Here is a 72,089-nt window from a genome sequence, read left to right as displayed (position 1 = left end):
CTCGCACACACTCACACAGACTCGCACACACTCATACACAATCGCACACACACACTCGAACACACGAACTCGCACACATTCACACACACTCGCACACACTCGAACACACATTCACACACACTCGCACAAACTTGCACACACTCGCACCCACACACTCGCACACACTTGCACACACTCGCACACACACTCATACAACCTCGCACACACTTGCACACAATCGCACACACACTCATACACACTCACACACACACGCACAAACACTCGCACACGCATACACTCGCACACACTCGCACACACTCGCACGCACACACTTGCATGCACACACTCGCACACACTCGCACACACTCACTCGCACACACTTGCACACACTCGCACACACACACTCGTACACACTGGCACACACTCGCACATACACTCATACACACTCGCTCACACTCACACGCACACACATTCGCACACACACTCACACACTCGCACAAACTCGCGTGCACACACATACTCGCACGCACACACTCGCACACACACTGGCACACACACTCGCACACACACTCACTCAAACACACTTGCACACACACTCGCACACACTCGCACACACTCACTCATACACAATCACACACACTCGCACACACACACTCGCACGCACACACTTGCACACACTCACACATGCTCACACACTCGCACACACACACTCGAACACAGTCGCACACACTCGCACAAACAGTCCTACACACTCACACACACAATCGCACACACACCTACACACACTCGCACACACTCACACACACTCGCACACACTCAAACACACTCACACACACTCGCACACACTCACTCGCACACACTCGCACACAAACTCACACACACGCACACACTCACACACACTCACTCATACACACTCACACACACTCACTCGCACACACTCACACACACTCGCACACACTCACACCCATTCACTCGAGCACACTCGTGCACACTCGCACGCACACACTCGCACACATTCGCACACACTCGCACTCACACACTCGCACACACTTGCACACAGTCGCACACACTCGCACACACTCGCACACACTCGCATGCACAAACTCACACGCACACACTCACATGCACACACTCGCACACACACTCACACACACTCACTCGCACACACTTGCACACACTCACACACACACTCATACACACTCGCACACACTCGCACATACAGTCCTACACACTCTCACACAAAATCGCACACACTCGCACACACTCGCACACAATCGCACACACACTCACACACACTCACTCGCACACACTCACACACACTCGCACACACTCACACCCATTCACTCAAGCACACTCGCACACACTCGCACGCACACACTTACACGCACACACTCATGCACACTCATGCACACTTGCACGCACACACTCACACACATTCGCACACACTCGCACTCACACACTCGCACACAGTCGCACACACTCGCACACACTCGCACGCACACACTCGCACGCACACACTCACATGCACACACTCGCACACACACTCACACACACTCACTCACACACACTTGCACACACTCACACACACACTCATACACACTCGCACACACTCGCACATACAGTCCTACACACTCTCACACAAAATCGCACACACTCGCACACACTTGCACACACTCACACACACACTCATACACACTCGCACACACTCGCACATACAGTCCTACACACTCACACACACAATCGCACACACTAGCACACACTTGTACACACTCACTCACACTCACACACACACTCGCACACAATCGAACACACTCGCACACACACACTTGCACACACACTCGCACACACTCACACACACTCGCACACACTTATAAACAATCGAACACACACTCATACACACACTCACACTCGTGCACACTCGGGCACATTTGCACACACTTGCGCACACTCGCACACACACTTGCACACACTCACACACACTCGCACACACTCACACACACTCGCACGCACACACTCACACACACACTCACAAACACACTCGCACACATTCGCACACACTCACTCGCAAACAAACTCGCACACATGCACACTCATACACACTCGCACACACACTCGAACACACTTGCACACACTCACACACACACTCACACACACTCGCACACACTCACACACACACACTCGCACACACTTGCACACACTTGCACATACAGTCCTACACACTCACACACACAATCGCACACACTCGCACATACTCGCACACACACTCGCATATACACTCATACACATTCGCACACACTCGCACAAACTTGCACACACTCGCACCCACACACTCGCACACACTTGCACACACTCGCACACACACTCATACAACCTCACACACACTTGCACACAATCGCACACACACACATACACACTCGCACACACACGCACAAACACTTGCACACGCATACACTCGCACACACTCGCACACACTCGCACGCACACACTTGCATGCACACACTCGCACACACTCGCACACACTCACTCGCACACACTTGCACACACTCGCACACACACACTCGCACACACTGGCACACACTCGCACATACACTCATACACACTCGCTCACACTCACACGCACACACATTCGCACACACACTCACACACTCGCACAAACTCGCGTGCACACACACACTCGCACGCACACACTCGCACACACTCGCACACACACACTGGCGCACAGACTCGCACACACACTCGCACACACTCGCACACACACACTCACTCAAACACACTTGCACACACACTCGCACACACTCACTCATACACAATCACACACACTCGCACACACACTCGCACGCACACACTTGCACACACTCACACATGCTCACACACTCGCACACACACACTCGAACACAGTCGCACACACTCGCACATACAGTCCTACACACTCACACACACAATCGCACACACACCTACACACACTCGCACACACTCACACACACTCGCACACACTCGCACACACACTCGCACACACAGTCCTACACACTCACACTCGCACACACTTATGCACAATCGCACACACACACTCGCACACACTCGCACACACTCGCACACACTCACTCACACTCACTCGCACACACTCGCACACACACACTCACTCACTCACACGCACGCACACTCGCACACATTCACTAATACACAATCGCACACACACACTCGCACACACTCACACACACACACTCGAACACACTTGCACACACTCGCACACACACTCGCACACACAAACTCGCACACACACACTTGCACACACTCACACACACTCGCACACACTCACACACTCGAACACACTCGCACACACTTGCACACACTCGCACATACACTCACACACACTCGCACACACTCACTTGCACACACACTCGCACACACTCCAACACACTCGCACACACTCGCACACACTCACACACAAACTCACACACACGCACACACTCACACACACTCACTCATACACACTCGCACACACTCGCACGCACACACTCGCATGCACACACTCGCACACACTCACACACACTCGCACACACTCGCACACACTCACTCGCACACACTCGCACACAAACTCACACACGCGGACACACTCACACACACTCACTCATACACACTCACACACACTCACTCGCACACACTCACACACACTCACACACACTCACACCCATTCACTCGAGCACACTCGCACGCACACACTTACACGCACACACTCGTGCACACTCGTGCACACTCGCACGCACACACTCGCACACATTCGCACACACTCACAATCACACACTCGCACACACTCGCACACACTCGCACACTCTCGCATGCACAAACTCGCATGCACACACTCACATGCACACACTCGCACACACACTCACACACACTCACTCGCACACACTTGCACACACTCACACACACACTCATACACACTCGCACACACTCGCACATACAGTCCTACACACTCTCACACACAATCGCACACACTCGCACACACTCGCACACACAGTCGCACACACACTCACACACACACACTCGCACACACTTGCACACACTCACACACACTCATACACACTCACACACACTCGCACATACAGTCCCACACACTCACACACACAATCGCACACACTAGCACACACTCGCACACACTTGTACACACTCACTCACTCTCACACACACACTCGCACACAATCAAACACACTCGCACACACACACTTGCACACACACTCGCACACACTCACACACACACTCGCACACACTTATACACAATCGAACACACACTCATACACACACTCGCACACACTCGCACACACACACTCGCACACACTCACACACACTTGCACACACTCGCACACACTCACTCATGCACACTCGTGCACAGTTGGGCACATTTGCACACACTCGCAAACACTCGCACACACAGTCCTACTCACTCACACACACACTCGGAAACACTCGCACACAATCACACACACACTTACTCAGGCACACTCGCACACACTCAAACACTCGTGCACACTAACACACACTCGCACAAACACACACGCACACACTCGCACAAACTCACACACACTCGCACACACTCATACACAATTGCACACACACTCGCATACACACTCGCACACACTAGCACTCACTCGCACGCACTCGCACGCACACACGCACACACTTGCACAAACTCACACATACTCGCACACACTCATACACAATTGCACACACACTCGCACACACACACTCGCACACACACTCGCACACTCTCGCACACACTCGCACACACTCACTCGCACACACTTGCACACACTCGCACACACACACTCGCACACACTGGCACACACTCGCACATACACTCATACACACTCGCTCACACTCACACGCACACACATTCGCACACACACTCACACACTCGCACAAACTCACGTGCACACACACACTCGCACGCACACACTCGCACACACTCGCACGCACACACTCGCGCACACACTCGCACACACACTCGCACACACTCACTCATACACAATCACACACAATTGCACACACACACTCGCACGCACACACTTGCACACACTCACACATGCTCACACACACACACTCGAACACAGTCGCACACACTCGCACATACAGTCCTACACACTCACACACACAATCGCACACACTCCTAAACACACTCGCACACACTCACACACACTCGCACACACTCGCACACACACACTCGCACACACAGTCCTACACACTCACACTCGCACACACTTGTGCACAATCGCACACACACACTCGCACACACTCGCACACACTCGCACACACTCACTCGCACACACTCGCACACACACACTCACTCACTCACACGCACGCACACTTGCACACATTCACTAATACACAGTCGCACACACACGCTCGCACACACTCACACACACACACTCGAATACAGTTGCACACACTCATACACAAACTCGCACACACAAACTCACACACACACAATTGCACACACTCACACACACTCGCACACACTCACACACTCGAACACACTCGCACACACTTGCACATACAGTCCTAAACACTCACACACACAATCGCACACACTCGCACACACTCCTACACACACTCGTACACACTCACACACACTCGCACACACACTCGCACACACTCGCACACGCACTCACTCACTCACACGCACACTCGCGCACACTCGCACACACTCACACACTCATGCACACTAGCACACACTCACACTCACACACACACTCACTCACACGCACACACTCACGCACACTCGCGCACACTCTCGCACACATTTGCACACACTCGCACTCACTCGCACGCACACACGCACACACTTGCACAAACTCACACACACTCGAACACACTCATACACAATTGCACACACACTCGCACACACACACTCGCACACACACACTCGCACACATACACTCGCACGCACACACTTGCACACACTCACACACACTCGCACACACAGTCCTACACACTCACACTCGCACACACTAATGCACAATCGCACACACACACTCGCACACACTCACTCACACACACTCGCACACACACACACTCACACGCACACACTCATGCACACTCGCACACATTCACTAATACACAATCGCACACACACACTCGCACACACTCACACACACACACTCGCACACACTCGCACACACACTCGCACACACTCACACACACTCGCACACAGTCACACACACTCGCACACACTCGCACACACTCGCACGCACACACTCGCACGCACACACTCACATGCACACACTCGCACACACACTCACACACACTCACTCGCACACACTTGCACACACTCACACACACACTCATACACACTCGCACACACTCGCACATACAGTCCTACACACTCTCACACAAAATCGCACACACTCGCACGCACACACTTGCACACACTCACACATGCTCACACACACACACTCGAACACAGTCGCACACACTCGCACATACAGTCCTACACACTCACACACACAATCGCACACACTCCTACACACACTCGCACACACTCACACACACTCGCACACACTCGCACACACACACTCGCACACACAGTCCTACACACTCACACTCGCACACACTTGTGCACAATCGCACACACACACTCGCACACACTCGCACACACTCGCACACACTCACTCACACTCACTCGCACACACTCGCACACACACACTCACTCACTCACACGCACGCACACTTGCACACATTCACTAATACACAGTCGCACACACACGCTCGCACACACTCACTCACACTCACTCGCACACACTCGCACACACACACTCACTCACTCACACGCACGCACACTTGCACACATTCACTAATACACAGTCGCACACACACGCTCGCACACACTCACACACACACACTCGAATACACTTGCACACACTCACACACACACTCGCACACACAAACTCGCACACACACACTTGCACACACTCACACACACTCGCACACACTCACACACTCGAACACACTCGCACACAATTGCACATACAGTCCTAAACACTCACACACACAATCGCACACACTCGCACACACTACTACACACACTCGTACACACTCACACACACTCGCACACACACTCGCACACACTCGCACACGCACTCACTCACTCACACGCACACTCGCGCACACTCGCACACAGTCACACACTCATGCACACTAGCACACACTCACACTCACACACACACTCACTCACACGCACACACTCACGCACACTCGCGCACACTCTCGCACACATTTGCACACACTCGCACTCACTCGCACGCACACACGCACACACTTGCACAAACTCACACACACTCGAACACACTCATACACAATTGCACACACACTCGCACACACACACTCGCACACACACACTCGCACACACACACTCGCACACTCTCGCACACACTCGCACACACTCACTCGCACACACTTGCACACACTCGCACACACACACTCGCACACACTGGCACACACTCGCACATACACTCATACACACTCGCACACACTCACACACACACATTCGCACACACACTCACACACTCGCACACACTCGCGTGCACACACAGACTCACACGCACACACTCGCACACACTCACTCATACACACACTCACACACAATCACACACTCTTACACACACTCATACACACTCACACAAACACACTTGCACACACTCGCACACACACACTCATACACACTCGCACAAACACACTCAAACACACTTGCACACACTCACACACACACTCGCACACACTCACTCATACACAATCACACACACTCGCACACACACACTCGCACGCACACACTTGCACACACTCACACACACTCGCACACACAGTCCTACACACTCACACTCGCACACACTAATGCACAATCGCACACACACACTCGCACACACTCACTCACACACACTCGCACACACACACACTCACACGCACACACTCACGCACACTCGCACACATTCACTAATACACAATCGCACACACACACTCGCACACACTCACACACACACACTCGCACACACTCGCACACACACTCGCACACACTCACACACACACACTCACACACACTCACACACACTCACTCATGCACACACTCACACACACTCACACACACACGCACACACTTGCACACACACACACACTCATACACACTCGCACACACACTCGAACACACTTGCACACACTCAAACACACACTCGCACACACTCGCACACACACACTTGCACACACTCACACACACTCACACACACTCGCACACACTCACACACTCGAACACACTCGCAAACACTTGCACATACAGTCCTACACACTCACACACACAATCGCACACACTCCTACACACACTCGTACACACTCACACACACTCGCACACACACTCGCACACACTCACTCACTCACACGCACACTCGCGCACACTCGCACACACTCACACACTCATGCACACTAGCACACACTCACACTCACACACACACTCACTCACACGCACACACTCACGCACACTCGCGCACACTCTTGCACACATTTGCACACACTTGCACTCACTCGCACGCACACACTCGCATGCACACACTCGCACACACTCGCACACACTCACACATACTCGCACACACTCATACACAATCACACACACACACTCGCACACACTCACACTCACTCACACGCACTCGCACACACACACGCACACACTCGCACAAACGCACACACACTCGCACACACTCATACACAATTACACACACACTCGCACACACTCACTCGCACACACTTGCACACACTCGCACACACACACTCGCACACACTCTCACACACTTGCACACACTCGCACATACACTCACACACACTCGCACACACTCACTCGCACACACACTCGCACACACTCAAACACATTCGCACACACTCGCACACACTCACTCGCACACACTCGCACACAAACTCACACACACGCACACACTCACACACACTCACTCATACACACTCACACACACTCACTCGCACACACTCGCACACACTCACACCCATTCAATCGAGCACACTTGCACACACTCGCACGCACACACTTACACGCACACACTCGTGCACACTCGTGCACACTCGCACACAGTCGCACACACTCGCACACACTCGCACACACTCGCATGCACACACTCGCACGCACACACTCACATGCACACACTCGCACACACACTCACACACACTCACTCGCACACACTTGCACACACTCACACACTCATACACACTCGCACACACTCGCACATACAGTCCTACACACTCTCACACAAAATCGCACACACTCGCACACACTCGCACACACTCGCACACACACTCACACACACTCACTCGCACACACTCACACACACTCGCACACACTCACACCCATTCACTCGAGCACACTCGCACACACTCGCACGCACACACTTACACGCACACACTCGTGCACACTCGTGCACACTCGCACGCACACACTCGCACACATTCGCACACACTCGCACTCACACACTCGCACACACTCGCACACAGTCACACACACTCGCACACACTCGCACACACTCGCACGCACACACTCACACGCACACACTCACATGCACACACTCGCACACACACTCACACACACTCACTCGCACACACTTGCACACACTCACACACACACTCATACACACTCGCACACACTCGCACATACAGTCCTACACACTCTCACACAAAATCGCACACACTCGCACACACTTGCACACACTCACACACACACTCAAACACACTCGCACACACTCGCACATACAGTCCTACACACTCACACACACAATCGCACACACTAGCACACACTTGTACACACTCACTCACACTCACACACACACTCGCACACAATCGAACACACTCGCACACACACACTTGCACACACTCACACACACACTCGCACACACTTATAAACAATCAAACACACACTCATACACACACTCACACACACTCGCACACACACACTCGCACACACTCACACACACTTGCACATACACTTGCACACACTCACACACACTCGCACACACTCACACACACTCGCACGCACACACTCGCACAAACACTCACAAACACACTCGCACACATTCGCACACACTCACTCGCACACACACTCGCACACACTCACTCACACGCACACTCGCGCACACTCACACACACTCACACACTCATGCACACTAGCACACACTCACACTCACACACACACTCACTCACACGCACACACTCGCGCACACTCGCACACACTCGCACGCCCACACTCGCACACATTTGCACACACTCGCACTCGCACGCACACACTCGCACACACTCGCAAACACTCACACACATACTCGCACACATTCATACACAATCGCACACACACACTCGCACACACAGACTCGCACACATTCACACACACTCACACTCACACACTCACACACACTTGCACACACTCGCACACACACGCAAACACTCGCACACACTCGCACACAGTTGCACGCACACAGTCGCACGCACACACTCGCACACACACTCGCACACACTCGCACACATTCACACACACTTACTCATATGCACTCGCACACACACACTCGCACAAAATTGCACACACTCGAACACACTCGCACACACACACTTGCACACACACTCGCGCACACAGTCCTACACACTCACACACACACTCGGCAACACTCGCACATACTCTCACACACACTTACTCACGCACACTCGCACACACTCACACACTCGCGCACACTAGCACACACTCGCACGCCCACACTCGCGCACACATTTGCACGCACTCGCACTCACTCGCACGCACTCGCACGCACACACGCACACACTCGCACAAACGCACACACACTTGCACACACTCATACACAATTGCACACACACTCACACACTCACTCGCACGCACACTCGCACACACACACATTCACACACACACTCACACACACTCGCACACACCCGCACGCACACACTCGCATGCACACAGTCACACACACACTCGCAAACACTCGCACACACTCACTATCACACACTCGCACACACTCAAACACACATTCACACATACTCGCACACACTTGCACACACTCGCACCCACACACTCGCACCCACTTGCACACACTCGCACACACACTCATACACATTCGCACACACTCACTCGCACACACTCGCACACAAACTCGCACACACTCACACACACTCACTCATACACACTCGCACACACTCACTCGCACACACTCACACACACTTGCACACACTCGCACCCATTCACTTGAGCACACTCGCACATACTCGCACACACACACTCGCACACACTCGAACACACATTCACACACACTCGCACACACTTGCACACACTCGCACCCACATACTCGCACACACTCACACACACTCGCACCCATTCACTCGAGCACACTCGCACACAAACTCGCACACACGCACACACTCATATACACTCACTCATGCACACTCGCACACACTCGAACACACATTCACACACACTCGCACACACTTGCACACACTCGCACCCACATACTCGCACACACTCACACACACTCGCACCCATTCACTCGAGCACACTCGCACACAAACTCGCACACACGCACACACTCACATACACTCACTCATGCACACTCGCACACACTCACACCCACTCACTCGAGCACACTCGCACACACTCGGACGCACACACTCACACGCACACACTCGTGCACACACGAACACACTCGTACGCACTCACACACACACTCACACACACTTGCACACACTCAAACACACACACTCGCACACAAACTCGCACACACTCGCACATACACTCATACACACTCGCACGCACACACTCGCACACACTCGTACACACACTCGCACACACACACTGGCACACACTCGCATACATTCACACACTCACTCATACGGACTCGCACTCGCACACACACACTCGAACACACTCACACACACATGCTCGCACACACACTGGCACACACTCGCACACACAGTCCTACTCACTCACACACACACTCGGAAACACTCGCACACAATCACACACACACTTACTCAGGCACACTCGCACACACTCAAACACTCGTGCACACTAGCACACACTCGCACACACACGCACACACTCGCACAAACTCACTCACACTCGCACACACTCATACACAATCGCACACACACTCGCATACACACACTCGCACACACTCGCACTCACTCGCACGCACTGGCACGCACACACTTGCACAAACGCACACACACTCGCACACACTCATACACAATTGCACACAGACTCGCACACACACACTCGCACACACACTCGCACACTCATACTCGCACACACACACTCGCACACTCTCGCACACACTCACTCGCACACACTTGCACACACTCACACACACACACACACTCGCACATACTCGCACATACACTCATACACACTCGCACACACTCACACGCACACACATTCGCACACACACTCACACACTCGCACACACTCATGCGCACACACACACTCGCACACACTCACACGCACACACACTCGCACACACTCACACACACTCGTACACACTCACTCACACTCACACACACATTCGCACACAATCGAACACACTCGCACACACACACTTGCACACACACTCACACACACACTCGCACACACTTATACACAATCGAACACACACACTCATACACACACTCACACACACTCGCACACACACACACTGGCACACAATCGCACACATTCACACACTCACTCATATGGACTCGCACTCGCACACACACACTTGCACACAATTGCACACCCTCGAACACACTCGCACACACTCGCTCGCACACACACTCGCAAACACTCGCACACAAAGTCGTACTCACTCACACACACACTCGGAAACACTCGCACACAATCACACACACACTTACTCAGGCACACTCGCACACACTCAAACACTCGTGCACACTAGCACACACTCACACACACACACACACACACACTCGCACAAACTCACACACACTCGCACACACTCATACACAATCGCACACACACTCGCATACACAATCGCACACACTCGCACACACTCGCACTCACTCGCACGCACTCGCACGCACACACGCACACACTTGCACAAACTCACACACACTCGAACACACTCATACACAATTGCACACACACTCGCACACACACACTCGCACACACACACTCGCACACATACACTCGCACACTCTCGCACACACTCGCACACACTCACTCGCACACACTTGCACACACTCGCACACACTGGCACACACTCGCACATACACTCATACACACTCGCACACACTCACACACACACATTCGCACACACACTCACACACTCGCACACACTCGCGTGCACACACAGACTCACACGCACACACTCGCACACTCTCACTCATACACACACTCACACACAATCACACACTCTTACACACACTCATACACACTCACACAAACACACTTGCACACACTCGCACACACACACTCATACACACTCGCACAAACACACTCAAACACACTTGCACACACTCACACACACACTCGCACACACTCACTCATACACAATCACACACACTCGCACGCACACACTCGCACGCACACACTTGCACACACTCACACACACTCGCACACACAGTTCTACACACTCACACTCGCACACACTTATGCACAATCGCACACACACTCGCACACACTCACTCACACACACTCGCACACACACACACTCACACGCACACACTCACGCACACTCGCACACATTCACTTATACACAATCGCACACACACACTCGCACACACTCACACACACACACTCGCACACACTCGCACACACACACTCGCACACACACTCGCACACACACTCGCACACACTCACACACACACACTCACACACACTCGCACACACTCACTCATGCACACACTCACACACACTCACACACACACGCACACACTTGCACACACACACACACACACTCATACACACTCGCACACACACTCGAACACACTTGCACACACTCACACACACACTCGCACACACTCGCACACACACACTCACACACACTCGCACACAGTCACACACTCGAACACACTCGCACACACTTGCACACACACACACACACACTCATACACACTCGCACACACACTCGAACACACTTGCACACACTCACACACACACTCGCACACACTCACACACACACTCACACACACTCACACACACTCGCACACACTCACACACTCAAACACACTCGCACACACTTGCACATACAGTCCTACACACTCACACACACAATCGCACACACTCCTACACACACTCGTACACACTCACACACACTCGCACACACACTCGCACACACTCACTCACTCACACGCACACTCGCGCACACTCGCACACACTCACACACTCATGCACACTAGCACACACTCACACTCACTCACACGCACACACTCGCGCACACTCGCACACACTCGCACGCCCACACTCGCACCCACTTGCACACACTCGCACACACACTCATACTCATTCGCACACACTCACTCGCACACAAACTCGCACACACTCACACACACTCACTCATACACACTCGCACACACTCACTCGCACACACTCACACACACATGCACACACTCGCACCCATTCACTTGAGCACACTCGCACATACTCGCACACACACACTCGCACACACTCGAACACACATTCACACACACTCACACACACTTGCACCCACTCACACCCACATACTCGCACACACTTGCAATCACTTGCACACACTCACACACACTCGCACCCATTCACTCGAGCACACTCGCACACAAACTCGCACACACGCACACACTCACATACACTCACTCATGCACACTCGCACACACTCACACCCACTCACTCGAGCACACTCGCACACACTCAGACGCACACACTCGCACACACTCACACGCACACACTCGTGCACACACGAACACACTCGTACGCACTCGCACACACACTCACACACACTGGCACACACTCGAACACACACACTTGCACACAAACTCGCACACACTCGCACATACACTCATACACACTCGCACGCACACACTCGCACACACTCGTACACACACTCGCACACACACACTGGCACACACTCGCATACATTCACACACTCACTCATACGGACTCGCACTCGCACACACACACTCGCACACAATTGCACACACTCGAACACACTCGCACACACACGCTCGCACACACACTCGCACACACTCGCACACACAGTCCTACTCACTCACACACACACTCGGAAACACTCGCACACAATCACACACACACTTACTCAGGCACACTCGCACACACTCAAACACTCGTGCACACTAGCACACACTCGCACACACACGCACACACTCGCACAAACTCACTCACACTCGCACACACTCATACACAATCGCACACACACTCGCATACACACACTCGCACACACTCGCACTCACTCGCACGCACTGGCACGCACACACGCACACACTTGCACAAACTCACACACACTCGCACACACTCATACACAATTGCACACACACTCGCACACACACACTCGCACACACACTCGCACACACATACTCGCACACACACACTCGCACACTCTCGCACACACTCACTCGCACACACTTGCACACACTCACACACACACACACTCGCACACACTGGCACATACTCGCACATACACTCATACACACTCGCACACACTCACACGCACACACACACACTCACACGCACACACTCACGCACACTCGCACACACACACTCATACACACTCGCACAAACACACTCAAACACACTTGCACACACTCACACACACACTCGCACACACTCACTCATACACAATCACACACACTCGCACACACACACTCGCACGCACACACTTGCACACACTCACACACACTCGCACACACAGTCCTACACACTCACACTCGCACACACTTATGCACAATCGCACACACACACTCGCACACACTCACTCACACACACTCGCACACACACACACTCACACGCACACACTCACGCACACTCGCACACATTCACTAATACACAATCGCACACACACACTCGCACACACTCACACACACACACTCGCAAACACTCGCACGCACACACTCGCACACACACTCGCACACACACTCGCACACACTCACACACACACACTCACACACACTCGCACACACTCACACACACTCACACACACACGCACACACTTGCACACACACACACACACTCATACACACTCGCACACACACTCGAACACACTTGCACACACTCACACACACACTCGCACACACTCGCACACACACACTTGCACACACTCACACACACTCACAAACACTCGCACACACTCACACATTCGAACACACTCGCACACACTTGCACATACAGTCCTACACACTCACACACACAATCGCACACACTCCTACACACACTCATACACACTCACACACACTCGCACACACACTCGCACACACTCACTCACTCACACGCACACTCGCGCACACTCGCACACACTCACACACTCATGCACACTAGCACACACTCACACTCACACACACACTCACTCACACGCACACACTCGCGCACACTCGCACACACTCGCACGCCCACACTCGCACACTCTCGCACACATTTGCACACACTCGCACTCGCACGCACACACTCGCACACACTCGCACACACTCACACACATACTCGCACACATTCATACACAATCGCACACACACACTCGCACACACAGACTCGCACACATTCACACACACTCACACACACACTCACACACACTCACACACACTTGCACACACTCGCACACACACGCAAACACTCGCACACACTCGCACACAGTCGCACACACACTCGCACACACTCGCACACACTTACTCATATGCACTCGCACACACACACTCGCACAAAATTGCACACACTCGAACACACTCGTACACACACACTTGCACACACACTCGCGCACACAGTCCTACACACTCACACACACACTCGGCAACACTCGCACATACTCTCACACACACTTACTCACGCACACTCGCACACACTCACACACTCGCGCACACTAGCACACACTCGCACGCCCACACTCGCACACTCGCGCACACATTTGCACGCACTCGCACTCACTCGCACGCACTCGCACGCACACACGCACACACTCGCACAAACGCACACACACTTGCACACACTCATACACAATTGCACACACTCACACACTCACTCGCACGCACACTCGCACACACACACATTCACACACACTCACACACACTCGCACACACCCGCACGCACACACTAGCACGCACACACTAGCACGCACACACTCACACACACACTCGCAAATACTCGCACACACTCACTGGCACACACTCGCACACACTCAAACACACATTCACACATACTCGCACACACTTGCACACACTCGCACCCACACACTCGCACCCACTTGCACACACTCGCACACACACTTATACACATTCGCACACACTCACTCGCACACACTCGCACACAAACTCGCACACACTCACACACACTCACTCATACACACTCGCACACACTCACTCGCACACAGTCACACACACTCGCACACATTCGCACCCATTCACTCGAGCACACTCACACATGCTCGCACGCACACACTCGCACAAACTCGAACACACATTCACACACACTCGCACCCACACACTCGCACACACTTGCACACACTCGCACACACACTCACACACACTCACACACACTCGAACACACATTCACACACACTCGCACACACTTGCACACACTCGCACCCACACACTCGCACACACTTGCACTCACTCGCACACACTCACACACACTCGCACCCATTCACTCGAGCACACTCGCACACAAACTCGCACACACGCACACACTCACATACACTCACTCATGCACACTCGCACACACTCACACCCACTCACTCGAGCACACTCGCACACACTCGGACGCACACACTCGCACACACTCACACGCACACACTCGTGCACACACGAACACACTCGTACGCACTCGCACACACACTCACACACACTTGCACACACTCGAACACACACACTCGCACACAAACTCGCACACACTCGCACATACACTCATACACACTCGCACGCACACACTCGTACACACACTCGCACACACACACTGGCACACACTCGCACACATTCACACACTCACTCATACGGACTCGCACACACACACACTCGCACACAATTGCACACACTCGAACACACTCGCACACACACGCTCGCACACACACTCGCACACACTCGCACACACAGTCCTACTCACTCACACACACACTCGGAAACACTCGCACACAATCACACACACACTTACTCAGGCACACTCGCACACACTCAAACACTCGTGCACACTAGCACACACTCGCACACACACGCACACACTCGCACAAACTCACTCACACTCGCACACACTCATACACAATCGCACACACACTCGCATACACACACTCGCACACACTCGCACTCACTCGAACGCACTGGCACGCACACACGCACACACTTGCACAAACTCACACACACTCGCACACACTCATACACAATTGCACACACACTCGCACACACACACAAGCAAACACACTCGCACACACATACTCGCACACACACACTCGCACACTCTCGCACACACTCACTCGCACACACTCACACACACACACACACTCGCACACTCTGGCACATACTCGCACATACACTCATACACACTCGCACACACTCACACACACACACTCACACACTCGCACACACTCATGCGCACACACACACTCGCACACACTCACACGCACACACTCGTGCACACTCACACACACTCGTACGCACTCGCACACACTTGCATTGCACACACGCGAACACACACACTTGAACACACACTCGCACACACACTCGCACATACACTCATACACACTCGCACACACTCGCACGCACACACTCGCACACTCTCGTACACACACTCGCACACACACACTGGCACACACTCGCACACACTCGCACACACACTCGCACACACACTCACTCGCACACACTTGCACACACTCACACACACACTCATACACACTCGCACACACTCGCACATACAGTCCCACACACTCACACAAACAATCGCACACACTCACTCACACTCACACACACATTCGCACACAATCGAACACACTCGCACACACACACTTGCACACACACTCACACACACACTCGCACACACTTATACACAATCGAACACACACACACTCATACACACACTCACACACACTCGCACACACTCACACACACTTGTACACACTCGCACACACTCACTCGTGCACACTCGGGCACACTCGGGCACATTTGCACACACTCGCACACACTCACACACACACTCGCACACACTCACACACACTCGCACACACTCGCACACACACTTACAAACACACTTGCACAATCGAACACACACACTCAAACACACACTCGCACACACTCACTCGTGCACACTCGTGCACACTCGGGCACATTTGCACACACTCGCACACACTCGCACACACACTCGCACACACTCACACACACTCGCACACACTCGCACACACTCGCACGCACACACTCGCACACACACTCACAAACACACTTGCACACATTCGCACACACTCACTCGCACACAAACTCGCACACACTCACTCATACACACTCACAAACACTCGCACCCATTCACTCATGCACACTCGCGCACACTCGGGCACATTTGCACACACTCGGACACACTCACACACACACTCGCACACACTCACACACTTGCACACACTCGCACACACTCGCACGCAAACACTTGCACGCACACACTCGCATACACACTCGCACACATCCGCACACACTCGCACGCACACACTTACATGCACCCACTCACTCGAGCACACTTGTGCACACTCACACGCACACACTCATGCACACACTCAAACGCACACAATTGCACACACTCTAAAACACACACTCGCGCACACACTCGCACATACACTCATACACACTCGCACACACTCGCACACACTCGCATACACACTCTCAAACACACATTCGCACACACTCGCACACACTCACTCATACCAACTCACACACACACTCGCACACAATTGCACGCACTCGAACACACTCGTACTCACACACTCGCACACACACTCCTTCACACTCACACACACACTCGGAAACACTCGCACGCACTTACACACACACTTACTCACGCACACTTGTACACACTCAAACACTCGCGCACACTAGCACACACTCGCACGCCCACACTCGCACACATTTGCGCGTATTCGCACGCACTCGCACACACACGCACACACTTGCACAAACTCACACACACTCATACACAATCGCACACACACTCGCTTACACACACCCGCACTCACTCGCAAGCACTCGCATGAACACACGCACACACTTGCACAAACTCACACACACTCGCACACACTCGTACACAAATGCACACACATTCGCACACACACACTCGCACACACTCACACACTCGAACACACTCGCACACACTTGCACATACAGTCCTACACACTCACACACACAATCGCACACACTCGCACACACTCCTAAACACTCACTCGCACACACATTCGCACACACACTCACACACTCGCACACACTCGCACGTACACACTCGCACACACACACTCGCACACACTCACACACTCGCACACACTCGCACACAAACTCGCACACACGCACACACTCACACACACTCACTAATACACTCTCACACACACTCACTCGCACACACTCACACACACTCGCACACACTTGCACCCATTCACTCGAGCACACTCGCACACACTCGCACGCACACACTTACACGCACACACTCATGCACACTCGTGCACACTCGCACGCACACACTCGCACACATTCGCACACACTCGCACTCACACACTCGCACACAGTCGCACACACTCGCACGCACACACTCGCATGCACACACTCGCACACACACTCACACACACTCACTCGCACACACTTGCACACACTCACACACACACTCATACACACTCGCACATACAGTCCTACACACTCTCACACACAATCACACACACTCGCACACACACTCGCACACACACTCACACACGCTCACTCACACACACTTGCACACACTCACACACACACTCATACACACTCGCACACACTCGCACATACAGTCCCACACACTCACACACACAATCGCACACACTCGCACACACTCGCACACATAATCGCACACACTCGCACACACTCGTACACACTCACTCACACTCACACACACATTCGCACACAATCGAACACACTCGCACACACACACTTGCACACACACTCACACACACACTCGCACACACTTATACACAATCGAACACACACACACTCATACACACACTCGCACACACTCGCACACACACACTGGCACACACTCACACACACTTGCACACACTCGCACACACTCACTCGTGCACACTCGGGCACACTCGGGCACATTTGCACACACTCGCACACACACTCGCACACACTCACACACACTCGCACAAACTCGCACGCACACACTCGCACACACACTCACAAACACACTTGCACAATCGAACACACACACTCATACACACACTCGCACACACTCGCACACACACACTGGCACACACTCACACACACTCGCACACACTCACTCGTGCACACTCGTGCACACTTGGGCACATTTGCACACACTCGCACACACTCGCACACACACTCGCACACACTCACACACACTCGCACACACTCGCACACACTCGCACACACTCGCACGCACACACTCGCACACACACTCACAAACACACTTGCACACATTCGCACACACTCATTCGCACACAAACTCGCACACACTCACTCATACACACTCACAAACACTCGCACCCATTCACTCGTGCACACTCGCGCACACTCGGGCACATTTGCACACACTCGGACACACTCACACACACACTCGCACACACTCACACACTTGCACACACTCGAACACACTCGCACGCAAACACTTGCAGGCACACACTCGCATGCACACACTCGCACACATTCGCACACACTCGCACGCACACACTTACATGCACCCACTCACTCGAGCACACTCGTGCACACTCGCACGCACACACTCATGCACACACTCAAACGCACACAATTGCACACACTCTAAAACACACACTCGCGCACACACTCGCACATACACTCATACACACTCGCACACACTCGCACACACTCGCACACACACTCTCAAACACACACTCGCACACACTCGCACACACTCGCACACACTCACTCATACCCACTCACACACACACTCGCACACAATTGCACACACTCGAACACACTCGTACTCACACACTCGCACACATACTCCTTCACACTCACACACACACTCGGAAACACTCGCACGCACTTTCACACACACTTACTCACGCACACTCGTACACACTCAAACACTCGCGCACACTAGCACACACTCGCACGCCCACACTCGCACACATTTGCGCATATTCGCACGCACTCGCACACACACGCACACACTTGCACAAACTCACACACACTCATACACAATCGCACACACACTCGCTTACACACACCCGCACTCACTCGCACGCACTCGCATGAACACACGCACACACTTGCACAAACTCATACACACTCGTACACACTCATACACAAATGCACACACACTCGCACACACACACTCGCACACACTCGCACACTCTCGCACACACTCGCACACACTTGCACACACTCGCACACACACACTCGCACACACTGGCACACACTCGCACATACACTCATGCACACTCGCACACACTCAAACGCACACACATTCGCACTCACACACTCGCGCGCACACACTCGAACACACACACTCGCACGCATACACTCGCACACACTTGCACACACTCGCACACACACTCACACACACTCGCACACACTCGTACACACATTCACACACACTCGCACACACTTGCACACACTCACACCCACACACTCGCACACACTTGCACTCACTCGCACACACTCACACACACTCGCACCCATTCACTCGAGCACACTCGCACACAAACTCGCACACACGCACACACTCACATACACTCACTCATGCACACTCGCACACACTCACACCCACTCACTTGAGCACACTCGCACACACTCGCACGCACACACTCGCACACACTCACACGCACACACTCGTGCACACACGAACACACTCGTACGCACTCGCACACACATTCGCACACACTTGCACACACTCGAACACACACACTCGCACACACACTCGCACACACTCGCACACACAGACGCACATACACTCATACACACTCGCACGCACACACTCGCACACACACTCGCACACACACACTGGCACACACTCGCACACATTCACACACTCGCTCATACGGACTCGCACTCACACACACACACTCGCACACAATTGCACACACTCGAACACACTCGCACACACACGCTCGCACACACAGTCGCACACAGTCGCACACACAGTCCTACTCACACACACACACACTCGGAAACACTCGCACACAATCACACACACACTTACTCAGGCACACTCGCACACTCTCAAACACTCGTGCACACTAGCACACACTCGCACACACACACACACACTCGCACAAACTCACTCACACTCGCACACACTCATACACAATCGCACACACACTCGCATACACACACTCGCACACACTCGCACTCACTCGCACGCACTCGCACGCACACACGCACACACTTGCACAAACTCACACACACTCGAACACACTCATACACAATTGCACACACACTCGCACACACACACTCGCACACACACACTCGCACACACACACTCGCTCGCACACACTTGCACACACTCACACACACACACTAGCACACACTGGCACATACTTGCACATACACTCATACACACTCGCACACACTCACACGCACACACATTCGCACACACACTCACACACTCGCGCGCAAACACTCGCACACACTCACACGCACACACTCGTGCACACTCACACACACTCGTACGCACTCGCACACACACTCGCACACACGCGAACACACACACTCGAACACACACTCGCACGCACACACTCGCACACACTCGTACACACACTCGCACAAACACACTGGCACACACTCGCACACATTCACACACTCACTCATATGGACTCGCACTCGCACACACACACTTGCGCACAATTGCACACCCTCGAACACACTCGCACACACACGCTCGCACACACACTCGCAAATACTCGCACACACTGTCCTACTCACTCACACACACACTCGGAAACACTCGCACACAATCACACACACTTACTCAGGCACACTCGCACACACTCATACACTCATGCACACTCGCACACACTCAAACGCACACACATTCGCACTCACACACTCGCGCGCACACACTCGAACACACACACTCGCACGCATACACTCGCACACACTTGCACACACTCGCACACACACTCACACACACTCGCACACACTCGTACACACATTCACACACACTCGCACACACTTGCACACACTCACACCCACACACTCGCACACACTTGCACTCACTCGCACACACTCACACACACTCGCACCCATTCACTCGAGCACACTCGCACACAAACTCGCACACACGCACACACTCACATACACTCACTCATGCACACTCGCACACACTCACACCCACTCACTTGAGCACACTCGCACACACTCGCACGCACACACTCGCACACACTCACACGCACACACTCGTGCACACACGAACACACTCGTACGCACTCGCACACACATTCGCACACACTTGCACACACTCGAACACACACACTCGCACACACACTCGCACACACTCGCACACACAGACGCACATACACTCATACACACTCGCACGCACACACTCGCACACACACTCGCACACACACACTGGCACACACTCGCACACATTCACACACTCGCTCATACGGACTCGCACTCACACACACACACTCGCACACAATTGCACACACTCGAACACACTCGCACACACACGCTCGCACACACAGTCGCACACAGTCGCACACACAGTCCTACTCACACACACACACACTCGGAAACACTCGCACACAATCACACACACACTTACTCAGGCACACTCGCACACTCTCAAACACTCGTGCACACTAGCACACACTCGCACACACACACACACACTCGCACAAACTCACTCACACTCGCACACACTCATACACAATCGCACACACACTCGCATACACACACTCGCACACACTCGCACTCACTCGCACGCACTCGCACGCACACACGCACACACTTGCACAAACTCACACACACTCGAACACACTCATACACAATTGCACACACACTCGCACACACACACTCGCACACACACACTCGCACACACACACTCGCACACTCTCGCACACACTCACTCGCACACACTTGCACACACTCACACACACACACTAGCACACACTGGCACATACTTGCACATACACTCATACACACTCGCACACACTCACACGCACACACATTCGCACACACACTCACACACTCGCGCGCAAACACTCGCACACACTCACACGCACACACTCGTGCACACTCACACACACTCGTACGCACTCGCACACACACTCGCACACACGCGAACACACACACTCGAACACACACTCGCACGCACACACTCGCACACACTCGTAATCACACACTCGCACAAACACACTGGCACACACTCGCACACATTCACACACTCACTCATATGGACTCGCACTCGCACACACACACTTGCGCACAATTGCACACCCTCGAACACACTCGCACACACACGCTCGCACACACACTCGCAAATACTCGCACACACTGTCCTACTCACTCACACACACACTCGGAAACACTCGCACACAATCACACACACTTACTCAGGCACACTCGCACACACTCATACACTCGTGCACACTAGCACACACTCGCACACACACACACACACACGCACAAACTCACACACACTCGCACACACTCATACACAATCGCACACACACTCGCATACACACACTCGCAAACACTCGCACTCACTCGCACGCACTCGCATGCACACATGCACACACTTGCACAAACTCACACACACTCGCACACAATCATACACAATTGCACACACACTCGCACACACACACTCGCACACTCACACTCGCACACACACACTCGCACACTCTCGCACACACTCGCACACACTCACTCGCACACACTTGCACACACTCGCACACACACACTTGCACACACTGGCACACACTCGCACATACACTCATACACACTCGCACACACTCACACGCACACACATTCGCACACACACTCACAAACTCGCACACACTCGCGTGCACACACAGACTCGCACGCACACACTCGCACACACTCACTCATACACACACTCACACACAATCACACACACTTGCACACACACACTCATACACACTCGCACAAACACACTTGCATACACTCGCACACACACTCATACACACTCGCACAAACACACTCAAACACACTTGCACACACTCACACACACACTCGCACACACTCGCACACACTCACTCATACACAATCACACACACTCGCACACACACTCGCACGCACACACTTGCACACACTCACACATGCTCACACATACAGTCCTACACACTCACACACACAATTGCACACACTCGTACACACACTCGCACAAACACACTGGCACACACTCGCACACATTCACACACTCACTCATATGGACTCGCACTCGCACACACACACTTGCGCACAATTGCACACCCTCAAACACACTCGCACACACACGCTCGCACACACACTCGCAAATATTCGCACACACAGTCCTACTCACTCACACACACACTCGGAAACACTCACACACAATCACACACACTTACTCAGGCACACTCCCACACACTCACACACTCGCGCACACTAGCATACACTCGCACGCCCACACTCGCACACTCTCGCACACATTTGCGCGTACTCGCACGCACTCGCACACACACGCACACACTCGCACACACTCACTCATACGCAATCACACACACACTCGCACACAATTGCACACACTCGAACACACTCATACTCACACACTCGCACACACACTCGCACACACAGTCCTACACACTCACACACACACTCGGAAACACTCGCACGCACTTATACACACACTTACTCACGCACACTCGCACACACTCACACACTCGCGCACACTAGCACACACTCGCACGCCCACACTCGCACACTCTCGCACACATTTGCCCGTACTCGCACGCACTCACACACACACGCACACACTTGCACAAACTCACACACACTCATACACAATCGCACACACACTCGCATACACACACCCGCATTCACTCGCACACACTCGCACACACTCGCACACAGTCACACACACTTGCACAGTCTCGCACACACACACTCGCACACACACTCGCACACAAACTCGCACACACTCGCACACACTCACTCGCACACACTCGCACACAAACTCGCACACACACACTCACTCATACACACTCACACACACTTACTCGCACACACTCACACACACTCGCACACACTCTCACCAATTCACTCGAGCACACTCGCACACACTCGCACGCACACACTTACATGCACACACTCGTGCACACTCGAACGCACACACTCGCACACATTTGGACACACTTGCACTCACACACTCGCACACACTCGCACACACTCGCACGCACACACTCGCACACACTCGCACACATTCACACACACTTGCACACACGCGCACACACACTCGCACACACACTCGAACACACACTCACACACACTCGCACACGTTCGCACACACTCACACGCACACACTCACACTCGCACCCACTCACTCGTGCACACTCACGCACACTCGGGCACATTTGCACACACTCGCACACACTCGCACACTCTCACACACACACTCGCACACACTCACACACACTCGCACACAATCGCAAGCACACACTCGCACGCACACACTCGCACGCAAACATTCGCACACACACTCGCACAGACACACTCGCACACACATTTGCACACACTCACTCGCACACAAAATCGCACACACGCACACACTCACACACACTCGCTCATGCACACTCGCACACACTCGCACCCACTCACTCGTGCACACTCCCGCACACTCAGGCACATTTGCACACACTCGCACACAAACTCGCACACACTCGCACACACTCACTCGCACACACTCGCACACAAACTCGCACACACACACTCACTCATACACACTCACACACACTTACTCGCACACACTCACACATACTCGCACACACTCTCACCAATTCACTCGAGCACACTCGCACACACTCGCACGCACACACTTACATGCACACACTCGTGCACACTCGAACGCACACACTCGCACACATTCGGACACACTCGCACTCACACACTCGCACACACTCGCACACACTCGCACGCACACACTCGCACACACTCGCACACATTCACACACACTTGCACACACGCGCACACACACTCGCACACACACTCGAACACACACTCACACACACTCGCACACGTTCGCACACACTCACATGCACACACTCACACACACTCGCACACACTCGCACCCACTCACTCGTGCACACTCACGCACACTCGGGCACATTTGCACACACTCGCACACACTCGCACACTCTCGCACACACACTCGCACACACACTCACACACACTCGCACACACTCGCACACACTTGCACACACACACTCGCACACACTCACACACACTTTCACACACTCGCACACACACTCATGCACACTCGCACACACTCGCACACACACATGCACACACACTCGCACACACTCGCACACACTCACATGCACACACTCACATACGCTCGCACCCACTCACTCGTGCACACTCGCGCACACTCGGGCACATTTGCACACACTCACACACTCTCGCACACACACTCGCACACACACTCGCACAGACACACTCGCACACATTCGCACACACTCACTCACACACAAACTCGCACACACGCACACACTCGCTCATACACACTCGCACACACTCGCACACACTCACTTGAGCACACTCGCACACACTCGCACGCACACACTCGCACACACTCACACGCACACACTCATGCACACTCGCACACACTTGTACGCACTCGCACACACACTTGCACACACTTGCACACACTCGAACACACACACTCGCACACACTAGCACACACACTCGCACATACACTCATACACACTCGCACACACGCGCACAAACTCGCACACACAGTTGCACACACTCACACACACACTCGCAAACACTCGCACACACTCACACACACACTCACTTACTCACACGCACACACTCGCACACACCCACACACTCGTGCACACTAGCAAACACTCGCAAGCACACACTCGCACAGACTCACACACACACTCACTCACACGCACACACTCACACACACTCACACACACTCGCACACACTCGCACACGCTCACACACATTTGCACACACTCGCACTCACTCACATGCACAAACCCAAACACACTCGCACACACACTCGCACACACTCACTTGCACACACTTGCACACACTCGCACACACTCACACACACACTCATACACACTCGCACATACAGTCCTACACACTCACACACACTCACACACACACTCGCACACACTCACACACACTCGCACACACACTCGCACACACTCGTACACACTCACTCACACTCACACACACACTCGCACACAATTGAACACACTCACACACACACTCGCACACACACTCACACACACTCGCACACACTCGCACACACTTGCACACACACACTTGCACACACTTTCACACACTCGCACACACACTCGCACACACTCGCACACACACATGCACACACACTCGCACACACTCGCACACACTCACACACACTCTCACACACTCACATGCACACACTCACACACACTCACTCGTGCACACTCGCGCACACTCAGGCACATTTGCACACACTCGCACACACTCGCACACTCTCGCACACACACTCGCACGCACACACTCGCACACACACTCGCACAGACACACTCGCACACACTCGCACACATTCGCACACACTCACTCGCACACAAACTCGCACATACACTCGCACACACTCGCACGCACTCACTCGTGCACACTCGCGCACATTTGCACACACTCGCACACTCTCACACACACACTTGCACACACACTCGCAAACACTCACACTTGCACACACTCACACGCACTCGCACGCACACACTCGCACGCACATACTCACACACACTCACACACACACTCACACACACTCGCACAAATTCGTACACACTCACTCGCACACAAACTCGCACACACGCACACACTCACTCATACACACTCGCACACACTCGCACGCACACACTCACACGCACACACTCATGCACACACGCACACACTCGCACATAAACACTCATACACACTCGCACATACACTCATACACACTCGCACACACGCGCACACACTCGCACACACAGTCGCACACATTCACACACAAACTCGCAAACACTCGCACACACTCACACACACACTCACTTACTCACACGCACACACTCGTGCACACTCGCACACACTCACACACTCACGCACACTAGCAAACACTCGCAAGCACACACTCGCACAGACTCACACACACATTCACTCACACTTGCACACTCGCGCACAGTCACACACAATCGCACACACTCGCACACGCTTGCACACACTCGCACTCACTCGCACACACACACCCGCACACACTCACACACACTCGCAAACACTCACACACACACTCGCACGCACTTTCACACACACTCACACACTCACTCATACACAATTGCACACACACACTCGCACACACTCGCACACACTCACTCACACTCAGTCGCACACACTCCCACACACTCACACACACTCGCACGCACTTGCACACACTTGCACACATGCACACACACTCACACACACTCGCAAGCACGCACTCGCACACACACTTGCACACACTCACAAACACACTTGCACACACTTGCACACACTCACACACACACTCACTCACACGCACACACTCACGCACACTCGCACAAACTCACACACTCGCGCACACTAGCACACACTCACTCGCACACACTCACACACACTCGCACCCACTCGCACAAACTCACTCGAGCACACTTGCACGCACACACTCGCACACACGCACACACTTGTACGCACTCGTACACCCACTCGCACACACTTGCACACACTCAAACACACACTCGCACCCACACTCGCACACACTCGCACACACACTCGCACATACACTCATACACACTCGCACACACAGTCGCACACACTCACACACACACTCGCACACACACACTTGCACACAGTCACACACACTCACACACTCGCACACACAAACACTCGAACACACTCACTCACACTCACTCGCACACACTCCCACACACTCACACACACTCGCACGCACTTGCACACACTTGCACACACGCACACACACTCATACACACTCGTATACACTCGCACACACACGCACACACACACTTGCACACACTCGCAAGCACACACTCGCACACACACACTTGCACACACTCACAAACACACTTGCACACACTTGCACACACTCACACACACACTCACTCACACGCACACACTCACGCACACTCGCACAAACTCACACACTCGCGCACACTAGCACACACTCACTCGCACACACTCACACACACTCGCACACACTCGCACGCACACACTCGCACACACGCACACACTCGTACGCACTCGTACACCCACTCGCACACACTTGCACACACTCAAACACACACACTCGCACCCACACTCGCAAACACTCGCACACACACTCGAACATACACCCATACACACTCGCACACACAGTCGCACACACTCACACACACACTCGCACACACACACTTGCACACACTCACACACACTCACACACTCGCACACACACACACTCGAACACACTCGCACACACTCGCACATACAGTCCTACACACTCACACACACAATCGCACACACTCACACGCACTCCTACACACTCGCACACACTCGCACACACTCGCACACACACTCGCACATACACTCATACACATTCGCACACACTCGCACACACTTGCACACACACACTCGCACACACTCACACACACTTTCACACACTCGCACACACACTCATACACACTCGCACACACACATGCACACACACTCGCACACACTCACACACACTCGCACACACTCGCACACACTCACATGCACACACTCACACACACTCGCACCCACTCACTCGTGCACAGTCGCGCACACTCGGGCACATTTGCACACACTCGCACACACTCGCACGCTCTCGCACACACACTCGCACGCACACACTCGCCCACACACTCGCACACACACTAACAGACACACTCGCACACACTCGCACACATTCGCACACACTCACTCGCACACAAACTCGCACACACGCACACACTCACACGCACACACTCGCACATACACTCGCACACACTCGCACGCACTCACTCGAGCACACTCGTGCACACTCGCACGCACACACTCATGCACACACTCACACGCACACAATTGCACACACTCTAAAACACACACTCGCGCACACACTCGCACATACACTCATACACACTCGCACACACTCGCACACACACTCGCAAACACACACTCGCACACACTCACTCATACGCAATCACACACACACTCGCACACAATTGCACACACTCGAACACACTCGTACTCACACACTCGCACACACACTCGCACACACAGTCCTACACACTCACACACACACTCGGAAACACTCGCATGCACTTATACACACACTTACTCACGCACACTCACACACACTCACACACTCGCGCACACTAGCACACACTCGCATGCCCACACTCGCACACTCTCGCACACATTTGCGTGTACTCGCACGCACTCGCACACACACGCACACACTTTCACAAACTCACACACACTCATACACAATCGCACACACACTCGCATACACACAACCGCATTCACTCGCATGCACTCGCACAAACACACGCACACACTTGCACAAACTCACACACACTCGCACACACTCATACACAATTGCACACACACTCGCACACACACACTCGCACACACACACTCGCACACACTCGCACACATTTGCACACACTCGCACACAAACACTCGCACACACTGGCACACACTCGCACATACCCTCATACACACTCACACGCACACACATTCGCACTCACACACACACACACACTCGCGCGCATACACTTGAACACACACACTCGCATGCACACACTCGCACACACACTCACACACAAACTCGCACACACTCGCACACACTCACTCGCACACACTCGCACAAAAACTCGCACACACACTCACACACACTCACTCATACACACTCGCACACACTTACTCGCACACACTCACACACACTTGCACACACTCTCACCAATTCACTCGAGCACACTCGCACACACTCGGACGCACACACTTACATGCACACACTCGTGCACACTCGCGCACACTCGCACGCACACACTCGCACACATTCGGACACACTCGCACTCACACACTCGCACACACTCGCACAGTCGCACACACTCGCACACACTCGCACGCACACACTCGCACACACTCGCACACACTCACACACACTTGCACACACTCGCACACACACTCATACACACTCGCATACACTCGCACACACACATCCACACACACTCGCACACACACTCACACACACTCGCACACGTTCGCACACACTCACATGCACACACTCACACACACTCGCACACACTCGCACCCACTCACTCGTGCACCCTCACGCACACTCGGGCACATTTGCACACACTCGCACGCACTCGCACACTCTCGCACACACACTCGCACACACACTCGCACACACTCACACACACTCGCACACAATCGCACCCACTCACTCGTGCACAATCCCGCACACTCAGGCACATTTGCACACACTCGCACACACTCACACACTCTCACACACACACTCGCACACAAACTCGCACACACTCGCACACACTCACTCGCACACACTCGCACACAGTCACACACACTTGCACAGTCTCGCACACACACACTCGCACACACACTCGCACACAAACTCGCACACACTCACACACAAACTCGCACACACACACTCACTCATACACACTCACACACACTTACTCGCACACACTCACACACACTCGCACACACTCTCACCAATTCACTCGAGCACACTCGCACACACTCGCACGCACACACTTACATGCACACACTCATGCACACTCGCGCACACTCGCACGCACACACTTGCACACATTCGGACACACTCGCACTCACACACTCGCACACACTCGCACAGTCGCACACACTCGCACGCACACACTCACACACACTCGCACACATTCACACACACTTGCACACACTCGCACACACACTCATACACACTCGCACACACACACATGCACACACACTCGCACACACACTCACACACACTCGCACACGTTCGCACACACTCACATGCACACACTCACACACACTCGCACCCACTCACTCGTGCACACTCACGCACACTCGGGCACATTTGCACACACTCGCACACACTCGCACACTCTCACACACACACTCGCACACACTCACACACAGTCACACACACTTGCACAGTCTCGCACACACACACTCGCACACACACTCGCACACAAACTCGCACACACTCGCACACACTCACTCGCACACACTCGCACACAAACTCGCACACACACACTCACTCATACACACTCACACACACTTACTCGCACACACTCACACACACTCGCACACACTCTCACCAATTCACTCGAGCACACTCGCACACACATTTGCACACACTCACTCGCACACAAAATCGCACACACTCACAAACTCACACACACTCGCTCATGCACACTCGCACACACTCGCACCCACTCACTCGTGCACACTCCCGCACACTCAGGCACATTTGCACACACTCGCACACACTCGCACACTCTCGCACACACACTCGCACACACACTCGCACACACTCACTCACACTTGCACACACTCGCACACACACTCACACACACTCGCACACACTCACACACATTCGCACACACTCACTCGCACACAAACTCGCACACACGCACACACTCGCTCATACACACTCGCACACACTCGCACACACTCACTCGAGCACACTCGCACACACTCGCACGCACACACTCGCACACACTCACACACTCATGCACACTCGCACACACTTGTACGCACTCGCACACACACTTGCACACACTTGCACACACTCGAACACACACACTCGCACACACTCACACACACTCATACACACTCGCACATACAGTCCTACACACTCACACACACAATCGCACACACTCGCACACACTCACACACACACTCACACACACTCACACACATTCGCACACACACTCGCACACACTCACACACACTCGAACACACTCACACACACACAATTGAACACACTCGCACACACACTCGCACACACACTCACACACACTTGCACACACTCGCACACACTTGCACACACACACTCGCACACACTCACACACACTTTCACACACTCGCACACACACTCATGCACACTCGCACACACACATGCACACACACTCGCACACACTCGCACACACTCACATGCACACACTCACACACACTCGCACCCACTCACTCGTGCACACTCGCGCACACTCGGGCACATTTGCACACACCCGCACACTCTCGCACACACACTCGCACACACACTCGCACAGACACACTCGCACACATTCGCACACACTCACTCGCACACAATCTCGCACACACGCACACACTCACACGTACACACTCGCACATACACTCGCACACACTCGCACGCACTCACTCGTGCACACTCGCGCACACTCGGGCACATTTGCACACACTCGCACACTCTCACACACACACTTGCACACACTCGCACGCACTCGCACGCACACACTCGCACGCAAATACTCACACGCACACACTCACACACACTCACTCGTGCACACTCGCGCACACTCAGGCACATTTGCACACACTCGCACACACTCGCACACTCTCGCACACACACTCGCACGCACACACTCGCACACACACTCGCACAGACACACTCGCACACACTCGCACACATTCGCACACACTCACTCGCACACAAACTCGCACATACACTCGCACACACTCGCACGCACTCACTCGTGCACACTCGCGCACATTTGCACACACTCGCACACTCTCACACACACACTTGCACACACACTCGCAAACACTCACACTTGCACACACTCGCACGCACTCGCACGCACACACTCGCACGCACATACTCACACACACTCACACACACACTCACACACACTCGCACAAATTCGTACACACTCACTCGCACACAAACTCGCACACACGCACACACTCACACACACTCACTCATACACACTCGCACACACTCGCACGCACACACTCACACGCACACACTCATGCACACACGCACACACTCGCACATAAACACTCATACACACTCGCACATACACTCATACACACTCGCACACACGCGCACACACTCGCACACACAGTCGCACACATTCACACACAAACTCGCAAACACTCGCACACACTCACACACACACTCACTTACTCACACGCACACACTCGTGCACACTCGCACACACTCACACACTCACGCACACTAGCAAACACTCGCAAGCACACACTCGCACAGACTCACACACACATTCACTCACACTTGCACACTCGCGCACAGTCACACACAATCGCACACACTCGCACACGCTTGCACACACTCGCACTCACTCGCACACACACACCCGCACACACTCACACACACTCGCAAACACTCACACACACACTCGCACGCACTTTCACACACACTCACACACTCACTCATACACAATTGCACACACACACTCGCACACACTCGCACACACTCACTCACACTCAGTCGCACACACTCCCACACACTCACACACACTCGCACGCACTTGCACACACTTGCACACATGCACACACACTCACACACACTCGCAAGCACGCACTCGCACACACACTTGCACACACTCACAAACACACTTGCACACACTTGCACACACTCACACACACACTCACTCACACGCACACACTCACGCACACTCGCACAAACTCACACACTCGCGCACACTAGCACACACTCACTCGCACACACTCACACACACTCGCACCCACTCGCACCCACTCACTCGAGCACACTTGCACGCACACACTCGCACACACTCGTACGCACTCGTACACCCACTCGCACACACTTGCACACACTCAAACACACACTCGCACCCACACTCGCACACACTCGCACACACACTCGCACATACACTCATACACACTCGCACACACAGTCGCACACACTCACACACACACTCGCACACCCACACTTGCACACAGTCACACACACTCACACACTCGCACACACAAACACTCGAACACACTCACTCACACTCACTCGCACACACTCCCACACACTCACACACACTCGCACGCACTTGCACACACTTGCACACACGCACACACACTCATACACACTCGTATACACTCGCACACACACGCACACACACACTTGCACACACTCGCAAGCACACACTCGCACACACACACTTGCACACACTCACAAACACACTTGCACACACTTGCACACACTCACACACACACTCACTCACACGCACACACTCACGCACACTCGCACAAACTCACACACTCGCGCACACTAGCACACACTCACTCGCACACACTCACACACACTCGCACACACTCGCACGCACACACTCGCACACACGCACACACTCGTACGCACTCGTACACCCACTCGCACACACTTGCACACACTCAAACACACACACTCGCACCCACACTCGCAAACACTCGCACACACACTCGAACATACACCCATACACACTCGCACACACAGTCGCACACACTCACACACACACTCGCACACACACACTTGCACACACTCACACACACTCACACACTCGCACACACACACACTCGAACACACTCGCACACACTCGCACATACAGTCCTACACACTCACACACACAATCGCACACACTCACACGCACTCCTACACACTCGCACACACTCGCACACACTCGCACACACACTCGCACATACACTCATACACATTCGCACACACTCGCACACACTTGCACACACACACTCGCACACACTCACACACACTTTCACACACTCGCACACACACTCATACACACTCGCACACACACATGCACACACACTCGCACACACTCACACACACTCGCACACACTCGCACACACTCACATGCACACACTCACACACACTCGCACCCACTCACTCGTGCACAGTCGCGCACACTCGGGCACATTTGCACACACTCGCACACACTCGCACGCTCTCGCACACACACTCGCACGCACACACTCGCCCACACACTCGCACACACACTAACAGACACACTCGCACACACTCGCACACATTCGCACACACTCACTCGCACACAAACTCGCACACACGCACACACTCACACGCACACACTCGCACATACACTCGCACACACTCGCACGCACTCACTCGAGCACACTCGTGCACACTCGCACGCACACACTCATGCACACACTCACACGCACACAATTGCACACACTCTAAAACACACACTCGCGCACACACTCGCACATACACTCATACACACTCGCACACACTCGCACACACACTCGCAAACACACACTCGCACACACTCACTCATACGCAATCACACACACACTCGCACACAATTGCACACACTCGAACACACTCGTACTCACACACTCGCACACACACTCGCACACACAGTCCTACACACTCACACACACACTCGGAAACACTCGCATGCACTTATACACACACTTACTCACGCACACTCACACACACTCACACACTCGCGCACACTAGCACACACTCGCATGCCCACACTCGCACACTCTCGCACACATTTGCGTGTACTCGCACGCACTCGCACACACACGCACACAATTTCACAAACTCACACACACTCATACACAATCGCACACACACTCGCATACACACACCCGCATTCACTCGCACGCACTCGCACAAACACACGCACACACTTGCACAAACTCACACACACTCGCACACACTCATACACAATTGCACACACACTCGCACACACACACTCGCACACACACACTCGCACACACTCGCACACATTTGCACACACTCGCACACAAACACTCGCACACACTGGCACACACTCGCACATACCCTCATACACACTCACACGCACACACATTCGCACTCACACACACACACACACTCGCGCGCATACACTTGAACACACACACTCGCATGCACACACTCGCACACACACTCACACACAAACTCGCACACACTCGCACACACTCACTCGCACACACTCGCACAAAAACTCGCACACACACTCACACACACTCACTCATACACACTCGCACACACTTACTCGCACACACTCACACACACTTGCACACACTCTCACCAATTCACTCGAGCACACTCGCACACACTCGGACGCACACACTTACATGCACACACTCGTGCACACTCGCGCACACTCGCACGCACACACTCGCACACATTCGGACACACTCGCACTCACACACTCGCACACACTCGCACAGTCGCACACACTCGCACACACTCGCACGCACACACTCGCACACACTCGCACACACTCACACACACTTGCACACACTCGCACACACACTCATACACACTCGCATACACTCGCACACACACATCCACACACACTCGCACACACACTCACACACACTCGCACACGTTCGCACACACTCACATGCACACACTCACACACACTCGCACACACTCGCACCCACTCACTCGTGCACCCTCACGCACACTCGGGCACATTTGCACACACTCGCACGCACTCGCACACTCTCGCACACACACTCGCACACACACTCGCACACACTCACACACACTCGCACACAATCGCACCCACTCACTCGTGCACAATCCCGCACACTCAGGCACATTTGCACACACTCGCACACACTCACACACTCTCACACACACACTCGCACACAAACTCGCACACACTCGCACACACTCACTCGCACACACTCGCACACAGTCACACACACTTGCACAGTCTCGCACACACACACTCGCACACACACTCGCACACAAACTCGCACACACTCACACACAAACTCGCACACACACACTCACTCATACACACTCACACACACTTACTCGCACACACTCACACACACTCGCACACACTCTCACCAATTCACTCGAGCACACTCGCACACACTCGCACGCACACACTTACATGCACACACTCATGCACACTCGCGCACACTCGCACGCACACACTTGCACACATTCGGACACACTCGCACTCACACACTCGCACACACTCGCACAGTCGCACACACTCGCACGCACACACTCACACACACTCGCACACATTCACACACACTTGCACACACTCGCACACACACTCATACACACTCGCACACACACACATGCACACACACTCGCACACACACTCACACACACTCGCACACGTTCGCACACACTCACATGCACACACATGCACACACACTCGCACACACACTCACACACACTCGCACACGTTCGCACACACTCACATGCACACACTCACACACACTCGCACCCACTCACTCGTGCACACTCACGCACACTCGGGCACATTTGCACACACTCGCACACACTCGCACACTCTCACACACACACTCGCACACACTCACACACAGTCACACACACTTGCACAGTCTCGCACACACACACTCGCACACACACTCGCACACAAACTCGCACACACTCACTCGCACACACTCGCACACAAACTCGCACACACACACTCACTCATACACACTCACACACACTTACTCGCACACACTCACACACACTCGCACACACTCTCACCAATTCACTCGAGCACACTCGCACACACATTTGCACACACTCACTCGCACACAAAATCGCACACACTCACAAACTCACACACACTCGCTCATGCACACTCGCACACACTCGCACCCACTCACTCGTGCACACTCCCGCACACTCAGGCACATTTGCACACACTCGCACACACTCGCACACTCTCGCACACACACTCGCACACACACTCGCACACACTCACTCACACTTGCACACACTCGCACACACACTCACACACACTCGCACACACTCACACACATTCGCACACACTCACTCGCACACAAACTCGCACACACGCACACACTCGCTCATACACACTCGCACACACTCGCACACACTCACTCGAGCACACTCGCACACACTCGCACGCACACACTCGCACACACTCACACACTCATGCACACTCGCACACACTTGTACGCACTCGCACACACACTTGCACACACTTGCACACACTCGAACACACACACTCGCACACACTCACACACACTCATACACACTCGCACATACAGTCCTACACACTCACACACACAATCGCACACACTCGCACACACTCACACACACACTCACACACACTCACACACATTCGCACACACACTCGCACACACTCACACACACTCGAACACACTCACACACACACAATTGAACACACTCGCACACACACTCGCACACACACTCACACACACTTGCACACACTCGCACACACTTGCACACACACACTCGCACACACTCACACACACTTTCACACACTCGCACACACACTCATGCACACTCGCACACACACATGCACACACACTCGCACACACTCGCACACACTCACATGCACACACTCACACACACTCGCACCCACTCACTCGTGCACACTCGCGCACACTCGGGCACATTTGCACACACCCGCACACTCTCGCACACACACTCGCACACACACTCGCACAGACACACTCGCACACATTCGCACACACTCACTCGCACACAATCTCGCACACACGCACACACTCACACGTACACACTCGCACATACACTCGCACACACTCGCACGCACTCACTCGTGCACACTCGCGCACACTCGGGCACATTTGCACACACTCGCACACTCTCGCACACACACTTGCACACACTCGCACGCACTCGCACGCACACACTCGCACGCAAATACTCACACGCACACACTCACACACACACTCACACACACTCGCACAAATTCACACACACTCGCACACAAACTCGCACACACGCACACACTCACACACACTCACTCATACACACTCGCACACACTTGCACGCACACACTCACACGCACACACTCATGCACACTTGCACACACACTCGCACATACACTCATACACACTCGCACTTACACTCATACACACTCGCACACACGCGCACACACTCGCACACACAGTCGCACACATTCACACACAAACTCGCAAACACTCGCACACACTCACACACACACTCACTTACTCACACGCACACACTCGCGCACACTCACACACTCACGCACACTAGCAAACACTCGCAAGCACACACTCGCACAGACTCACACACACATTCACTCACACGCGAACACTCGCGCACACTAACACACACTCGCACACACTCGCACACGCTTGCACACACTCGCACTCACTCGCACGCACACACCCGAACACAGTCACACGTACTTTCACACACTCGCACACACTCACACACTCACTCATACACAATCGCACACACACACACTCGCACACACTCACTCACCCTCACTCGCACACACTCCCACACACTCACACACACACTCGCACGCACTCGCACACACTTGCACACACGCACACACACTCATACACACTCATACACACTCGCACACACACGCACACACACACTCACACACACTCACACGCACACACTCACACGCACACACTTGCACACACTCACAAACACACTTGCACACACTCGCACAAACTCACACACTCGCGCACACTAGCACACACTCACTCGCACACACTCACACACACTCGCACCCACTTGCACACACACACTCGCACACACTCACACACACTTTCACACACTCGCACACACACTCATGCACACTCGCACACACATGCACACACACTCGCACACACTCGCACACACTCACATGCACACACTCACACACACTCGCACCCACTCACTCGTGCACACTCGCGCACACTCGGGCACATTTGCACACACCCGCACACTCTCGCACACACACTCGCACACACACTCGCACAGACACACTCGCACACATTCGCACACACTCACTCGCACACAATCTCGCACACACGCACACACTCACACGTACACACTCGCACATACACTCGCACACACTCGCACGCACTCACTCGTGCACACTCGCGCACACTCGGGCACATTTGCACACACTCGCACACTCTCGCACACACACTTGCACACACTCGCACGCACTCGCACGCACACACTCGCACGCAAATACTCACACGCACACACTCACACACACACTCACACACACTCGCACAAATTCACACACACTCGCACACAAACTCGCACACACGCACACACTCACACACACTCACTCATACACACTCGCACACACTTGCACGCACACACTCACACGCACACACTCATGCACACTTGCACACACACTCGCACATACACTCATACACACTCACACTTACACTCATACACACTCGCACACACGCGCACACACTCGCACACACAGTCGCACACATTCACACACAAACTCGCAAACACTCGCACACACTCACACACACACTCACTTACTCACACGCACACACTCGCGCACACTCACACACTCACGCACACTAGCAAACACTCGCAAGCACACACTCGCACAGACTCACACACACATTCACTCACACGCGAACACTCGCGCACACTAACACACACTCGCACACACTCGCACACGCTTGCACACACTCGCACGCACACACCCGAACACAGTCACACGTACTTTCACACACTCGCACACACTCACACACTCACTCATACACAATCGCACACACACACACTCGCACACACTCACTCACCCTCACTCGCACACACTCCCACACACTCACACACACACTCGCACGCACTCGCACACACTTGCACACACGCACACACACTCATACACACTCATACACACTCGCACACACACGCACACACACACTCACACACACTCACACGCACACACTCACACGCACACACTTGCACACACTCACAAACACACTTGCACACACTCGCACAAACTCACACACTCGCGCACACTAGCACACACTCACTCGCACACACTCACACACACTCGCACCCACTCGCACCCACTCACTCGAGCACACTCGCACACACACACTCACACACACTCGCACGCACACACTCGCACGCACACACTCGCACACACATACTCGCACACACTCACACACACTCACACACACTCGCACACACTCACGCACACACTCACACACACTTGCACACACACACACTCATACACACTCGCACACACACTCAAACACACTTGCACACACTCGCACACACACACTCGCACACACACACTCGCACACACACTCTTGCACACACTCACACACACTCACACACACTCGCACACACTCACACACTCGAACACACTCGCACACACTCACACACACTCACACACACTTGCACACACTCACACACACTCACACACACTCGAACAAACTCGCACACACTCACACGCACACACTCGCACACACACTCACACACACTCACACACACTCAAACAAACTCGCACACACTCGCACGCACACACTCGCACGCACACACTCGCACACACACACTCGCACACACTCACACACACACACTCACACACACTCGCACACACTCACGCACACACTCACACACACTTGCACACACACACACTCATACACACTCGCACACACACTCAAACACACTTGCACACACTCACACACACACTCGCACACACACACTCGCACACACACACTTGCACACACTCACACACACTGACACACACTCACACACACTCACACACTCGAACACACTCGCACACACTCACACACACTCACACACACTTGCACACACTCACACACACTCACACACACTCGAACAAACTCGCACACACTCACACACACTCGCACAAATTCACACACACTCACTCGCACTCAAACTCGCACACACGCACACACTCACACACTCACTCATACACACTCGCACACACTCGCACGCACACACTCACACGCACACACTCATGCACACTCGCACACACACTCGCACATACACTCATACACACTCGCACATATACTCATACACACTCCCACACACGCGCACACACTCTCACACACAGTCGCACACATTCACACACAAACTCGCAAACACTCGCACACACTCACACACACACTCACTTACTCACACGCACACACTCACGCACACTCACGCACACTAGCAAACACTCGCAAGTACACACTCGCACAGACTCACACACACATTCACTCACACGCGCACACTCGCGCACACTGACACACTCGCACACACTCGCACACGCTTGCACACACTCGCACTCACTCGCACGCAAACACCCGCACACACTCACACACACTCGCACACACACTCACACGCACTTTCACACACACTCGCACACACTCACACACTCACTCATACACAATCGCACACACACACTCGCACACACTCACTCACACTCACTCCCACACACTCCCACACACTCACACACACACTCGCACGCACTCGCACACACTTGCACAAATGCACACTCATACACACTTATACACACTCGCACACACACACTCACACACACTCGCACGCACACACTCGCACGCACACACACGCGCACACTCGCACAAACTCACACACTCGCGCACAGTAGCACACACTCACTCGCACACACTCACACACACTCGCACCCACTCGCACCCACTCACTCGAGCACACTCGCACACACTCGCACGCACACACTCGCACACACGCACACACTCGTACGCACTCGTACACCCACTCGCACACACTTGCACACACTCAAGCAAACACACTCGCACCCACACTCGCACATACATACATACACACTCGCAGACACGTGCACACACAGTCGCACACACTCACACACACACTCGCACACACACACTTGCACACACTCAAACACACTCACACAGTCGAACACACACACACTCAAACACACTCGCACACACTCGCACATACAGTCCTACACACTGACACACACAATCGCACACACTCACACATACTCCTACACACACTCGCACACACTCACACACACTCGCACACACTCGCACACACTCACACACACACTCGCACACACTGTCCTACACACTCACACTCGTACACACTAATGCACAATCGCACACACACACTCGTACACACTCACACACACTCACTCACACTCACTCACGCACACTCGCACACATTCACTAATACACAATCGAACACACACACTCGCACACACTGACACACATTCACTAATACACAATCGCACACACACTCGCACACACTCACACACACACTCGCACACACTCGCACGCACACACTCGCACGCACACACTCGCACACACTCACACACAAACACTCACACACACTCGCACACACTCACGCACACAATCACACACACTCACACACACTTACACACACACACTCATACACACTCGCACACACACTCAAACACACTTGCACACACTCACACACACACTCGCACACACACTCGCACACACACTTGCAGACACTCACACACACTCACACACACTCGCACACACTCACACACTCAAACACACTCGCACACACTCACACACACTCGCACACACTCACACACTCGCACACACTCGCACATACAGTCCTACACACTCACACACACACTCGCACACACTCACACACACTTGCGCACACTCGCACACACTCGCACGCCCACACTCGCACACTCACACGCCCACACTCGCACATTCTCGCACACATTTGCACACACTCGCACTCACTCGCATGCTCTCGCATGCACACACTCGCACACACTCACACACTCACACACTCGAGCACACTAGCACACACTCGCACGCCCACACTCGCACACTCTCGCACACATTTGCACGCACTCGCACTCACTCACACGCACTCACACGCACACACTCGCACACACTCACACACTCGAGCACACTAGCACACACACGCACGCCCACACTCGCACACTCTCGTACACATTTGCACGCACTCGCACTCACTCGCACGCACTCGCATGCACCCACGCACACACTCGCACAAACTCACACACACTCGCACAAACTCATACACAATCGCACACACTCGCACACACTCACTCGCACACACTCGCACACACTCGCACACACTCGCACACACTTGCACACACTCGCACACACACTCATACACACTCGCACATACAGCCCTACACACAATCGCACACATTCACACACACACTCTCACACACTCACACACACTCACTCACTAACACGCACACACTCACACACACTCGCACACACTCACACACTCATGCACACTAGCACACACTCGCAAGCACACACTCACACTCACACACACACTGACTCACACGCACACACTCGCGCACACTTGCACACACTCACACACACTTGCGCACACTCGCACACCCACACTCACACACTCTCGCACATTATTTGCACACACTCGCACTCACTCGCACACACTCGCACGCACACACTCACACACACTCGCACACACTCACACACTCGCGCACACTAGCACACACTCGCACGCCCACACTCGCACACTCTCGCACACATTTGCACGCACTCACTCGCACGCACTCGCACGCACACACGCACACACTCGCACAAACTCACACACACTCACACACTCGCACACCAGCACACACTCGCACGCCCACACTCGCACACTCTCGCACACATTTGCATGCACTTGCACTCACTCGCACGCACTCGCACGCACACACGCACACACTCGCACAAACTCACACACACTCGCACACACTCATACATAATAGCACACACACTCGCACACACTCGCACACTCTCGCCCACACTCGTACACACTCACTCGCACACACTCACACACACTCGCACCCATTCACTCGAGCACACTCGCACACAAACTCGAACACACGCACACACTCACATACACTCACTCATGCACACTCGCACACACTCACACCCACTCACTCGAGCACACTCGCACACACTCGGACGCACACACTCGCACACACTCACACGCACACACTCGTGCACACACGAACACACTCGTACTCACACACTCGCACACACACTCGCACACACAGTCCTACACACTCACACACACACTCGGAAACACTCGCACACACTCACACACTCGCGCACACTAGCACACACTCGCACGCCCACACTCACACACTCTCGCACACATTTGCGCGTACTCGCACGCACTCTCACACACACGCACACACTTGCACAAACTCACACACACTCATACACAATCGCAAACACACTCGCATACACACACCCGCATTCACTCGCACGCACTCGCACGAACACACGAACACACTTGCACAAACTCACACACACTCGCACACACTCATACACAATTGCACACACACTCGCACACACACACTCGCACACACACACTCGCACACACTCGCACACATTTGCACACACTCGCACACAAACACTCGCACACACTGGCACACACTCGCACATACCCTCATACACACTCGCACACACTCACACGCACACACATTCGCACTCACACACACACACACTCGCGCGCATACACTTGAACACACACACTCGCATGCACACACTCGCACACACACTCACACACAAACTCGCACACACTCGCACACACTCACTCGCACACACTCGCACACAAACTCGCACACACACTCACACACACTCACTCATACACAGTCACACACACTTACTCGCACACACTCACACACACTCGCACACACTCTCACCAATCCACTCGAGCACACTCGCACACACTCGCACGCACACACTTACATGCACACACTCGTGCACACTCGCGCACACTCGCACGCACACACTCGCACACATTCAGACACACTCGCACTCACACACTCGCACACACTCGCACAGTCGCACACACACGCACACACTCGCACGCACACACTCGCACACACTCGCACACACTCACACACACTTGCACACACTCGCACACACACTCATACACACTCGCATACACTCGCACACACATATGCACACACACTCGCACACACACTCACACACACTCGCACACGTTCGCACACACTCACATGCACACACTCACACACACTCGCACACACTCGCACCCACTCACTCGTTCACCCTCACGCACACTCGGGCACATTTGCACACACTCACACGCACTCGCACACTCTCGCACACACACTCGCACACACACTCGCACACACTCACACACACTCGCACACAATCGCACCCACTCACTCGTGCACACTCCCGCACACTCAGGCACATTTGCACACACTCGCACACACTCACACACTCTCACACACACACTCGCACACACTCGCACACATTCACACACACTTGCACACACGCGTACACACACTCGCACACACACACATGCACACACACTCGCACACACACTCACACACACTCGCACACGTTCGCACACACTCACATGCACACACTCACACACACTCGCACACACTCGCACCCACTCACTCACGCACACTCGGGCACATTTGCACACACTCGCAAACACTCGCACACTCTCACACACACACTCGCACACACTCACACACACTCGCACACAATCGCAAGCACACACTCGCACGCACACATTCGCACACACACTCGCTCATGCACACTCGCACACACTCGCACCCACTCACTCGTGCACACTCCCGCACACTCAGGCACATTTGCACACACTCGCACACACTCGCACACTCTCGCACACACACTCGCACACACACTCGCACACACTCACTCACACTTGCACACACTCGAACGCACACACTCGCACACACACTCACACACACTCGCACACATTCACACACATTCGCACACACTCACTCGCACACAAACTCGCACACACGCACACACTCGCTCATACACACTCGCACACACTCACTCGAGCACACTCGCACACACTCGCACGCACACACTCGCACACACTCACACTCTCATGCACACTCGCACACACTTGTACGCACTCGCACACACACTTGCACACACTTGCACACACTCGAACACACACACTCGCACACACTCGCACACACACTCGCACATACACTCATACACACTCGCACACACGCGCACACACTCGCACACACAGTCACATACACTCACACACACACTCGCAAACGCTCGCACACACTCACTTACTCACACGCACACACTCGCACACACTCACACACTCGCGCACACTAGCAAACACTTGCAAGCACACACTCGCACAGACTCACACACACACTCACTCACACGCACACACTCGCACACACTCACACACATTCGCACACACTAGCACACACTCACACACATTTGCACACACTCGCACTCACTCACACGCACAAACCCAAACACACTCGCACGCACACACTCACACACACACTCGCACACACTCACACACACTCATACACACTCGCACATACAGTCCTACACACTCACACACACAATCGCACACACTCGCACACACTCACACACACTCGCACACACTCACACACATTCGCACACACACTCGCACACACTCACACACACTCGTACACACTCACACACACACAATTGAACACACTCGCACACACACTCGCACACACACTCACACACACTCGCACACACTTGCACACACACACTCGCACACACTCACACACACTTTCACACACTCGCACACACACTCATGCACACTCGCACACACTCGCACACACACATGCACACACACTCGCACACACTCGCACACACTCACATGCACACACTCACACACACTCGCAACCACTCACTCGTGCACACTCGCGCACACTCGGGCACATTTGCACACACTCGCACACTCACGCACACACACTCGCACAGACACACTCGCACACATTCGCACACACTCACTCGCACACAATCTCGCACACACGCACACACTCACACGCACACACTCGCACATACACTCGCACACACTCGCACGCACTCACTCGTGCACACTCGCGCACACTCGGGCACATTTGCACACACTCGCACACTCTCGCACACACACTTGCACACACTCGCACGCACTCGCACGCACACACTCGCACGCAAATACTCACACGCACACACTCACACACACACTCACACACACTCGCACAAATTCACACACACTCACTCGCACACAAACTCGCACACACGCACACACTCACACACACTCACTCATACACACTCGCACACACTTGCACGCACACACTCACACGCACACACTCATGCACACTTGCACACACACTCGCACATACACTCATACACACTCGCACTTAGACTCATACACACTCGCACACACGCGCACACACTCGCACACACAGTCGCACACATTCACACACAAACTCACAAACACTCGCACACACTCACACACACACTCACTTACTCACACGCACACACTCGCGCACACTCACACACACACACACGAGCAAACACTTGCAAGCACACACTCGCACAGACTCACACACACATTCACTCACACGCGAACACTCGCGCACACTAACACACACTCGCACACACTCGCACACGCTTGCACACACTCGCACTCACTCGCACGCACACACCCGAACACAGTCACACACACTCGCACACACTCACACACTCACTCATACACAATCGCACACACACACTCGCACACACTCACTCACCCTCACTCGCACACACTCCCACACACTCACACACACACTCGCACGCACTCGCACACACTTGCACACACGCACACACACTCATACACACTCATACACACTCGCACACACACGCACACACACACTCACACACACTCACATGCACACACTCGCACGCACACTTGCACACACTTGCACACACTCACACACACTCACTCACACGCACACACTCGCGCACACTCGCACAAACTCACACACTCGCGCACACTAGCACACACTCACTCGCACACACTCACACACACTCGCACCCACTCGCACCCACTCACTCGAGCACACTCGCACACACTCGCACGCACACACTCGCACACACGCACACACTCGTACGCACTCGTACACCCACTCGCACACACTTGCACACACTCAAACACACACACTCGCACCCACACTCGCACACACTCGCACACACACTCGCACATACACTCATACACACTCGCACACACGCACACACACGTGCACACACAGTCGAACACACTCACACTCACACACACACACTTGCACACACTCACACACACTCACACACTCGCACACACACACACACTCGAGCACACTCGCACATGCAGTCCTACACACTGACACACAATCGCACACACTCACACATACTCCTACACACACTCGCACACACTCACACACACTCGCACACACTCGCACACACTCACATACACACTCGCACACACTGTCCTACACACTCACACTCGTACACACTTATGCACAATCGCACACACACACTCGCACACACTCGCACACACTCACTCACACTCACTCGCACACACTCGCACACACACTCACTCACTCACACGCACACACTCACGCACACTCGCACACATTCACTAATACACAATCGCACACACAAACTCGCACACACTCACACGCACACTCGCACACATTCACTAATACACAATCGCACACACACACTTGCACACACTCACACACACACTCGCACACACTCGCACGCACACACTCGCATGCACACACTCGCACACACACACTCGCACACACTCACACACACACACTCACACACACTCGCACACACTCACGCACACACTCACACACACTTGCACACACACACACTCATACACACTCGCACACACACTCAAACACACTTGCACACACTCGCACACACACTCGCACACACACTTGCAGACACTCACACACACTCACACACACTCGCACACACTCACACACTCGAACACACTCGCACACACTCACACACACTCGCAGACACTCACACACTCGCGCACACTCGGGCACATTTGCACACACTCGCACACTCTCGCACACACACTCGCACGCACACACTCGCACACAGACTCGCACACACACTCGCACAGACACACTCGCACACACTCGCACACATTCGCACACACTCACTCGCACACAAACACGCACACACTCACACGCACACACTCGCACATACACTCGCACACACTCGCACGCACTCACTCGTGCACACTCGCGCACACTCGGGCACATTTGCACACACTCACACACTCTCGCACACACACTTGCACACACTCGCACGCACTCGCACGCACACACTCGCACGCAAATACTCACACGCACACACTCGCACACACACTCACACACACTCGCACAAATTCACACACACTCACTCGCACACAAACTCGCACACACACACACACTCACACACTCACTCATACACACTCGCACACACTCGCACGCACACACTCACACGCACACACTCATGCACACTCGCACACACACTCGCACATACACTCATACACACTCCCACACACGTGCACACACTCTCACACACAGTCGCACACTTTCACACACAAACTCGCAAACCCTCGCACACACTCACACACACACTCACTTACTCACACGCACACACTCACGCACACTCACACACTCACGCACACTAGCAAACACTCGCAAGTACACACTCGCACAGACTCACACACACATTCACTCACACGTGCACACTCGCGCACACTGACACACATTCGCACACACTCGCACACCCTTGCACACACTAGCACTCACTCGCACGCAAACACCCGCACACACTCACACACACTCGCACACACTCACACACACACTCACACGCACTTTCACACACACTCGCACACACTCACACACTCACTCATACACAATCGCACACACACACTCGCACACACTTACTCACACTCACTCCCACACACTCACACACACTCACACACACACTCGCACGCACTCGCACACACTTGCACAAACGCACACTCATACACACTCGCACACACACACACTCACTCACACTCGCACGCACACACTCGCACGCACACACTTGCACACACTCACAAACACACTTGCACACACTTGCACACACTCACACACACACTCACTCACACGCACACACTCGCGCACACTCGCACAAACTCACACACTCGCGCACACTAGCACACACTCACTCGCACACACTCACACACACTCGCACCCACTCGCACCCACTCACTCGAGCACACTCGCACACACTCGCACGCACACACTCGCACACACGCACACACTCGTACGCACTCGTACACCCACTCGCACACACTTGCACACACTCAAACAAACACACTCGCACCCACACTCGCACACACTCGCACACACACTCGCACATACATACATACACACTCGCACACACGTGCACACACAGTCGCACACACTCACACACACACTCGCACACACACACTCACACACACTCACACAGTCGAACACACACACACTCAAACACACTCGCACACACTCGCACATACAGTCCTACACACTGACACACACAATCGCACACGCTCACACATACTACTATACACACTCGCACACACTCACACACACTCGCACACACTCACACACACACTCGCACACACTGTCCTACACACTCACACTCGTACACACTTATGCACAATCGCACACACACACTCGCACACACTCACACACACTCACTCACTCACACACACTCGCACACACACACACTCACTCACACGCACACACTCACGCACACTCGCACACATTCACTAATACACAATCGAACACACACACTCGCACACACTCACACACATTCACTAATACACAATCGCACACACACACTCGCACACACTCACACACACACTCGCACACACTCACACGCACACACTCGCACGCACACACTCACACTCACTCCCACACACTCCCACACACTCACACACACACTCGCACGCACTCGCACACACTTGCACAAATGCACACTCATACACACTCGCACACACACACTCACACACACTCGCACGCACACACTCGCACGCACACACACGCGCACACTCGCACAAACTCACACACTCGCGCACAGTAGCACACACTCACTCGCACACACTCACACACACTCGCACCCACTCGCACCCACTCACTCGAGCACACTCGCACACACTCGCACGCACACACTCGCACACACGCACACACTCGTACGCACTCGTACACCCACTCGCACACACTTGCACACACTCAAGCAAACACACTCGCACCCACACTCGCACATACATACATACACACTCGCAGACACGTGCACACACAGTCGCACACACTCACACACACACTCGCACACACACACTTGCACACACTCAAACACACTCACACAGTCGAACACACACACACTCAAACACACTCGCACACACTCGCACATACAGTCCTACACACTGACACACACAATCGCACACACTCACACATACTCCTACACACACTCGCACACACTCACACACACTCGCACACACTCGCACACACTCACACACACACTCGCACACACTGTCCTACACACTCACACTCGTACACACTAATGCACAATCGCACACACACACTCGTACACACTCACACACACTCACTCACACTCACTCACGCACACTCGCACACATTCACTAATACACAATCGAACACACACACTCGCACACACTGACACACATTCACTAATACACAATCGCACACACACTCGCACACACTCACACACACACTCGCACACACTCGCACGCACACACTCGCACGCACACACTCGCACACACTCACACACAAACACTCACACACACTCGCACACACTCACGCACACAATCACACACACTCACACACACTTACACACACACACTCATACACACTCGCACACACACTCAAACACACTTGCACACACTCACACACACACTCGCACACACACTCGCACACACACTTGCAGACACTCACACACACTCACACACACTCGCACACACTCACACACTCAAACACACTCGCACACACTCACACACACTCGCACACACTCACACACTCGCACACACTCGCACATACAGTCCTACACACTCACACACACACTCGCACACACTCACACACACTTGCGCACACTCGCACACACTCGCACGCCCACACTCGCACACTCACACGCCCACACTCGCACATTCTCGCACACATTTGCACACACTCGCACTCACTCGCACGCTCTCGCATGCACACACTCGCACACACTCACACACTCACACACTCGAGCACACTAGCACACACTCGCACGCCCACACTCGCACACTCTCGCACACATTTGCACGCACTCGCACTCACTCACACGCACTCACACGCACACACTCGCACACACTCACACACTCGAGCACACTAGCACACACACGCACGCCCACACTCGCACACTCTCGTACACATTTGCACGCACTCGCACTCACTCGCACGCACTCGCATGCACCCACGCACACACTCGCACAAACTCACACACACTCGCACAAACTCATACACAATCGCACACACTCGCACACACTCACTCGCACACACTCGCACACACTCGCACACACTCGCACACACTTGCACACACTCGCACACACACTCATACACACTCGCACATACAGCCCTACACACAATCGCACACATTCACACACACACTCTCACACACTCACACACACTCACTCACTAACACGCACACACTCACACACACTCGCACACACTCACACACTCATGCACACTAGCACACACTCGCAAGCACACACTCACACTCACACACACACTGACTCACACGCACACACTCGCGCACACTTGCACACACTCACACACACTTGCGCACACTCGCACACCCACACTCACACACTCTCGCACATTATTTGCACACACTCGCACTCACTCGCACACACTCGCACGCACACACTCACACACACTCGCACACACTCACACACTCGCGCACACTAGCACACACTCGCACGCCCACACTCGCACACTCTCGCACACATTTGCACGCACTCACTCGCACGCACTCGCACGCACACACGCACACACTCGCACAAACTCACACACACTCACACACTCGCACACCAGCACACACTCGCACGCCCACACTCGCACACTCTCGCACACATTTGCATGCACTTGCACTCACTCGCACGCACTCGCACGCACACACGCACACACTCGCACAAACTCACACACACTCGCACACACTCATACATAATAGCACACACACTCGCACACACTCGCACACTCTCGCCCACACTCGTACACACTCACTCGCACACACTCACACACACTCGCACCCATTCACTCGAGCACACTCGCACACAAACTCGAACACACGCACACACTCACATACACTCACTCATGCACACTCGCACACACTCACACCCACTCACTCGAGCACACTCGCACACACTCGGACGCACACACTCGCACACACTCACACGCACACACTCGTGCACACACGAACACACTCGTACTCACACACTCGCACACACACTCGCACACACAGTCCTACACACTCACACACACACTCGGAAACACTCGCACACACTCACACACTCGCGCACACTAGCACACACTCGCACGCCCACACTCACACACTCTCGCACACATTTGCGCGTACTCGCACGCACTCTCACACACACGCACACACTTGCACAAACTCACACACACTCATACACAATCGCAAACACACTCGCATACACACACCCGCATTCACTCGCACGCACTCGCACGAACACACGCACACACTTGCACAAACTCACACACACTCGCACACACTCATACACAATTGCACACACACTCGCACACACACACTCGCACACACACACTCGCACACACTCGCACACATTTGCTCACACTCGCACACAAACACTCGCACACACTGGCACACACTCGCACATACCCTCATACACACTCGCACACACTCACACGCACACACATTCGCACTCACACACACACACACTCGCGCGCATACACTTGAACACACACACTCGCATGCACACACTCGCACACACACTCACACACAAACTCGCACACACTCGCACACACTCACTCGCACACACTCGCACACAAACTCGCACACACACTCACACACACTCACTCATACACAGTCACACACACTTACTCGCACACACTCACACACACTCGCACACACTCTCACCAATCCACTCGAGCACACTCGCACACACTCGCACGCACACACTTACATGCACACACTCGTGCACACTCGCGCACACTCGCACGCACACACTCGCACACATTCAGACACACTCGCACTCACACACTCGCACACACTCGCACAGTCGCACACACACACTCGCACACACTCGCACACACTCACACACACTTGCACACACTCGCACACACACTCATACACACTCGCATACACTCGCACACACATATGCACACACACTCGCACACACACTCACACACACTCGCACACGTTCGCACACACTCACATGCACACACTCACACACACTCGCACACACTCGCACCCACTCACTCGTTCACCCTCACGCACACTCGGGCACATTTGCACACACTCACACGCACTCGCACACTCTCGCACACACACTCGCACACACACTCGCACACACTCACACACACTCGCACACAATCGCACCCACTCACTCGTGCACACTCCCGCACACTCAGGCACATTTGCACACACTCGCACACACTCACACACTCTCACACACACACTCGCACACAAACTCGCACACACTCGCACACACTCACTCGCACACACTCGCACACAAACTCGCACACACACACTCACACACACTCACTCATACACACTCACACACACTTACTCGCACACACTCACACACACTCGCACACACTCTCACCAATTCACTCGAGCACACTCGCACACACTCGCATGCACACACTTACATGCACACACTCGTGCACACTCGCGCACACTCGCACGCACACACTCGCACACATTCGGACACACTCACACTCACACACTCGCACACACTCGCACAGTCGCACACACTCGCACGCACTCACACACACTTGCACACACTCGCACACACACTCATACACACTCGCACACACACACACATGCACACACACTCGCACACACACTCACACACACTCGCACACGTTCGCACACACTCACATGCACACACTCACACACACTCGCACCCACTCACTCGTGCACACTCACGCACACTCGGGCACATTTGCACACACTCGCACACACTCGCACACTCTCACACACACACTCGCACACACTCGCACACAGTCACACACACTTGCACAGTCTCGCACACACACACTCGCACACACACTCGCACACAAACTCGCACACACTCGCACACAAACTCGCACACACACACTCACTCATACACACTCACACACACTTACTCGCACACACTCACACACACTCGCACACACTCTCACCAATTCACTCGAGCACACTCGCACACACTCGCACGCACACACTTACATGCACACACTCGTGCACACTCGAACGCACACACTCGCACACATTTGGACACACTCACACACTCGCACACACTCGCACACACTCGCACGCACACACTCGCACACACTCGCACACATTCACACACACTTGCACACACGCGTACACACACTCGCACACACACACATGCACACACACTCGCACACACACTCACACACACTCGCACACGTTCGCACACACTCACATGCACACACTCACACACACTCGCACACACTCGCACCCACTCACTCACGCACACTCGGGCACATTTGCACACACTCGCAAACACTCGCACACTCTCACACACACACTCGCACACACTCACACACACTCGCACACAATCGCAAGCACACACTCGCACGCACACATTCGCACACACACTCGCTCATGCACACTCGCACACACTCGCACCCACTCACTCGTGCACACTCCCGCACACTCAGGCACATTTGCACACACTCGCACACACTCGCACACTCTCGCACACACACTCGCACACACACTCGCACACACTCACTCACACTTGCACACACTCGAACGCACACACTCGCACACACACTCACACACACTCGCACACATTCACACACATTCGCACACACTCACTCGCACACAAACTCGCACACACGCACACACTCGCTCATACACACTCGCACACACTCACTCGAGCACACTCGCACACACTCGCACGCACACACTCGCACACACTCACACTCTCATGCACACTCGCACACACTTGTACGCACTCGCACACACACTTGCACACACTTGCACACACTCGAACACACACACTCGCACACACTCGCACACACACTCGCACATACACTCATACACACTCGCACACACGCGCACACACTCGCACACACAGTCACATACACTCACACACACACTCGCAAACGCTCGCACACACTCACTTACTCACACGCACACACTCGCACACACTCACACACTCGCGCACACTAGCAAACACTTGCAAGCACACACTCGCACAGACTCACACACACACTCACTCACACGCACACACTCGCACACACTCACACACATTCGCACACACTAGCACACACTCACACACATTTGCACACACTCGCACTCACTCACACGCACAAACCCAAACACACTCGCACGCACACACTCACACACACACTCGCACACACTCACACACACTCATACACACTCGCACATACAGTCCTACACACTCACACACACAATCGCACACACTCGCACACACTCACACACACTCGCACACACTCACACACATTCGCACACACACTCGCACACACTCACACACACTCGTACACACTCACACACACACAATTGAACACACTCGCACACACACTCGCACACACACTCACACACACTCGCACACACTCGCACACACTTGCACACACACACTCGCACACACTCACACACACTTTCACACACTCGCACACACACTCATGCACACTCGCACACACTCGCACACACACATGCACACACACTCGCACACACTCGCACACACTCACATGCACACACTCACACACACTCGCAACCACTCACTCGTGCACACTCGCGCACACTCGGGCACATTTGCACACACTCGCACACTCACGCACACACACTCGCACAGACACACTCGCACACATTCGCACACACTCACTCGCACACAATCTCGCACACACGCACACACTCACACGCACACACTCGCACATACACTCGCACACACTCGCACGCACTCACTCGTGCACACTCGCGCACACTCGGGCACATTTGCACACACTCGCACACTCTCGCACACACACTTGCACACACTCGCACGCACTCGCACGCACACACTCGCACGCAAATACTCACACGCACACACTCACACACACACTCACACACACTCGCACAAATTCACACACACTCACTCGCACACAAACTCGCACACACGCACACACTCACACACACTCACTCATACACACTCGCACACACTTGCACGCACACACTCACACGCACACACTCATGCACACTTGCACACACACTCGCACATACACTCATACACACTCGCACTTAGACTCATACACACTCGCACACACGCGCACACACTCGCACACACAGTCGCACACATTCACACACAAACTCACAAACACTCGCACACACTCACACACACACTCACTTACTCACACGCACACACTCGCGCACACTCACACACACACACACGAGCAAACACTTGCAAGCACACACTCGCACAGACTCACACACACATTCACTCACACGCGAACACTCGCGCACACTAACACACACTCGCACACACTCGCACACGCTTGCACACACTCGCACTCACTCGCACGCACACACCCGAACACAGTCACACACACTCGCACACACTCACACATACACAATCGCACACACACACTCGCACACACTCACTCACCCTCACTCGCACACACTCCCACACACTCACACACACACTCGCACGCACTCGCACACACTTGCACACACGCACACACACTCATACACACTCATACACACTCGCACACACACGCACACACACACTCACACACACTCACATGCACACACTCGCACGCACACTTGCACACACTTGCACACACTCACACACACTCACTCACACGCACACACTCGCGCACACTCGCACAAACTCACACACTCGCGCACACTAGCACACACTCACTCGCACACACTCACACACACTCGCACCCACTCGCACCCACTCACTCGAGCACACTCGCACACACTCGCACGCACACACTCGCACACACGCACACACTCGTACGCACTCGTACACCCACTCGCACACACTTGCACACACTCAAACACACACACTCGCACCCACACTCGCACACACTCGCACACACACTCGCACATACACTCATACACACTCGCACACACGCACACACACGTGCACACACAGTCGAACACACTCACACTCACACACACACACTTGCACACACTCACACACACTCACACACTCGCACACACACACACACTCGAGCACACTCGCACATGCAGTCCTACACACTGACACACAATCGCACACACTCACACATACTCCTACACACACTCGCACACACTCACACACACTCGCACACACTCGCACACACTCACATACACACTCGCACACACTGTCCTACACACTCACACTCGTACACACTTATGCACAATCGCACACACACACTCGCACACACTCGCACACACTCACTCACACTCACTCGCACACACTCGCACACACACTCACTCACTCACACGCACACACTCACGCACACTCGCACACATTCACTAATACACAATCGCACACACAAACTCGCACACACTCACACGCACACTCGCACACATTCACTAATACACAATCGCACACACACACTTGCACACACTCACACACACACTCGCACACACTCGCACGCACACACTCGCATGCACACACTCGCACACACACACTCGCACACACTCACACACACACACTCACACACACTCGCACACACTCACGCACACACTCACACACACTTGCACACACACACACTCATACACACTCGCACACACACTCAAACACACTTGCACACACTCGCACACACACTCGCACACACACTTGCAGACACTCACACACACTCACACACACTCGCACACACTCACACACTCGAACACACTCGCACACACTCACACACACTCGCAGACACTCACACACTCGCGCACACTCGGGCACATTTGCACACACTCGCACACTCTCGCACACACACTCGCACGCACACACTCGCACACAGACTCGCATACACACTCGCACAGACACACTCGCACACACTCGCACACATTCGCACACACTCACTCGCACACAAACACGCACACACTCACACGCACACACTCGCACATACACTCGCACACACTCGCACGCACTCACTCGTGCACACTCGCGCACACTCGGGCACATTTGCACACACTCACACACTCTCGCACACACACTTGCACACACTCGCACGCACTCGCACGCACACACTCGCACGCAAATACTCACACGCACACACTCGCACACACAGTCACACACACTCGCACAAATTCACACACACTCACTCGCACACAAACTCGCACACACACACACACTCACACACTCACTCATACACACTCGCACACACTCGCACGCACACACTCACACGCACACACTCATGCACACTCGCACACACACTCGCACATACACTCATACACACTCCCACACACGTGCACACACTCTCACACACAGTCGCACACTTTCACACACAAACTCGCAAACCCTCGCACACACTCACACACACACTCACTTACTCACACGCACACACTCACGCACACTCACACACTCACGCACACTAGCAAACACTCGCAAGTACACACTCGCACAGACTCACACACACATTCACTCACACGTGCACACTCGCGCACACTGACACACATTCGCACACACTCGCACACGCTTGCACACACTAGCACTCACTCGCACGCAAACACCCGCACACACTCACACACACTCGCACACACTCACACACACACTCAAACGCACTTTCACACACACTCGCACACACTCACACACTCACTCATACACAATCGCACACACACACTCGCACACACTTACTCACACTCACTCCCACACACTCACACACACTCACACACACACTCGCACGCACTCGCACACACTTGCACAAACGCACACTCACACACACTCGCACACACACACACTCACTCACACTCGCACGCACACACTCGCACGCACACACTTGCACACACTCACAAACACACTTGCACACACTTGCACACACTCACACACACACTCACTCACACGCACACACTCGCGCACACTCGCACAAACTCACACACTCGCGCACACTAGCACACACTCACTCGCACACACTCACACACACTCGCACCCACTCACTCGAGCACACTCGCACACACTCACACACACACTCGCACACACTGTCCTACACACTCACACTCGTACACACTTATGCACAATCGCACACACACACTCGCACACACTCACACCCTCACTCACTCACACACACTCGCACACACACACACTCACTCACTCACACGCACACACTCACGCACACTCGCACACATTCACTAATACACAATCGAACACACACACTCGCACACACTCACACACATTCACTAATACACAATCGCACACACACACTCGCACACACTCACACACACACTCGCACACACTCACACGCACACACTCGCACGCACACACTCGCACACACACACTCGCACACACTCACACACAAACACTCACACACACTCGCACACACTCACGCACACAATCACACACACTCACACACACTTGCACACACACACACTCATACACACTCGCACACACACTCAAACACACTTGCACACACTCACACACACACTCGCACACACACACTCGCACACTCACTTGCAGACACTCACACACACTCACACACACTCGCACAAGCTCACACACTCGAACACACTCGCACACACTCACACACACTCGCACACACTCACACACTCGCACACACTCGCACATACAGTCCTACACACTCACACACACACTCGCACACACTCACACACACTTGCGCACACTCGCACACACTCGCACGCCCACACTCGCACACTCACACGCCCACACTCGCACATTCTCGCACACATTTGCACACACTAGCACTCACTCGCACACTCTCGCACGCACACACTCGCACACACTCACACACTCACACAATCAAGCACACTAGCACACACTCGCACGCCCACACTCGCACACTCTCGTACACATTTGCACGCACTCGCACTCACTCGCACGCACTCGCATGCACCCACGCACACACTCGCACAAACTCACACACACTCGCACAAACTCATACACAATCGCACACACACTCGCACACTCTCGCACACTCTCGCACACACTCACTCGCACACACTTGCACACACTCGCACACACTTGCACACACTCGCACACACACTCATACACACACATACTCGCAAACACTCATACACAATCACACACACACACTCGCACACACTCACACTCACTCACACGCACTCGCACACACACACTCGCACAAACGCACACACACTCGCACACACTCATACACAATTACACACACACTCGCACACACTCACTCGCACACACTTGCACACACACACTCGCACACACTCTCACACACTTGCACACACTCGCACATACACTCACACACACTCGCACACACTCACTCGCACACACACTCGCACACACTCAAACACACTCGCACACACTCGCACACACTCACTCGCACACACTCGCACACAAACTCACACACACGCACACACTCACACACACTCACTCATACACACTCACACACACTCACTCGCACACACTCGCACACACTCGCACACACACTCGCACACACACTCACACACACACACTCGCACACACTTGCACACACTCACACACACACTCATACACACTCACACACACTCGCACATACAGTCCCACACACTCACACACACAATCGCAAACACTAGCACACACTCGCACACACTTGTACACACTCACTCACACTCACACACACAATCGCACACAATCGAACACACTCACACACACACACTTGCACACACACTCGCACACACTCACACACACACTCGCACACACTTATACACAATCGAACACACACTCATACACACACTCGCACACACTCGCACACACACACTCGCACACACTCACACACACTTGCACACACTCGCACACACTCACTCGTGCACACTCGTGCACAGTTGGGCACATTTGCACACACTCGCAAACACTCGCACACACAGTCCTACTCACTCACACACACACTCGGAAACACTCACACACAATCACACACACACTTACTCAGGCACACTCGCACACACTCAAACACTCGTGCACACTAACACACACTCGCACACACACACACGCACACACTCGCACAAACTCACACACACTCGCACACACTCATACACAATTGCACAAACACTCGCATACACACTCGCACACACTAGCACTCACTCGCACGCACTCGCACGTACACACGCACACACTTGCACAAACTCACACATACTCGCACACACTCATACACAATTGCACACACACTCGCACACACACACTCGCACACTCTCGCACACACTCGCACACACTCACTCGCACACACTTGCACACACTCGCACACACACACTCGCACACACTGGCACACACTCGCACATACACTCATACACACTCGCTCACACTCACACGCACACACATTCGCACACACACTCACACACTCGCACAAACTCACGTGCACACACACACTCGCACGCACACACTCGCACACACACTCGCACACACTCGCACACACTCACTCATACACAATCACACACACTTGCACACACACACTCGCACGCACACACTTGCACACACTCACACATGCTCACACACTCGCACACACACACTCGAACACAGTCGCACACACTCGCACATACAGTCCTACACACTCACACACACAATCGCACACACTCCTACACACACTCGCACACACTCACACACACTCGCACACACTCGCACACACACTCGCACACACAGTAATACACACTCACACTAGCACACACTTGTGCACAATCGCACGCACACACTCGCACACACTCGCACACACTCGCACACACTCACTCACACTCACTCGCACACACTCGCACACACACACTCACTCACTCACACGCACGCACACTTGCACACATTCACTAATACACAATCGCACACACACACTCGCACACACTCACACACACACACTCGAACACACTTGCACACACTCACACACACACTCGCACACACAAACTTGCACACACACACTTCCACACACTCACACACACTCGCACACACTCACACACTCGAACACACTCGCACACACTTGCACATACAGTCCTAAACACTCACACACACAATCGCACACACTCGCACACACTCCTACACACACTCGTACACACTCACACACACTCGCACACACACTCGCACACACTCGCACACACACTCACTCACTCACACGCACACTCGCGCACACTCGCACACACTCACACACTCATGCACACTAGCACACACTCACACACACACTCACTCACACGCACACACTCACGCACACTCGCGCACACTCTTGCACACATTTGCACACACTCGCACTCACTCGCACGCACACACCCGCACACACTCACACATACTCGCAAACACTCATACACAATCACACACACACACTCGCACACACTCACACTCACTCACACGCACTCGCACACACACACGCACACACTCGCACAAACGCACACACACTCGCACACACTCATACACAATTACACACACACTCGCACACACTCACTCGCACACACTTGCACACACTCGCACACACACACTCGCACACACTCTCACACACTTGCACACACTCGCACATACACTCACACACACTCGCACACACTCACTTGCACACACACTCGCACACACTCAAACACACTCGCACACACTCGCACACACTCACTCGCACACACTCGCACACAAACTCACACACACGCACACACTCACACACACTCACTCATACACACTCACACACACTCACTCGCACACACTCACACACACTCGCACACACTCACACCCATTCAATCGAGCACACTCGCACACACTCGCACGCACACACTTACACGCACACACTCGTGCACACTCGTGCACACTCGCACGCACACACTCGCACACATTCGCACACACTCGCACTCACACACTCGCACACACTTGCACACTCGCACACACTCGCACACACTCGCACACACTCGCATGCACACACTCGCACGCACACACTCACATGCACACACTCGCACACACACTCACACACACTCACTCGCACACACTTGCACACACTCACACACTCATACACACTCGCACACACTCGCACATACAGTCCTACACACTCTCACACAAAATCGCACACACTCGCACACACTCGCACACACACTCACACACACTCACTCGCACACACTCACACACACTCGCACACACTCACACCCATTCACTCGAGCACACTCGCACACACTCGCACGCACACACTTACACGCACACACTCGTGCACACTCGTGCACACTCGCACGCACACACTCGCACACATTCGCACACACTCGCACTCACACACTCGCACACACTCGCACGCACACACTCACATGCACACACTCGCACACACACTCACACACACTCACTCGCACACACTTGCACACACTCACACACACACTCATACACACTCGCACACACTCGCACATACAGTCCTACACACTCTCACACAAAATTGCACACACTCGCACACACTTGCACACACTCACACACGCACTCATACACACTCGCACACACTCGCACATACAGTCCTACACACTCACACACACAATCGCACACACTAGCACACACTTGTACACACTCACTCACACTCACACACACACTCGCACACAATCGAACACACTCGCACACGCACACTTGCACACACACTCGCACACACACACACACACTCGCACACACTTATAAACAATCGAACACACACTCATACACACACTCACACACACTCGCACACACACACTCACACACACTCACACACACTTGCACACACTCGCACACACTCACTCGTGCACACTCGTGCACACTCGGGCACATTTGCACACACTTGCACACACACTTGCACACACTCACACACACTCACACACACTCACACACACTCGCACGCACACACTCACACACACACTCACAAACACACTCGCACACATTCGCACACACTCACTCGCACACAAACTCGCACACACGCACACTCATACACACTTGCACACACACTCGAACACACTTGCACACACTCACACACACACTCACACACACTCGCACACACTCACACACACACACTCGCACACACTTGCACACACTTGCACATACAGTCCTACACACTCACACACACAATCGCACACACTCGCACATACTCGCACACACACTCGCATATACACTCATACACATTCGCACACACTCGCACACACAGTCCTACACACTCACACACACACTCGCAAACACTCGCACACACTCACACACACACACTCTCACTCACACACACACACTCGAGCACACACTCATGCACACTAGCACACACTCGCAAGCACACAATCACACTCACACACACACTCACTCACATGCACACACTCGCGCACACTCGCACACACTCACACACACTCGCACGCACTCGCACGCACTCACACACACACACTCGCACAGACTCGCACACACTCACACAGACTCGCACACACTCATACACAATCGCACACACACACTCGCACACACGAACTCGCACACATTCACACACACTCGCACACACTCGAACACACATTCACACACACTCGCACAAACTTGCACACACTCGCACCCACACACTCATACAACCTCGCACACACTTGCACACAATCGCACACACACTCATACACACTCACACACACACGCACAAACACTCGCACACGCATACACTCGCACACACTCGCACACACTCGCACGCACACACTTGCATGCACACACTCGCACACACTCGCACACACTCGCACACACTCACTCGCACACACTCGCACACACACACTCGCACACACTGGCACACACTCGCACATACACTCATACACACTCGCTCACACTCACACGCACACACATTCGCACACACACTCACACACTCGCACAAACTCGCGTGCACACACATACTCGCACGCACACACTCGCACACACTCGCACACACACACTGGCGCACACACTCGCACACACACTCGCACACACTCGCACACACACACTCACTCAAACACACTTGCACACACACTCGCACACACTCGCACACACTCACTCATACACAATCACACACACTCGCACACACACACTCGCACGAACACACTTGCACACACTCACACATACTCACACTCGCACACACACACTCGAACACAGTCGCACACACTCGCACATACAGTCCTACACACTCACTCACACAATCGCACACACCTACACACACTCGCACACACTCAAACACACTCGCACACACTCACACACACTCACACACACTCACACCCATTCACTCGAGCACACTCGCACGCACACACTTACACGCACACACTCGTGCACACTCGTGCACACTCGCACGCACACACTCGCACACATTCGCACACACTCGCAATCACACACTCGCACACACTCGCAATCACACACTCGCACACACTCGCACACACTCGCACGCACACACTCGCATGCACACACTCACATGCACACACTCGCACACACACTCACACACACTCACTCGCACACACTTGCACACACTCACGCACACACTCATACACACTCGCACACACTCGCACATACAGTCCTACACACTCTCACACACAATCGCACACACTCGCACACACTCGCACACACACTCACACACACACACTCGCACACACTTGCACACACTCACACACACACTCATACACACTCATACACACTCGCACATACAGTCCCACACACTCACACACACAATCGCACACACTAGCACACACTCGCACACACTTGTACACACTCACTCACACTCACACACACACTCGCACACAATCGAACACACTCGCACACACACACTTGCACACACACTCGCACACACTCACACACACACTCGCACACACTTAAACACAATCGAACACACACTCATACACACACTCGCACACACTCGCACACACACACTCGCACACACTCACACACACTTGCACACACTCGCACACACTCACTCGTGCACACTCGTGCACAGTTGGGCACATTTGCACACACTCGCAAACACTCGCACACACAGTCCTACTCACTCACACACACACTCGGAAACACTCGCACACAATCACACACACACTTACTCAGGCACACTCGCAGACACTCAAACACTCGTGCACACTAACACACACTCGCACACACACACACGCACACACTCGCACAAACTCACACACACTCGCACACACTCATACACAATTGCACACACACTCGCATACACACTCGCACACACTAGCACTCACTCGCATGCACTCGCACGCACACACGCACACACTTGCACAAACTCACACATACTCGCACACACTCATACACAATTGCACACACACTCGCACACACACACTCGCACACACACACTCGCACACTCTCGCACACACTCGCACACACTCACTCGCACACACTTGCACACACTCACACACACACTCGCACACACTGGCACACACTCGCACATACACTCATACACACTCGCTCACACTCACACGCACACACATTTGCACACACACTCACACACTCGCACAAACTCGCGTGCACACACACAATCGCACGCACACACTCGCACACACTCGCACACACACTGGCGCACACACTCGCACACACACTCGCACACACTCGCACACACACACTCACTCAAACACACTTGCACACACACTCGCACACACTCGCACACACTCACTCATACACAATCACACACACTTGCACACACACACTCGCACGCACA

Source organism: Phyllobates terribilis, unplaced genomic scaffold (genome assembly GCF_046119375.1).
Source record: "Phyllobates terribilis strain yellow unplaced genomic scaffold, ASM4611937v1 Scaffold_126__1_contigs__length_5098115, whole genome shotgun sequence".
Classification (NCBI taxonomy): Eukaryota; Metazoa; Chordata; class Amphibia; order Anura; family Dendrobatidae; genus Phyllobates; species Phyllobates terribilis.
The sequence above is the reverse complement of the archived record's forward strand: the minus strand, read 5'-3'. Positions refer to the sequence as shown.